The 68,908-nt window shown below is 48.3% G+C and overlaps 6 protein-coding genes across 10 annotated transcripts in view; 4 read left to right on the forward strand and 2 right to left on the reverse strand.

Annotated features, from left to right (window-relative positions):
* Cx3cl1 (C-X3-C motif chemokine ligand 1) overlaps positions 1 to 3,874 on the forward strand; it is a 10,146-nt gene extending 6,272 nt beyond the window's left edge. Inside the window, exon 3 of the mRNA XM_036188289.1 lies at positions 1,028 to 3,874. Coding sequence (XP_036044182.1) covers positions 1,028 to 2,024 — 997 coding nt within the window. The 3' untranslated portion in view covers positions 2,025 to 3,874. The remainder of the gene's footprint in view (positions 1 to 1,027) is intronic.
* Positions 3,875 to 7,012: 3,138 nt separating this feature from the next.
* On the forward strand, positions 7,013 to 9,745 carry Ccl17 (C-C motif chemokine ligand 17). The gene is made up of 3 exons (XM_036188742.1): positions 7,013 to 7,917; positions 8,812 to 8,929; positions 9,487 to 9,745. The coding sequence occupies exons 1-3, from the start codon at positions 7,818 to 7,820 to the stop codon at positions 9,578 to 9,580; spliced, it is 312 nt and encodes a 103-aa protein (XP_036044635.1). The 5' UTR covers positions 7,013 to 7,817; the 3' UTR covers positions 9,581 to 9,745.
* A 12,299-nt stretch (positions 9,746 to 22,044) lies between these two features.
* On the reverse strand, positions 22,045 to 38,432 carry Ciapin1 (cytokine induced apoptosis inhibitor 1). 4 transcript variants are annotated; one of them, XM_036187256.1, is made up of 9 exons: positions 37,999 to 38,432; positions 33,446 to 33,631; positions 32,909 to 33,061; positions 30,531 to 30,607; positions 29,710 to 29,875; positions 27,962 to 28,035; positions 26,332 to 26,447; positions 23,547 to 23,625; positions 22,045 to 23,027 (listed from the first exon to the last, which is right to left on the reverse strand). In XM_036187256.1, the coding sequence occupies exons 2-9, from the start codon at positions 33,600 to 33,602 to the stop codon at positions 22,917 to 22,919; spliced, it is 933 nt and encodes a 310-aa protein (XP_036043149.1). In that variant the 5' UTR covers positions 33,603 to 33,631; positions 37,999 to 38,432; the 3' UTR covers positions 22,045 to 22,916. The 4 variants fall into 4 exon arrangements, with proteins under 4 accessions (XP_036043149.1, XP_036043150.1, XP_036043152.1 ...); XM_036187257.1 differs by lacking the exon at positions 37,999 to 38,432 and adding an exon at positions 37,874 to 37,992; XM_036187259.1 differs by lacking the exon at positions 37,999 to 38,432 and adding an exon at positions 37,679 to 37,860.
* On the forward strand, positions 38,140 to 56,934 carry Coq9 (coenzyme Q9). The gene is given in 10 exon segments (XM_036187255.1): positions 38,140 to 38,241; positions 42,247 to 42,347; positions 42,349 to 42,413; positions 45,646 to 45,781; positions 52,395 to 52,537; positions 52,771 to 52,855; positions 54,078 to 54,182; positions 55,317 to 55,472; positions 55,805 to 55,858; positions 56,225 to 56,934. Coding segments are annotated over 10 exon segments (957 nt in total). The 5' UTR covers positions 38,140 to 38,165; the 3' UTR covers positions 56,261 to 56,934.
* Positions 56,935 to 60,150: 3,216 nt separating this feature from the next.
* Polr2c (RNA polymerase II subunit C) lies at positions 60,151 to 67,378 on the forward strand. The gene is made up of 9 exons (XM_036187978.1): positions 60,151 to 60,296; positions 60,396 to 60,445; positions 63,046 to 63,114; positions 63,236 to 63,288; positions 64,411 to 64,539; positions 64,882 to 64,933; positions 65,162 to 65,330; positions 65,450 to 65,524; positions 66,232 to 67,378. The coding sequence occupies exons 1-9, from the start codon at positions 60,211 to 60,213 to the stop codon at positions 66,374 to 66,376; spliced, it is 828 nt and encodes a 275-aa protein (XP_036043871.1). The 5' UTR covers positions 60,151 to 60,210; the 3' UTR covers positions 66,377 to 67,378.
* Dok4 (docking protein 4) overlaps positions 67,034 to 68,908 on the reverse strand; it is an 11,946-nt gene continuing 10,071 nt past the window's right edge. For both annotated transcript variants that reach the window (XM_036187977.1, XM_036187976.1), the window contains 3 exons: positions 68,799 to 68,908; positions 68,528 to 68,648; positions 67,034 to 68,439 (listed from right to left, as the gene is read on the reverse strand). The exon at positions 68,799 to 68,908 is cut by the window's right edge and continues 29 nt beyond it. In XM_036187977.1, the coding sequence (XP_036043870.1) occupies positions 68,321 to 68,439; positions 68,528 to 68,648; positions 68,799 to 68,908 (350 nt within the window). In that variant the 3' untranslated portion in view covers positions 67,034 to 68,320. The remainder of the gene's footprint in view (positions 68,440 to 68,527; positions 68,649 to 68,798) is intronic.

The following is a 68,908-nucleotide window of genomic DNA, read 5'->3' on the forward strand; positions in this document are numbered from 1 at the left end:
ACCAGAGTCCTTTTGAACTCAGGCTCTGCTAACGGAAGTCCAGTGCTTCCTGTCCCCTAGACAGCTCCCCCAAGGAGTGAGGTTCCAAATGCATTCCTGCCTGCCCTCTGCTCCCCCACCACAGATTGCTTCTTCCAGAGACCCCCAAATACCTGCCTCCATCGTCTAAGGAAAGTGGAAGAGGGGGACCATGGCACCCTGGGGAGTGCCATGGCTTCCCAGCATACCCCAGTTGGGCACACTTCTTTTTCTCTGTCAGCCTCATCTTCCCACCGGTTAAATGGGGTTAGCGTGCTGGCTGCGGTGCAGACCAGGCATGACCTGCAGAGCCTGTAGCATGGAATGACAGTCAGCTCTGAGCTGCTGTTGGGACAAAGCTTCATGGGAGGCTCTAGATGTAGACCACATTTGAGATCCTAGTGAGGGTGCTGTTTGGCGTTGGCTCTGAGAAGCAGCTTTAGCCTGAGGACAAAACCCAGAAGAGGAAGTTGGGGTCCAGAGAGCAGCCATCACCATGGGACAGAGAACTTAGGCACAGGATCTTTCCAGAGTGAGGAAACCGGCCCTGTCACATACCGGTGTCTGAGAACACCTATGGCGAGCAGGGATATCAGAGTCCAGAGCTGCTTGCCTTGATGGTAATGATGTGGCTATTGACCCTGTAATTATTCCTGAATTTTACGATGCCTGCTCTGACTCAGATGCTTTCTCTAGGTAGTAGCTTACCCTTTATTTTGCTTCACAATAACACAGAAGTAGGGTTCCCATTTGCCTGGGGACTTTCCTGGTTTTGAAAGGGGAAGCCCCTCAGGCTGAGAATGCCTGTTCTGAGGTGGTGGGTTCCCCTCCAGACCACAGGCATTCACGTCTCAGCCAAGGGCTAGGAGACATAGGGGATGGAGGGGTCCAATGCCTCATGCTGGTCAGTCAGAACAGCTTCCCTGCAGGGTGTGTGGGCAGTTCCCCACATCACCCCAGCCTGGCTGTCTGGAATCTGGGTATCACCAGCCCCCTGTCTTCCTTGTAGCTTGGAGACGAAACAGCACAGAAGTTTCTGTGCTGATGCAAAGGAGCAATGGGTCCAAGACGTCATGAAGCACCTGGACCTCCTCCGGGCTACTACCCTGACTCAAAATGGTGGCAAGTTTGAGAAGTTGGTTAATATGACATCGGGGATCACTCTGCCCACCAGGGGACTGTCCCCATCTGCACCGGCAGAGCCTAAAGCCACAGTGAAAGGCCTTCCTTTGGAGCTGACTACTATTTCCCAGGAGGCCCATAGTCCAATGGGGACTTCCCAGAAGCCACCAGCAGCAGTGACTGGATCATCATCTTTAACTTCCAAGGCTCAGGATTCAGGGCTTGTGACCAGGCCTCAAAGCACTGAGATTTTTGAAGAGGCTACCATCTCTACCACCATTTGGCAGAGTTCTACTATCTACCAATCTGAATCTAGGCTCCAGGTTGAGGAGAAGTCTACTGAGCCCCCATCCACTACAGTTCCATCCACCCAGGCCACCACTTTACATGCAACCCCAGAGGAGAATGTTGGGTCTGAAGTCCAGCCCACATGGGTTCAGGGACAGAGCCCCAGTCTAGGGCCTGAGGAGTTCTTAGGGCCTGAGGAGACAAGCCAAGCTCATACTGATGATTTCCAGGACAGGAGGCCTGGCAACACAGTCCATCCCTCAGCGGCCCCCACCTCCTCTGAAGGGACCCCCAGCCAGGAGCTGATGCCTTCAGACAGTTGGCTCTCCAAGTCAAAGGAGCCCATCCCTGCCACTTCGGCTCCCCAGAAACGGAGCGTATTTATCACTCCTGTCCCTTACAACCAGACAGCCACCCGTAGGCAGGCAGTGGGGCTGCTGGCTTTCCTGGGTCTACTCTTTTGTCTGGGGGTGGCCATGTTTGCCTACCAGAGCCTCCAGGGCTGTCCCCGCAAAATGGCAGGGGAGATGGTGGAAGGTCTCCGTTATGTCCCACGTAGCTGTGGCAGTAACTCATATGTCTTGGTGCCAGTGTGAGCTGCCTGCCTGCCTGTGTCCATAGTTTGATTCAGACAGCTGTCTGGGGACCCCCATCCTCATACCCACCTTCACCTAAGCTGGGGCAATGGGAATGGGGAGGCTGGGTCCTCCAGGAGCCACGTGCTCCAAGCCCCCAGATGTGGCCCTGGAGGCTACCTTTTACCATTCCTCACTTATCGGACACAGCAGGTGGCCTTCCAGCTTACCTACATTTGAGAGACTCCTCTGCCGCTGGCTGGTTGGAGGGGCCCTTCACATCCCAACCCTAGTGAACAATTATTTATTGAATTCCCAGCCCCCATGGCACCTGTTTCCTGTGAGCACCGTGGTCCGTCCATCTCACAAGCAGCAGGTCAGGCCCATCTGCCTGTCCCCCTGACCTCCTCACGTCTCCTGGGTTTGCTGCAGTTGCCAGCTCCTCCCCTTCTTTGGCCAGCCACGGTGCTATCTCCCGTCTCTCCCTGTCCGCTGTACAGAGCACACCACCACCATCACCATCCACACCGTGTTGTGTCCTTTCCTGCATGAGGTTAACGCTGTGTTTCCTGGAGCTCTCTGGGAAGGGAAATGAGCTTGTGTGGGGCTTTGATGCATTCCTCCAGACTGTGCTGTGAGGGCATGCTGCACCTGAAGGCAGGGTCTAGTCCCCACTAAGCTACCTGCACAACGAGGTGCCCCATCGGCAAAAGAAGCGTGGCCCAGAGATGGCAATATCCCACGGCCCTGATACTGTCACTTTCTCTGAGATCCTTGTCTCCATCCCTGGATGCAACCCCAGCCCTATCAACACTGATAGTCACTGCCATCCCACTGGACTGACAGACACCTTTGCACCCTGTGACTCCGAGGGCTGCCAAGGGGTGATTTGAGAGTTCAGGTCCTACCCTGTGGGCCCCCACATAGAGGCTGAGTTGGGTAGGGACTTGCAGGAACAGAGGCTAACTCCGAAGGCCCCTCTGTGTCCTCACTAGGCACCCCTAACCCACTCACCAAGACTACAGCCACAGGTCTGCCCAGCCTGAAGGACAAGCCACAGAAGGAAGAGGATGAAGCACCTGGGAGGCAGGGAGTCCAGGGTAAGCACCTGGAGCAGCCACACACCTGACTTAAGTTTCGGGATCTGCACATGTGCGTGCACAGCCCAGGTGGTTAGGAGGCTGGGTCCTCTCTCAACTCTGAAAGCACTGTTCATGCCAAGGTCTCCACTACAGGCAGGGCCAGAACTCCCACAACATTCTCCAAGAGCCCTGTGAAAATTCCTAGAAGGGATTGTGCCCTGGGACTCTGCCCTGGAAGCCTCCAGTGTGCCCAGCAGGGAAGAGTTGGGCAGCACCCCTGGCTGGAGCTGGACTTGCAGACCTCGCCCCTCAGGGCCCCTGGTGGCAGCTCTCCCAACCCTGTTCCTAATAGCCCCAACCCTTTACCTTCAGAGCCTCCCATGGGTGGACTTCACCCAGTGACTCCCTCCTTGACAGAAAGCTCAGAAGAGTTGGCTCTGTCCCAGAGTAAAGAAGCCAGCCCCTTGGGAAGCTTGTGGGAGGCTCTAGTCTGGCTCAAGGGTATTCACTGTGGGCTGGAGGAGCAGCAGCCTGAGTGCACTTTGTCCTGGCTCCTTCAGTGGAGAGTCTTCAAGGGTTGGGACGCCCCCTTCCCTATTGAGAAAGCTGCTGGGGCATGTGGTCCCCTTGTTGGACTTTGTGGGTTCTCCCCAGCGGGATAAGAGCCAAGATGATCTGGGGAGGACTTTGGAAGGAGTTGGTTAATCCTTTGGCTTTTTCAAGCATCATTACCAATGTCTGTGCCATTTTGTATTTTACTAATAAAATTTTAAAGTCTTGTGAATCAAATAAGGGTGCTTTCTGTGGGGCAGGCCTGGGGAGAGGCAGGAGAGGGGGATGGGATAGGAGGGGGGACAAGTTCTGAGACCCTGTCTCTAGCTCATTTGCACCAGGGGCAGGGATTTTATAGAAGGCACTGCAGATGGGAATAAGGAGAGCCAGGCCCTGGACTGGCTTGGTGCTGCCTTGCTGTGTAATGGTGAGCCAATGCCTTCACCTCTCTGGGCCTCTGTGCATGTGGGTGTGACTGGTCTCTTTGTCTGGCAAGACTCAGGATTCCTGTGGGTCCTACTCAGTGTCCCATGAACCACCACCTGTACCCCTCACTTGTCTGGTGTCCACATTTTCCTCTATAGTGTGTTTGTGATCATGGTGGTGGTGCAGGATTGATGAAAGCTTTAGACAGGAGCAGCCCTGGGTGTCGGCTAACTGAAAGCTGAGCAGCAGGAGATGGTGGGCTGCAGGAAGGGCTGAGGCCAGGGAAGTAAAGAGGAAGGTGATGCATGAGGGTTGGAGAGATGTGGGGGGTAGCCTTCCTCAGATGATGTTGGGGAAAGAGTGCTGGATGTTAGAATTGAGGACTTACTGGACAAGGCCTTGGGATGATACTTCTGCTGCAAACCAATGAAAGTGACCAAGAGCTTCCAGCCCAGCTACTTGTTCTGGGACATAGGGCATCCAAATTTTGACTCAAACCTTAGGAACATGCTTTCTCCAATCCTAGGAAGAGTCTGCAGGGACACTTCCAACCTTTCAGAATAAAAGACCCAGAATTCCACTGGTCCAGCTCCTTCTGGCCCAAATAGGGAGAATTCCCAATACCTCTAGCAGCTAGAGTCTAGCTGGTTTTGCCCCAAGGATTATCTTGAGGCAGGAGCTCAGAGGTGGAGGCAGGAGACGGAGCCAGAGCACAGGGCATGAGTCTGGCTGCATTTAGGTGGAAGGGTTTGAATATGGCATGCCCAAAGATGCTTGGACATCCCATTTAGAAAGTCCCCAGGGAATCCACTTCATTGCTGGGATAATGGGACAGGTCCGATGTGGCTAATCCCTGGTGAGGAGAGCCCCTCACAAATGTCCCCAGTGGTGGCGTTGAACTGGCCTGGCCCCTGTATTCACCTCTTCTTCCTTGTCCCCATTCACCAGTTAAGGAGTGTCACACAGTGCAGTTCTGGCCTAGTAGCTGGGCTGCCTCCCCAGGAGTTTCACACTAGTCACCCAACTTGTCTCTGCATGTGCTCCCCTCTGTATCTCTGTATCTCTGTATCTCTGCCTATCCTGTGCCCTGGGTATAAATGTCCCTTCCCACCCCTAGGAATTCTACCTGCAAGGACCTGCAAATTGCCACTCCTCCAAAGTGCCAATATCACCTGTAGCCCCTTCCCATTTCCCAGGGAACCTCCCCAAGAGCAGGGGATGAGCTGTATGGGCAAACCCAGGCAACTGGCTCTGCTGCTCTGTCCTGCTCTTGTCTGGAGGTGACAGTTCAGAGCCTTCTGTTCCTGCTGCCATGGCTGCTTCCTTAGAAGGACAGGGAATTTGGGTCTTTCTAAAGAAAAGATCTGAGTGTACAGTTGAACAGAGGCCTTGAAACCCACATGGGGAGTTTCCAAAACATTGCTCAGCCTGTGTCCCCGGCAACAGAATTGTTGATTGCAGCATAATCATACCTTTCTGTGTTCTAGCACAGAGCATCATGTGCTGGCCTCTGCCCAAAGATGCTGGGCAGGAGCCCCTGGGAAGAGGGTGCAGAGGGAGGGGGGGGGGGGGGCTGGAAGGGGTGTGCAGTAGGGCTTGGAGAAACCCAAGGGGGCAGATCAGCAGTCAGCTCCCTCCCACCGCCTCCTCAAGCAGGACTCCTGTCTCCAGGTTACAGCCTCCTGCCCCCTGGTTCTCAGACTAGCCCAGCCTTAACTGAGACACCACTAGGTGTGGGCACTCTTCTCTGTGGCCAGAAGGGTGTGCACGGGCCCAGCCAGTCTCTCTGAAGCACGGGAAGCCTGGCCTGAGGGGCAAGGGCCCAGCCAGACAAGCTAACAGTGAAGCCCCTGCTCAGCTGTGGCAGCAGCTGCAGGACTCCTAGGGAAGCAGACAGCTGCTCTGATGAGGCCTACCAAAGGAAGACCCGTCTCTGCCAGTTCTACCATCTTTAGTAGGCTCCTGGAAACAGTCTAGACTTCCCTCTACAGAGGACAAAGTTGAGGCCCAGAGAGCATTTATGAGCCACCCCCTGGTCACACAATGAAGCAGTGGTGAGGATCCTGCCCACAAGGAAGTTCAGCCGAAGTAGGGGAAAGCCCAGGCCTCAGACCTGTAGCAGTACAGGCTCCTGCAGGCGGGGAGGGGGAGAAGAAACGCCTGGACTTTTTCCTTTTGACCTCAGGTGTGTCTCTGCACACTGTTCCGAGGAGTCTGGTCTCAACAGACAACGGCTGCTGTTCCTACCATCACTTTAATGAAAATGTAACAGCACTTCAGTGATTAATATGAGGCCAGACTTGACAGCAAGAGAGGGGGTGAGGGGGCATGGGCTGTTACTGCAAACTGCCTCTGGTCACCGGTAGGCCCAAAACTCATGTCAGAATCAAAGCCGAGGCACCTGCAGGCCTCCACCACCCCTGCTCCGCCAGAATGCTGCACAGCAGGAGGCTTCAGCCTGGGAAGGCTGACCAAATTCAGTGATGCTGTGGCCTTGGGGCAGGATAAAAAGAAAATGAACCAGACATGGGAAGAGAAAGGGGCTCTCACCCTGGGTTTGTTCCCCGATGGCTGAGAGCCTAGAGTCCCAACACAAATTGCTGGTGGAGCTGGGATGTGGCTCAGTAGAGTGCCTGTAGAGTACACATAAAAGTAAGAAAATTTAGAGAGTAAAAACACCCAAACCAGCCATGGTGGCTTACACCTTATCTGTGGGATTGTGGGATAGCCTAGGTTACACAGCAAAGCAGCGGTATTCCCTTTTATTTTGTGATAGGTTCTCACTAACACCCATGAACTCTGGTAGCCCAGGCTGGCCTCAAAATTGAAACCTCCTTGTCTCAACCTCCCAAGTAGCTGGGATGCCAGGCCTAAGCTACTAGACCTGATTATTTTTCTCAATAAACCCTGACTTTTCTTCTTAGTGATTTGTCCTGAAATTCTTTTCTGGGCACTGATGTGACAGCCTCAGGCTGTGCTGAAAGTTCCATGTAAGTTTCTACAAACGGTGTTCAAGCCTGAGAATACTGATCAAGGTTCCAGGGCAGCCTATAGCGCCAGGCTCCTATATAGGTGGGTATCACCACTTCTCTGTCTCTTTATTCCAGCCATAGCAGAGACAAGGTGCCCCATTCAGGGCTTTCCAGTCCACAGAAGCACATGTGGCTCCACAGTGATTCAAGCCCCACTCGGCCTAGCCTCCTGGGGTCAGGGCCAGCCTGGGAAAGGACGTGAGGACCCAGTCTCTCAGCCTCACCTAAGCCTCTGGCTTCCTCAGAATAGGATGGAGTAAGGCCTTTTCTACAGAACAGCACTGTAACAGCTCACCCTCATGTGGACATCTGGACCCCACAGTCCCGCTGGCACAGTCCCTGAGAACTGTTTGGCCCTCCACCCTGCCTCCAGGACACCGCATGAAGGAAGTTCACCAGTGCTAGGACAAGGGATAAAGTGAGTTGAAGCTGAGGCCCTGGGTTCTGCTAATAGAGGAACCGAGAACCGTTCTCTTTGAAAAGAGAAGTATGTCATTGCCATGGCCCCAGACACACAGACTCCCACCTCTGTCCTGAGTGGAGTGCCCATTCTCTGGAAAGCCGCAAACATTCCCAAGCTGGACTTCTAGTGAATTATTTCAAATTCTTTGAATTTTTCTAGTCTGGAAGGATTGAAGGAGGGGACAGGAGGCGGGGAATGATCTCCGAGGAGGTTAAATAGGTCACCTCAACGCTGGGCACCAAGAAAAGCAGAGGGACCCATGAAGATCTTCACCCACACTTCTGGCACCATGATGTCACTCCGGATTCTACTCCTGGCTGCCCTGCTTCTGGGGACTTCTCTGCAGCATGCCAGCGCTGGTGAGAGCCGGGCACAGATAGGAGAGGGCAGGGAAGGAGCCCCTCCACCACACAGACCACAGCAGAAACACAAGCTGTCCGATTTATACCCTGTCTGTTCTTACAAAGGTCACAAGGGCTGGCAAGGGCACTGGGTTGGAGGGGGGAGGTAATGGCGCTGGTGATAGTGGGGATGATGTTGACGATGTTAGGCACCTGACCTGGACACCTGTCTGGTGAAGAGCCACAGGCAGCACATCTTATCCTGAGATATTAGGACATAGTGGCCTTGATTGTGGGCGTATGATGCAGAATGAATGACTCTCAGATTTGCTATCATTTGCTTCACTAACGGGCTTCATGCATCATCAGGAAACAACATAAAGGCGGAGAATTGGTTCCACAAATGTATGAAAAGAGACTTTTATATTTAGTTTAGAAAGGGAAGTTGAAATAAGGTCCCTAGATACAGACAGCTGCACATGCAATCACACACAGATGAACATACAAACATGCAAACACAAAGAGCCTACACATGCGGGGCGGTGGTGGCAAATGCCTTTAATCCCAGCACTCGGGAGACAGAGGCAGGAGGATCTCTGTGAGTTCGAGGCCAGGCTGGTCTACAGAGTGAGTTCCAGGACAGGCGTAAAGCTTCACAGAGAAACCTTGTCTGGGGGAGAATGGGGGGGTAGGGGGGTGGGAGTGGAGGGTGGGGGGAGCCTACACATGCACAGACACCCCCCCCCACCATGGCAACACACACACACACAAACACACCAGGAAAAAACAGGATACAAAGAAAGGCACACGCAGTTATCGGCCATAGGTTCACACAGGCACACATGGGGACGCGCCATGGGTCCTCAGGCGCATGCGCAGACCCTCAGAACCTGCTTCCTGTTGCTCTTCTAGCTCGCGCCACCAACGTAGGCCGAGAGTGCTGCCTGGAGTACTTCCGGGGGGCCATTCCCATCAGGAAGCTGGTGACGTGGTACAGGACCTCAGTCGAGTGTCCCAGGGACGCTATCGTGTGAGTCCCCCTCTGTCCCACTCTCACCTCGGACCCAGAGTGGCAAGTGGGTGGGCCTTGGCGTCCAGGAAGGCCACTGGGAAAGAGGGAAGGAGAATACAGCCTTCTTCCCCTGGGCAGCAGCTCCGGGCACTCAGGGGAGCTCTTACACCCCACACAGTTGAGAGGGGTTCAATGTCTCCATTTATTGATGGTGAAATTGAGGCCCCAAGACGGACAGACATCCCAGGTGACAGCGCCAGGAGGCAGCCGTACAGTCACCTCCCTCTCTGAGGCTGAGCTGAATAGAAGATAACACGCAATCCCAAGGCTCTTTGTGTGTCTTCTACTTGTCGGCCTTAGGTGCTGTGGGGGGCCAGGCAGGGAGCCCTGCAGCCCTGGCCCTCGGGAGGCTGGAATGGAGTCAGGACCCAAGTAGTAAAGACTTGCTAATGGCATATGTGACTTCATCCAGTTCTGGCCCAGGGACCTCTGAGTTCAGGTCAACGCACGTGTGGCTGGTTGCAGAGCTCCAGAAGGCCTGGCTGTCTTCACACTCACTGGCTTCTCCTGTGTAGGTTTGTGACTGTCCAGGGCAGGTTCATCTGTTCAGACCCCAAAGGCAAGCATGTGAAGAAGGCCATCAGACACCTCCAAAGCCTAAGGCAGTAGCCGGTGACCTTCCCCCAGGAGCACTTGGAGACTCCAGCCCTGGTTCTCATGACCTCAGCCCAAAGCTGCCTGCATCCAATGGAGGCCTTAAGAGCCCAAGAAGAGCCACCGAGTGGGAGTCCCTGTCCCCTTTTATGGACTCAAGCTACAGGCACAAAAACCTCTGATTAAAGTCCTCCTCCTTTAGTCTGGGTCAGTGTGTTCTGTCCCCACAGTGCAGAACTCCTTCCACTGTGGCTGGTCACACTGGAAGGGTCCTCGTAGTACAACTGGTCCCACTCTGCCCAGGTCAGAAAGGTTGCCTGAGGCTGAGGCACAGACGCAATCCCATTCAAGTAAGAGATGCAACTGTGGAGATGTGGGGTGCAAACCAGGGGCAGACACAGCAGGACCCTCACCCGTGCCCGCCTCCCTCTGTATTCCATGGAAAGTGTCCAAAAGAGTCCCAAGGAGGGCCAGTCTTCTCTGCACCCCGCGTCTCCCTGCCACCCCAAGACTGGCCCCTATATTGGCCCGCATGAAACTGAAGTTATTTATCCTTCCTGTTCTGGAGTCTGTTGCAAACATACCGGGAGGGACCCTTCTGCGTATGTTTGTCTTCCTGAAGCCCCTGTCCCTTCTCCTTCACTTCTGAGTCCCCTCCCCGCAGCCTGTCTGGCTCTGGAAAATTGTCAACCATCCCTTCCCCTGCCTCAGCTGCCTCTCCACCAGAAACTTAGTTCTACAGCTAAGCTGTCTCATGGGGCCCTGGGTCCTCTGGGTTTTCAGCATCCCGGTCACCTAAGCCTCCCCCACCTACTTCCTCTCCTTTGTCCCCGGCTCCAGCTGGCCCCTGGCCCCTGCTCTCCCCTGAGTCTCCTCTGTACACGGGGAGCATTGCTGACCTCACAGTGGAATTTCCTCCCCAGCTCTTAGGGACTGTCTCACCACTGGCCTCTGCTGCGGGTGGTCCTCCAAACTATGCCTGTGTGCTTGTAGACCTGGCTCTGCCAGCCCACTGGGGGGCTCTCTTAGACCAGCCTGAGCCACTGAAGGACTGGCACAGGAGACTGTCCAATTCTAGCTCAGAGCTGGAGGGTTAGAGTCTGGTATTCCAGGGCAACTTTGCCTATCTTTCAAGGTCAGGTTGTAGCACAGGCAAGGGTCTTCTTCTCTTCCCCAGACTCTGTCAGGTTGTAGGTAGTCTGTCCTGTTTAAATTGCAATAGTGAATTACCTCGGGGCAGATTGTTAACCTGTCGCTGCCACCTTGTGGCCAGTTTTGGCCTTGCAGAACAAACGCCAACTGTCCTAGAAGGGGTGGGAATAAGACTAACATAAACAATCAGGAGGCTGGTGGACATGAAATGGCTTCTCTGTGAGCCCAAGGTTCTTCCTACCACAGTGGGCTTCTCTTCCTTGAGGACCAGGAGTGTCCCTCCAACAACTGCTTAAGATTCTGAGTCCCGAGGCAACCTTAGCTTAGTCTTTGTGAAAAAATGGCCTCTGGATCCAGGGGCTGGAGAAAGAATGACCAGTGGGGCTGGAGAAGGCAAAGTGGAGCCCCTATTGAAGATGAAAGAGCGAAGATTGGGCCTGAGGGCCTGAGGGCCTGAATCCTGTATTCCAGAACCGGGATGCCCTCGGGTGTGCTGGGTCCTGCTTGCTCAGTCTTTGCTGTTGGAGTCTTCTAGAGACAACCCTGAGATAAACTCAGATGGGCAGAGCAGGCCACAGAGGCCTGTGAGAGGTGGCAGGTCTCCTGCGGGCCCTGGGGGGAGTAAAGGGCTGTCTCAGGGCCACTGGGCAGGGAATGTGTGGGGCCACAAAAGACAACAAAATACAGGGTTCTGAACCCAAGTGATCAGAAGCAGGAGGTGTGTGGGAATGTCCACCACATTCCTGGGGCATTTTGAGGAACTGTGGCTTGGAGACTCTCGTGACTTAGGAGAGAGGAGCGGGGATGGGAAGGGCGGGTGGACAGTGAGGAGGAATACAAGGCGGACTTTGCTCCTTCTGTCTTGAAAGTGCCTCCCTGTCCATTTCTGAAATACGGTCTCTTTTTCGTGATCAGTGCCAATACCACCTCCCATGGGACCCTCCAAAGTCTCCTTAGTTTTGTAGGACACCCCCATACCAACATAAACATGCCTAATCTTGGCCAAATGTCACCTGCCACTTGGTGGAGAGACTTCGATTTCCCCCAATAAGTTTGTAGTCTCTGATAGCTTGGGTCAGCTAACCCAGTAACTGAATTGTTTATATACTGGACATTCGATAATATATTTTGTCAACCGTGGCTGGATGGATTCCTACAGGAACACCTATGGGGAAAGAAATTTCCAGAGAATCGCTTGCACTGGGACTGGAAGCCCCACTGAAGATGTGGAAATTGGAATTGTGCAATTCTCCAATTTCCCAGTAGGGGGCGCGCGCCGGCACAGTAATAGAGGACCAAGATAGACAAGGGAAATACATCCTGGCCTCAGACCGAAGCTACAGAAGGTCTTAGGCAGGGTGTCTGAGCTGGTTGGATGGTCCCCTGGGGGAGCAGAGGCCGGGAAACTACCAAATACTCTACCAGAGTGAGCAGGAATTGGGAGGGGTGTTTTACAGGGACTTGGAGGGCCACCAGAAACACTGGACAATTCAATTTCCTTCATCTCCAACTGTCATCCATTTATCTCAAGGCCACAAACACCAGGCAGTGTTTGAATATCTGTGATCCAACTTTTACGAGGTTTAAAAATCATCATAAGCTAAGCCTGATGGCTTGGCTTGTAATGCCAGCACCTGGGAGGTGAAGGCAAGAGGATCAGGAGTTCAAGGCCAGCTTCCGTAACATAGTAAGTCTGAAGATAGCCTTGGAGTGTATGAGAGCCTTATAGTAAATCTGAGGATAGCCTTGAAATGTATGAGAGCCTATCTCCAAAAACAAAACAAAAAAGGCCTTATAAAGCCAGGGGTGCTGCGGGCCACAGAAATATGGAGCAGGAATCCGGCTGACTATAGCAAAGGCTAATACTTGGAAAAAGCAGGGCTCTTCCAGAGAAAAAAAGCCAAGCCTCAAGGAGTCTTAGTGATACTCGCTTTTAGATATATATTAGCCAGTTCCTGCAATGATTTTCTGGGTGCTATGGCAGCTTCCCAACTGGTCCTTCTCCTAAGAACTTCTAACTGTGTTTTGTCTGAGTCACCTCTCAGACATCTAAAGACAAGTGACAGAAATAGCACTCCAGACCACCTGCCGGTCTCCTGAGTTAAGGTAAATATCCATACGGAGATCCCACCTAGGCCAGTAGGACAAGGTGGATGTTAAGTACAAATCTTTGCTTCTTGTGCAATTTAAGCTTAACCCTTTCTTCCACAGCCCAAATGGTATCTCCAGACCTCCCCTTTTAACATCTTAACTCAGAACAAAAAGGCATTCACGTACCAGGTGCATCAAGCTATGACACAGACTTCCTAGCTACCGAGCAGACTCGCCCTGTCCAAGCAGAAAGCGGCAGGGCAGGGTATGGCTGATGGTAGGTGTGGGGACACCGATCACGGGAAGAGAAGAAGAAGGAGCGAAGATGGAGATATGAACGAAGATGAAGATGAGAACAAGATGGAAGGAACTTAGAACTAGGAGACGACAGGAGGAGAGGGACGGAGAGGAGCTGAGTATGAGAACGGAACTGAAGCTGTGGAGATAGAATTTTGTATCTGAAGAATAAAGTGAATGGACTAAAGAGTCTCGTGTAAGTAGATTCATTTGATATACCTCAGATATACCACTTGGCAGACTGAGGCAGGAGGATTGCTTGCACCCAAGAGCAGCCTGGGAAACATATTGAGAACGCTTTGTCTTAGTTTCTCTATTGATGTGATAAAAACACAGCGACTAACGCGACTTAGAAGAGCTCACATCTTTTTGTTTGGTTTTTCAAGACAGGGTTTCTCTGTGTAGCCCCTGGCTGTTCTGGAACTCACTGCAGACCAGGCTGGCTTGGAACTCAGAGATCCACCTGCCTCTGCCTCCCGATTGTTGGGATTAAAGGCGTGCGCCACAACCACCAGGCTCTGAGATCTTTCCAAAGACCTCCATTAACTTTACCACCGAAAAAGCCTTTCAAAACAAGTCAATATGAAGCAGATTTGGTATTTATTAAGAAGTGGTTTGGTGATTAAGAGCACTGGCTACCCTTCCAAAGGACCCCAGGTTGATTCCCAGCACCCACACAGCAGCTCACAGCTGTCTGTAACTCCTGTTGGAATTCCTGACCACTCTCCCAGCTACATGACTACACATGCGCTGTCCAGTAGCCAAGCAAGAGGCTTAGTCATCCCTCATGGCTTTTCTTGAATAGTAAACAGCACCACTTAATGAATAACAGCTCCAGTACCAGGGGATCAGATGACTTCTTCTGGCCTCCAAAGGTGCCAGGCATGCATATGGTCCACAGACGTACATGCCGACAAAACACCCATACAGGTAAAATACATTTTCCAAAGGTATTTTAACATAGATTTAAGCATGGGAGTTTAGGGGGAAGAAAGGCTCCTAGGGAATGGGCAGGCCACACTGGACACGTGGTGTGAATGTGTCCAGAGTTAGCGAGAGCCGTGCAGGTACAGCTTTAGGGACTTCTGAAGTCAGACTCTCAAGGGCTTTCCGGGGTTCTCCCTCTGCTTCCACGCCCGCCCTCCTCCCCTCCCTCCCTCCTTTTAGACTGGGTGTTACTATGTAGCCCTGGCTGTCCTAGAACTCAGATCTACTTGCCTATGCCTTTGGAGTACCGGGATTAAAGGCATGCGCCACCATGTTCAGCTAGGAAAATTTCAAAATGAGATCATAGAGTGGTTTGTAGGGTGCACTGGAGCATAGTCTAGGCTGAGGAGATAAAGCCAGAGATCCCAAGGATTAAAGAAATCCTTACTATCCTAGGTCACAAGGGAGTTAAGACATGTTTTGACTACAAAAAAAAATTTACAGCCGTGTTTGTGAGATTCTCAAAGCAGCTCTTCTTCTCCTAGTTATAAACCTGTAAGGACCTTTGAGTTTAAAGGTCACCGACACTCAGGCCTTCAGCATGACTCACTGCTGTTTTAACATGCTTATTTGAACTATCTCTATTAAAAGGAAGAGTGTCTCTATGAAGGCCATTTTCGTGGCAAGTTTTGCGAGCCCTGCTGAAATTCTGGACTCGCGGGTGGGCAGTCTTCAAGCCGACTCCAGTGAGGGCTCCTTTTCCTTTCCACATCCCTCAGCACGCCCCACCTCTCTCCTGCCTCCAGTCTCTGCCACGACCTAGCTGTGGGCTCACACTGCTCAACATGAACTTGGACCTCCTCCGACCTGCTGGGGGCCCAGTTAAATCCCAGCCTCTCCGCCTCTCACGCTGCCCTTGCAGAAGCCCTGCCGCTGCCTTGTGGGCCTGTTGCCACGATGTGGGCATTCCCTACCCGGGTTGGTTGGCTCCTTTGTCAACTTGATACACGCTAGATTTATCTGAGAAGAGGAGGCTCACCGGAGCAAACGCCTCCGGCTGTCCCATTAGCCTGCAGGCAGGTCTGCAGGGTGTGGATTAGCGGCTGATGTGGGAGGGGCCAGCCCACTACGGGCGGGTGGTCCTAGGCTGTGTAGGCTGAGCAAGCCATCAGGTGCGAGCCAGTGAGCAGGGTTTTTCTAATGGTTCGGTTTCGTTTCCTGGCTCGTTTCCTGTCTTGATTTCTCTCCATGGCGGCCTATGGCTTGAGATGTGTAGGCCAGTAAACCCTTTCCTCTCCAAGTTGACTTAGGTCGCGGTGTCCATCACAGCCATGGGAACTAGGACACCAGCAACGCCTTTCTTCAAAGCCCACAGACTGCAGGGGTGAACTACTCAGGCAAGCGAAGGAATCCGGACTTGGCCTAGAAGTGAGACCTCCTGGCAGGCTGACGTTAGGGAGGTCGCAAGTTTAAGGGCAGCCCAGACTTCACACTAAAGACTTCCGTGGGCATGTATGTGCACACCTGTTCGTCCATCCACAGATGAGTGGGAGGGACTTCCGAGCACTTTGGAGCCTTGCTGAACCTAGGTGTGGTTTCTGAATGTCACAGGGTCTGCAGAAGTAATACAGGACTCCTGCTGGGTGGTGGACGGCAGGCTACCAGCTGTCAGGCCACCAGAAAGGAGGCCATGAGCTGATGCCTGAAGTCACTGAGGGCCAAGGGGCAGCTTCCCTCCCTGGAGTCAAGTAATCCCTGCCAAGAGAGCGGCACTGACCCTCCCTACATATGTCGTCGCTGTGGCAAGACAGCAAAGGAGGCAGAGAGGAAGCACAGTCCAGGCTTCTCTAGATTCAGCTTCATTTCATCACTAACAGTGTCCCATTGTGGATTTTTGGTGGTGGCAGTTTTTGAGGTAGTAGGGTCTCCTGTGCAGTCCAGGCTCACTTTGAACTCAGTTCTGGGTCATCCTCCTGATTGCCAGGGTTACATACGTGAACACCTGGCCACACCACTCCTTTACGGATAAAGGTTGAGTGCCCGAGCCCAGCTCCAGCAGGGGCTCAGAGAGGTGTGAAGTCAGGGAGGGAAGGAGGCTGCCATGATCTGAAGGTGAATCAGGATGGCTGCCCGTTTACTGAAAATAGGCCACACCTTACATAGTCTGTAGTTGCATTATAGTTTAACCACAAACGATACTGAAAGCAGACTTAATGATTCTGAGGTGAAAGTGGTCATCAACATCATCACAGCATTTTCCTTGAGGCAAAAAGCAGTAAGTTTAGCAAGAATCTAAATGCCTCTTGTCCTCAGAGTTTCGGTAAGCCCGCCATCCACCCTCTTACACTTCCTCCCGTGTGGTCTCATCTCGGCCCTTGTGGTCAGGAGGTGCCAGACGTGGAGTCCTGAGAAACAAACTTCTAAGAGCGATTTCCATTCTGCAAGGGCAGGAGGTAGCGTTTGGACCTGTAGCACAGCAAGCCTTGAGCTGTTTCCCGATTGCATTCCTTTGTCGTATAATACAGGCCTGTTCCCCTCATAAGCTCAGCTCCCAAAGGGGAGGTCCTGACATCTTACTCTTTCCCATTATACCACACCGTTCTGATACCTTCAGTGTATGTTCCTGTGTATACAGGGGGATTGGGCCAGCCTAACTTCCTAACAGAATCTGCTCCCCGTAGTAGGGCAGACCAAATCTTGTCACTCACCCAGTAAGCCACTAATCACGAGCACTCTCTATACTTGTTAGCTGGACTCTCCCCCTTAATGGCCTCAGGCTCTCTGAATGTGGGCCCTTTGTTTCTCTTGATTGTGTTTTTTCAGCCCTGGGACCTTTCACTTAGTAAATCTTAAACTTTTCTCTCTATTATTGATGTAATCAGGGGGCACAATGGAGATTCTTGTGTGGGAGTAGGCAGAGTTATCATGCTATATGGTTCCAGGGTGGCAGGGATTTTTTTCTAAAGAATTATTTTGTTTAAAGAGACAGATATTGTTTATGTTCTCATCCTTCACCAAAGCCACAAAAATTTCCCAGAGGAGGAGGCATAAGGAACTCCCGTAACACATAGTGAATCATAAAAATGTAAGTAAAATGATGGTGGAGACGTGTGACTGCAATGCTGGAACTTTGTCAAACAGCACCGGTCGCCATGCAGTCCACACCAGTTGAGAATTAACAGGGCCTCCTAGACAATGCACAGCACACTGTGTGGGGTTCTAGGAACTATAGATGATTTTGAATAAAACTACTATTTTCCATGTGAAACACCACCATCTTTAAAAAATAAAAATCTCTAGATCTCTAGATTGATCTCTCTCTCCTCTCTCTCCCTTCCCTTCCCCTCCCCTCTTCTCTTTCTTCTCTCTCTCTTTCTCTCTCTCTCTTAGGTGATTTTTTAAAAAAAGATTTTTGTGTATGTGTGTGCCCATTTGTGTGGGTGCCAAGAGGCCAGAAGGTGTCAGATCCCCTGGAGCTGGATTTACAGCAGTTGTGAGCCACCTGAGTGGGTGCTGGGAACTGAACTCAGTCCTCTGGAAAAGCAGTAAGTGCTTCTCTCCAGACCTACAGGTCAAGTCCTAATGTCTGGATAGTTCTTGAGTTGCATCTCTAAGTAATTATTTTGATATTTTGTGGGTTTTTTTTTCTTTCCATCTCATTTTGGGCTTTTATTGCCTACTTCTGCACAGCTCTTACTGACTTCCCAAGGCTTTTTAGTTTTAAAATTTTAGGCTGGAGAGATGGCTCAGCAGTTTAGAGTACTAGCTGCTCTTCCAGAGACCCGGTTACGATTCTCAGCAATCACGTGGCCACTAAGGATCGTCTATAACTCCAGTTCCAGAGGATCTGACACCCTCTTCTGCCATCTGGGGGTACTGCACACACATGGTACACATTTATAGATGCTGACAAAACACTCAAACTCATACATCTCAAAAATTTTTTAAATTGTAAGTGACTCATAAAATGGTATATACATGTATATATGTGTGCATGTGTAGCAAGAGTCCTCCCAATATGATGTTCACATACAAGTAATTTGGGTTGATTCTGTTCTATCCCATGTCCATTTCATGGTCTTCCTTCTTCCTTGTTACATTCTGACACCCAGAATTGTTTGTCCTGGGTGAGCTTTGCCGGGGAGCATTTCGTCGTGTCTCCCTGCAGCCCTCCCATGCCATCGTATTTTATATTTGTGTGATTTTTATCAAAGGTTTTGCCCGGGCCAGTGAGATGGAACAGTGGGTAATGGTGCTTGCCACCAAGCCTAACTACCCAGGTTTGATCTTGGAACCAACCACCTGTTAAAGGAGAGAACCAACTCCACGTTGTCCTCTGACCTCCTCACACAAATTACGACAATACATGTGCTCACACACAAATATGTGAAAAAATGTAAGGGTTTTGTCAGTACTCATCTGCTCTGTGGTGACAGTCTCCATATTGTTGCTATTCTGTGCTTCCTTTATGTGTTAACTTTCATTTTTCAGATAGAATCTTGCTATGTAGCCCAGACTGACCTTGAACCCTCTGCCTCCTGCCTCTTTCTGCCTGCTAGGGTTTACAGGCTATGTGGACTCTATGTATCCACTGTGGTGTTCTGGAACAGTCTCTGAAGGGCTGAGACAGGAGGTTCAGGACTTTGTTCAGGCCCAGTGGAACTTTTCTTAAGGCCCAGCGTTTGTTTCCTTAGTTTTATAAGTGAAGTATCCCCAAATACAAAACACATGCATGTTTAAGGCACATAAATCAATAATAAAATTCCAATACCTCCCACCCAGCACAAGAGAGAGAATCATCTGTGGCTGGAGCTGGAGCTCAGTGGTGTAAGTGTGCTGAGCACGTGTAAGAGGCCTTAGGTTGAATCCCCACCACTTCGAAAATAAACAACCTTGTTGGTTGGTAGATGTGGTGCTCATGCCTGTCTGATACTCAGGAGGCCAAAGCAGGAGGACTACCTTTTGAGGTTAGCCCCGGCTACATGTGAGGTCTAGGCTAGCCTAGACTGATGTATAAGAGCCTGTCTCTAACCAACTAACCCACTTTCCTGCTACCCTGGAAGCCTGCTTCCCACCTCATCTCCACTCCAGAACATGCCCTGGTCCTGGGTGTGCTCACAGGTTTTCTGAAACTTCTTTGTCACATGTACTCAAGTAGATGTGTGTATCCTTTAGATATTTTCTTGTTCACCCCCAACTCTCTCTCGTGTATGTACAACGCACACACCTACATAGCTCACCCCTACTGCTGTAAGTCCCATGATATCTCCCCATAACTCGCTCCTCCATTCTTTTAACAGCTACCTGAATCTACCCTAAGTTCCTTCTCTTCAAATATAGCTGCTTGGGATTTGGGGGTTGTTTGGTTGGTTTTTTGAGACAGGGTTTCTCTGTGTAGCTCTGGCTATGTTGCAACTCACTTTATAGACCAGGCTGGCCTTGAACTCACAGATCTGCCTGTATCTGCCTCCTGAGTGCTGGGATTACAGGTGTGCACTGCAATGCCTGGCTGGATTTGTTTTGTTTTGTTTTGTTTTGTTTAGCTTGTTTTCTGCTGTATGAAAATTTTCTCTAGCACAGAGTGCACTTTAGAATCATCCAGGAAAACCTGGCAAAGCACTCCTGCCCCAGGTCCACTCCAGAAGATTCGGATTTAACTGGTCTTTGTAAATAAAACTCAGGCATAGGAGATGTTTTTTTATTTTTTTTTTTTTTTTTTTTTTTTTGGGGGGACCTGCCCAGTGATTCTAATGGACAGCTGATGTTGAACTGTCCAAACTAATCCTGCTGTGTGCCCACCTGGCCACACCTCCACACTTAGCAGGTAGGGTTTCTGCTTAGCCTTCCCCATGTACTCTGAGTGAAGCAACATTGCTGTCTTCATCAGAGAACTATCAGCCAGGTGCTTCAAGCGATGGCAGGCTCCCCTGCAGACTTCTCTCAACCAGGAGTATCTGCAGCACAGCCTGACTCATTCATTTCCCTTCACACTTTAGCTCCAAGCCCCCTTTAGCGCCTTAAGTCCCAGCTGTCACCAAAGCCCTGGGAACATGTGGCTTGTCTCTGTACCCAGACCAAGTGAATGACTTCAGAACAAGGGGAGACTCGATGACACCTACCAGATTCTAAGCCAGGGAGCTGGAGGAATCCTCAGCGGTTAAGAACTCAGCTGCTTTTGCAGAGGACCTGGGTTTGATTCCCAGCACCTATATAGTGGCTCCCAGCTATAACTCCAGTCCCAGGGGATCTGCTCTCCATGAGCACTGCACAAACCTGGTGCGCAGACATACACATAAAATGAAAAAGAAAAAAATGATTTTAAACCAGGTTTGGCACAATGGCACATTCTTGCAATGCCAGTATTAGGGAGGATGAAGATTACTGTGAGTTCCAGGCTAGTTTGGGCTACACAGTGAGATTCAGGCTAGGGTAACCAGACCTTGTTTCAGACAGGGAAGAGAGGAGAGGGAGATGGAGGATAGCCTGGCCTATATGCAACCCAGTCTCAAAAAGAAAAAAAAAAAAAACCAAAACCAACAAGGGCTGCCAAGCCTAATGACCTGACCTGAGTTTGATCCCTGGACCCACATGATGGAAGGAGAACCAGCCCCTCTGCCCCCCATGTGCACCATGACATGCATGCCCTCACACACATAAACATGAATCATTACAAAGGCTCCTAGGCCCACACTTGTATTCATGTAAACTTAGGCTGAATTCAGTGAAAGCTGACACTGTGGATTCTGTACTATAAGCTTACAAATGGTCAAAACTTCCCCTTAGGCAGGCAAGACTCTGCTCAGAGACAGCTGTGCCTCACCACCCCTCCTCAATGTCCAGCTGTAGCTAGGCTGGGGCCTTACATATGCTCTGTCCACCATCCTAGGACCAAGTCGATTGCCTTCCTTCTGGGAGGATAGAGTGACTACCACCAGGGCCCCAATAATCATCTCAACCATGCCATTGTCCTTTGTACCAGCCATAGCTGGAAATCAACAAGCAGGTCTGGGGGGCTTGTGGCATTTACTAAACCCACAAGGAAGCTCTGGTCCAGGAGCTCCTCCTCAACCCAGAGTCCAAAATGTTTGTCCCTCACCTTGGCAACTGCGGAAGCAATCAACAGGTCTGTGGCTGAGTCAGCTGGTCAGAGCTAAACCTAAACCCATCTTTGAGCTGTTAGTGTTTGTTGCTATGTGACAAATCAGTCAGCCACATACCCATTTATTATCTCCGTTAACTGCTCTGGCCTGAGAAAACCTTTTGGTTTTGGGACTGGGAATCAAAACAAGGCCTTATGCATAAGCGAGTGCTCTGTCCACTGACCCTAGCCAGTACCTCAGGCACAGGCTGTGTTCTCATTAGAAACTCTTTAGTCCTCTTCGAGGTTGACAGCGCTGGCAGAACCCAGCTCCTTAAGAGCTGTGGGGCTCTAGCCCCCACCTTCTTGGTGGCAGTGAGTTGAGGCATTCGGTATACCTCTAAAACTTCCCAACTAGGGGCTGGAAAGATGGCTCAGGAGTTAAGAGCACTGGCTGCTCTTCCAGAGGACCCAGGTTCAATCCCCAGCACCCACATGATAGCTCATAACTGCCTGTAACTCCAGAATCTGAAGCTCTCATGCCAATGTACATAAAAAAAATCAGAAACAAAAACCCACACTTCACAGCTAACTTCTGCATGGGCAGCAAGACAAATGCTTTTCTTCTCTAGTCCTTTTAAAGGATCAACAGAGTGGGCCAGACTCACTTAGGATAATCTCCCTTGTAATTAACTGTAAGTCCAGCAGGGACTGTGAGTCCATTTACAAATCCTTTTACTTATCGGAACTTCTCCATTCAGGCCCAGAAGAGAAACTCTCGTGTCCTTCAGGCCTTGCTGTAACTGGAGGGGAGGTCACACAAGGCAAGGGTCACCGAGGTCAATGGGAATTCTGCTTCTCACAGGGGCTTTCCCTACACCCACAGCTAAACTTCAGCAGCAGGGACCGGCAGAAGCAAGCTAGGAGAATCAAGTTTCAAGGACAGGTAACAGTGGACACTTTTATTTAAAACAGAAAAGATCAGGCACAATGGGGTACAGGTATGTGGGCAGGCAGCAAGGAGAATGAAGGGGTCCCCTGTTCTGACACTTCCAGCTGCTGGCCCAGCCTGCCCTGCCCTGCTTCTCCCCCACATTCTCAACCTGGACTCTCCCACAGGAGATGGAGACAAGTCCTAATCCATAAGAGCAGTTCTGGCCCACTCCTGTGTGACATGGGCCTCTTCCAAAATGAGTTTCATAGTTCAAGTTGAAGTGGATGACTGGAACAGACTCTCACACACACACATACATACAAACAAGGGATACATAGAAACATGGAAGTTTAATACCCAATGTTCAACAGAGATGACAACAGGACACAGATACAACACTACAGCAAATGGGGTGAGGTGGAAGGGCAGAGGGACAAGACGGATCACAGCAACCGGGGAAGCGACTTCTCTGGAGCCCCTGCGGCCCTTTGACAGCTGATCCACAGCTCCAAGAATTGCATACTGAGGAGGTCAGTACGGCAGCATCACTGAGTGGAGCCTGGAGCTTATACTGCATAAATAGTCAAGAGTCTAGACTCAAGGGTGGAGAGGGTCAGTACTGTCACATCAGGAGTGGAGCTCCTTAGGGTACACCCCTTCTCCTGACCCTGTAAGAGGCAGGTCCTCTCACCCTGGTCTGTCAAGACACAGCAGCACCACACACCACCACACCTCAGCAGCTTCACTCTGCTACAAGCCTCTCCCTGCCAATGTTTTCAGAGTGAGTGAATCCAGAGGTGGGAGGAGACAGTGGCAGGGGCTGAGGGGCAGGAAGTGGCTGGAGGAGGAGGTATGTGTGCCTGAGGTTCTTCCTAGGCATCCTGGAGATTGCTGTTGCTCAGGAGCACCTGTTCTCCAGGCTTGAAGGCTGGCATCCCAAGGTAGGGGCAGTTGGCACAGCGGAAAGCATCCCCCAGGTAGCACTGTGGAAAGAACAGGAGTCAACAGAAGCTGAGGGGCAAAGGAAGGACATCTTCGTATGCCTACAGGTCTCCTGTTTTATGAAAAGTCAGTCAGTAAGGGTGCCAGCCAGGTGAGGTGACACACACCAGTAATCGCTGTGCTTAGGAGGCTGAGGCAAGTTTATGGCCTGCCCCAGTTTAAGCCCTATCTGAAAGAGGCCAGAGGGCTGGCATCTCGGGCAGCCTCCACTACAGGATCACATCAAGGTCAGCCAAATTGCTGAGTAAACTACATCCCACACCAAGGAAGAGACCAAAGGGCTAACACACACACACACACACACACACACACACACACACACACACGCACACACACAGATACGTACCCCTAGGCACGGGCATGCTCAGGACAACCTCTTCTCATCACAGCTATATACACACATGGCCTTTCCCAGCAGCTTACTATGAGAAAACTGGATGACAGACAAGCCCTTAAATGCAGCTAGTCTCTGTCCCCATGTACTGGGTGCAGGTACGTACATTTCCGCAGGCTGACTTGGGCTGAGCACCCTGCTCCTTAGACTTCTCTCTTTCCAGTTCTTCTGCAAGGCCACAGGTGCTAGGGGAAACCAAGGGCTGATGAATGAGACTTGCCACTGCCTAGAGATTTCCAACCACTAACAGTGCTAATACACATTTGAAGAGTTCTCTCTTTACCAAGAGTCAAGTTAATGCTACAGACCAGCAGACTGGGGCAAGGCTGCTGGGGAAGAAGCAGAGTCGCCACAATTTCCACATTCAAGAACAGAAGGCGCCGAGATGCAGCTCAGTGGGAGAGCACTTGTCTAGCATGTGCAGAACCCTGAGCTTAATCCCCAACACCATAAACATACAAAAATAAAAACAATCAACAGAAAAATCTGGGTTTTTACTTGAAACCCTCTCATTTGTAAATGCTGAGAAACTGGAACACCTAAAGACTGGTAAGGGCTGTGTGGGGCAGTCAGGACTGAAATCTCAGCACCCGGGAGGTAGACAGAACAGCTCCAAGTTCAAGGTCAGCCTCAACTATATTGTGAGACTCCCAAAAAACAAACAAAAATAAATACAATAAAAACAACCAGTGGATTAATAAACAAGTCAAGCCTGCACAACATTTGTACAAACACCAACGCAAGGCTTCCCTGTTACGACAGAATAACACAGACAACCTAAACTTTCACCTCTCGAACCCCACCAGAACTACAGGAACAACACTACACTGCTAGAAACTGTAGGAACAGAAGACTCAACTTAACAGGTAAACTATCACTCCTGCCAGACCAAAGCGCTGGTAGCATACATGGAAAGACTTCCCTTAAGCAATCCGGCCAATCTGAGTATAAGACACAGGGCTCTGGGATTTGGAGCCTCCCCACCCCCAACATCTACCTAGATTCTCTTCAGTAAACATGACCAATCCATCTAGATGCTCAGTTAACATGATCAGCTTGTTTTCATTTATTTTAAGATGGTGTTTGAGACACAGTCTTACTATATAGTCTAAGCTAGCTTCAAACTTGCAACCCTGCCTCAGTCTCTTGCATGCTGGGATTGTAAGTATGCACCACCACACCTGACTCTGTCCTCCATTTTTAAATTATGAAGACTGACCACCAAGTATCCTAAGATCCTCTAACCAGGGAGTCAGAGGCCAACTAAAATAAAAGGCAGCTTGGAAGAGCTGAGGAGCTGGATCAGCAGTTAACAGTGCATACTGCTCTTGCAGAGGACTCAAGTTTGGTTACCTTTATAGGTACCAGTGTACACACAAAATTAAAAAATTAAAAAAAAAAAATAGCTGGGTGGTGGTAGCACACACCTTTAATCCCAGTACTCAGGAGGCAGAGGCAAGTGAATCTCTGAGTTCAAGGCCAGTCTGGTCTATACCGTGAGTTCCAGGCCAGTCAGGGATATAGAGAAACTCTGTCTCCAAAAGCCAGGAAAGGGTATTGGTTTCTTTATATCTAAATGAAAAAGGATGTTCAACATATTGGTGGGGAAGTAATAGCAAAGTGAAAACTATAAACTAAAATCATGATAGGAGTAATAAAATAATAACAAAGGTTTTAGAAGATTGATAATCTTGGGGCTGGAGAGATGCCTCAGAGGTTAAGAGCACCAACTGCTCTTCCAGAGGTCCTGAGTTCAATTCCCAGCAACCACATGGTGGCTCACAACCATCTGTATCGAGATCTAGTGCCCTCTTCTGGCCTTCAAGGTGTACGTACAGGCAGAACAGTGTTTAATAAAAAAGATTAATAGGGGTTGGGGATTTAGCTCAGCGGTAGAGTGCTTGCCTAGCAAGCATAAGGCCCTGGGTTCAGTCCTCAGCTCTGGTTTAAATCATCATCATCATCATCATCATCATCATCATCATCATCATCATCATCTCCGAGAAAGGAAGAAAAGAAAAATATACTAGAAATGTAAAAGAGGAGAAAAAATTATAGGACCAGTCAGATTCAGTTGAGCACACCTTTAAAGTCAACACTCAGGAGGCAGAGACAGGCACATCTCTGTGAATTCAAGGCCACCCGCTCTACAAAGCAAGTTCCAGGACAGCCAAGGCTTCATAGTGAGACCCTGTCTCAAAAACAAACAAACAAAAAGAACTAAAGAGGTCAACATCTAAGTCACACGTTACCTAGACAAAAACTCCTAAACAAAATAAACACTACTCCCAGGACCACAGACTTGGCTTTTAAGACTGCAGAGGTTCACAGAACAGACCCTACTCAAGGCAAACTATCACAAAATGATACCATGGAACCAGAGCCCCAAGGATTTCTTTCCAAAATGGAGAAAGTGGTCTTCTGGATCAAGGCTTTATGAAGGGTTAAAGACAGCTGGCTTCAGCCTTATTATCAGGGTCATCAGAAGACAGAAAACAGCACAACTGTCTCTGAGCGCTTAAATCATATGGAAAAATGACTTCTGACTCGTAACTATGAATGCTATGATACTTTCTGTTCTTTTTTCTTTAGTTGTTTTGAGGGAGGGCCTCACGTAGAGCCCTTGCTGGCCTGGAACTCTCTATGTAGACCAGGCTACCCTCAAAGTCAGAGAGATCTGCCTGCTTCTGCCTCCTGAGTGCTGGGATGCCCAGCCAGGATGCTTCCGTTTCTTACTCCAGATGATGGTGTGTGGTCTTTGCTATTCTTTAAGGTTTACCTGTTTGGTTTACACCTCACACCTCACAGGAAAACCCATTTAAGAGAACGAAGAACAGAGATAACCACTGGAGAAGAACCTGCAGCCCAGACCCACCCCCCCCAGCACTCACCAGTTCTTACAGGCCTTCCTCTTTTTCCCTTCCCCACAGGATGGAGCCTTCAGGGAGGCTGGATCGGGCTTCTTCAAATCTTCCGGATCTAGTAATTCATCTGAGTCGATGAGATCCTGGAGAGCGATCAAAACAATCAGAACACAGCCACCATGACGAAAAGCTGAGGTAATTGCAGGCTATGTGAGAGAGTGAGAGAGAGAGAGAGAGAGAGAGAGAGAGAGAGAGAGACAGACAGAGGAGAGGAGAGGAGAGCACGCGCACGCGCGCGCACACACACACACAGAGCAAAGTCAAAGCAACAAAGAAACACCCACTGTGAACTATGCCATAGGCTGAAGAGGCCAATGGTCCACGTGAGACTGCATGAGGCCAGAAACAGCTGCAAAATTAGCTGGTACTATATAGAGAATGTGTGTGTGTGTGTGTGTGTGTGTGTGCGCGCGCGCATTCATGGTGAGAGTGAGACCAGGTGAAATGAAGAGAAGTGCTGTATTTATTTCAATATATGAATAATCACGGGAATAAAGTCAAAGTAAAACATTTCCCACAAAATTCCAGAGGAATAAAAGCAAATAATTACACACACACACACATACACACACACACACACACACACACACACACACACATATATTTGTGTAACTTTTTTGTAAATGTGAAGACAGTTATATTTATAAATTCTGAGAGCATGAACCATGACATAGTTTGCTCATCACACTTAACAGTAAAGGTATTGAAACAACTTCCCTTTTTATTTTTATTTTTCTTCAAGACAAGGTTTTTCTGTATAGCCCTGGCTGTCCTGGAACTTGCTCTAAAGACCAGGCTAGCCTTGAACTCAAAAGATCACCTGCCACTGCCTCCCAAGTGCTGAGATTAAAGGTGTTCGACACCATGGCCCAGCTTAATTTTCTTATAGATGGGCAGATCAAAGTACAAACACTAAGTTTAAGATAGTGAGCATTCAATGAATTTCATTAAACTTCATTCAGTGAGCATTCAATTGCCTAGACAGAGGCCAATAAAGTATCTCAACTGCCAAATTCTTTCCTGGTTTATGTCTACAAGAATCCTTACTATTTCATGAAAGAGAAGACAAAAAATTCTGTAGGGGAAAAGACATTAAAAAATAAATTTAGGGGTTGGGGATTTAGCTCAGTGGTAGAGCGCTTGCCTAGCAAGCACAAGGCCCGGGGTTTGATCCCCAGCTTCAAAAATAAATAAATAAATAAATAAAAATAAATTTAAAATATTGCTAATATGGAATGTCCTAATAAAAGACATGAAAGTCAGACACTGCTACATACTGGGCCTTAAAACACATTCACACCACTCTCGGGGCTAGAGACACGGCTCAGTGATTAAAAGTACTTGATGCTCTTGCAGAGGATGTGGGTTTGGTTTCTAGTACCTACTCAGCAGCAAATAAGTACCTGTATAATAAGTTCCAGGTAATCCAACACCCTCTTCTGGGCTCCGAGGGCACCTGCATGCATATAGTGCACAGACAGACACTCATACATGAAATCAAAACAAAACAAAAATTGAAGGCCACTTTTCACTACAGCCGTTCACACTGATGCAAGACCTGAAAGGGAGCAGTCATGTGACCACAGGGCCAACTCACCACGCTGTCATCCTCCATGTCATTGGCTGAGAGGGTCCAGAGTTTGGCAGCAGCAGGATCCACAACAGGCTTCACTGCATCCAACAAGAAGGAGACAACCCTTTAACCAGTCGGAGGCACACTACAAGCAAGCCCCAGCAGCTGTGGAGACTAAAGGGCGAGACTGGACGGACTGAGAGTAGGCTCGCACTCAGCTCCACCAGGAACAAAAGGCAGAGCTTCACACAGGAAAGGCAGCTGCATTCCTTACATGTTTGCCTTGTGCTAGGTACTCCTCCAGCGCGCCCATCACCTCACCTAACCCTAAGTACCTTATGAGGTGCCGGCCACCCTAGATTTACAGCTGTAGGAATACGAGGTTACAACCTCCACTCTGTGCCGCCTTTCTGTGCTACATGAGTTATACACTCTCTCTGCCTACTGCAGCTATTCTGAGAATCAAATGAGAGAAGTATCAACAACTCTAAAAACAGCCAAGATGTAGCCTCACTTAAGCCTGTTACATAAGAAACAGACTAGTGCTGGGGTGGCCAGGTCACAGTCAGTGACAGAACATTTTCCATCTAGGTCAGGACACCAGAAAGAATCTACGAGCCTTAGGGCTGGGGATTTAGAGGGCAAATCCTCAGTAAGGCCTTCTGGGTACACAATGGACCACCAATGCCACAGCTGGACACTCAGAACATCCACATGGTCAACTGCTGACCTAAGCTGTCCCAATCCTCCAGGAAGCGTGAAATCAAAGGTCCAAATACTTTCTGAGGCCATGTTTGAGAACATGGGCCTCTAATTCCTGCCACTCAAGACAGAGAAGTGAGGACCAGAAACTGGAGTGGAAGTACTTCATAAAGATCAAGGCTAGCTGGGTGGCAGTGGCGTACACCTTTAATCCTGGTGCTCAGGCGGCAGAGGTAGGTGTGACTCTGAGTTTAAGGCCAGCCTGGTCTACAGAGTGAGTTCCAGGACAGCCAGGACTGTTTCACAGAGAAACCCTGTCTAAAAAAAAAAAAAGAAAGAAAGAAACATGGGTTTAGTTCTTAAGCATTTCAACAGGACACATCCTGGAGGATGTTCCATCAAAATCAAACCAACAAAGCTGCTGATTATGGCTCTGACAGAAACATTAAGGTATGTTAAAAATGGCTGTTGCACATCTAAAAAAATTAATCACATTTTTAAAGTTCTGAAATATCTAAAACATTCACAAATCAAACTAGCAAGCAATCATTAGAAATAAGTTTGTGACTTTACAGGCATAGAAAAAAGCCCTACAGCCTGGCAGTGGTGACACACACCTTTAATCCCAGCACTTGGGAAGCAGAGGCAGGCAGATATCTGGGAGTTTGAGGCCAGCCTAGTCTACAAAGTGAGTTCCAGGACAGGACAGCCAAGGCTACAGAGAGACCCTATCTTAAAAAAAAAAAAAAAAAAAAAAAAAAAGCAGCCCTGGAAACCGAACAAGAGACCCTGTGCACCATTATCACCACTGTGACGTCTCCTGAAGATAAACCCATCCTTCCAGAGCCTGAAGAGACTTCATCAACTGAACAAGTGACTCAGGCCTCCAAGATGAAGTGGCCTCAGTGCACTAGGAAATATCTACATATTATGTCAGGTTTGGATACTAATATGTCTAAGATAAAAGCATGGTGAGCATTGTGCAGTTTGCAAATGGCAAATTAAAGGACTAATCTAAGACTATTTAGATGATGGCCCACTAACATACAATGTCCCCAGGCTAGTCTTACCTGAAGAAGACTTCTTAGAGATGGAAAGCTTAAGCTGGCTGGAAGAGCCCACTTCAAAGTTTGGCTTCTTGCCAGTGATATGAACTGAGAGCAGGCTGTCACTGTGGTAGCCCAGGTGTTCCTGGACAGAGCGCACCTCCTCCGAGCTTAAGGGTTCCCGCTGCAGCTGCAGTTGAAGACACCCCACGTATGAGCCCCCCTCGCCATTCACTGTCTCACCAAGCCAGCCTTGTGGCCAGCCTGGACAACATCCAACAGTGAGTCTGTCTCAAAAAGAATTTAAGGCCCTGAATCACATTTAAAAAATTCAGAAAACAACACTAACAGTTATTATGGAATAACACCTCTCCAAGACCAAGGGAATGCTAATATTTTTACATTTAATTTCTAGAAGACTCTGGAACTATAAAATGCCTCTGCTTAACTTGAACATCTCTGCTCAACTGTCATAAATGCTCAGCCCCCATCTAGACCCCCACCGAAAGGTCTAAGGGACAGTATTCCATCTAGGCCTAAGAGTTGTATACACTGAGATGGGCAGAAGCAGCAAACCACCTGTCCCCTGCAGCACAGCCACCATGTTAAAGAGTTCCAGGAAGACCAGTACCAGCCACAAGTCTTCAGAAGGGATCTGCTCCCAAGGGTTTCTTCTTCAAGGCATCTCGTATTTAACTCTCAGGAAGGAAGTTTCAAATGACCTCCTAATTCTGCAGCGCACCTCTATCTAACCTCACTTGCCCCCAGCTATACTAGGGACAAACTGAGTCTGAGTCACCCAAGGCTTACATAGCTAACCAGGAAGGCTCTCTCTCCACACTTACCTCTTTTACTTCCACCAGGCCAGAAAGAGTCAGGGCCGAGCACAGTTTAGAGGCCGTCTTCATTCTGTCATTGTTAACTGTCAAGGAAAACCCCCATTAGTGGCTTTATACGTCACAGCTGGGGAGAACTCTAAAGGCTCTATCCTCTGAGCCAGAGGGTTCTCAAACAGTAAAAACCTACTTTATAATGTGCACTTAGTTCAGTGACAGCAGTTCAACTTGAAAAATCTTTTGGTTGTTCCAAGTGTTCTTTCTTAGGCTGGGACAGGTCATCATTCCACTATTACTTATTGTTCTGCTTCTTAGAAATCCAGAGAAAGCTGGATAATTAATAAAGTCATTAACTGTGAAGCACACAGAAACCCAAGTTTGTCTCTGAAGCTCTACCAGACACTATTTGGTGACCAAGGCTTCAATCTCCAGCAAGAAGGGCTGCAGAGACACTCAGTGGCTCCAAGCACGGGCACTCTGGCAAAGAATGGGAATGTGGCTCCCAGCACCCACACTAGGAGGCTCGCAAGCACCTTAACTCTAGCTCCAGAGGACTAACACCTCTGGCCCCCTGCACTCATGTTCATATGTAGACAGACAGAAGGACTGACAAGAGTTCAAGGCTAACCTGGATGACATAGTGAATTCCAGGCCAGCTTAGCTACAGAGTAACATCTTGGGGTGGGGGTGGGGGTGGAGGTGGGTGGGTAGGGGAAGCCAGTCAGCAATGTAAAATGTAATAAAGTCTGATTTAGGTTTAAATGGACTATATAAAATAATGTGGTGTGTTGAGTGTATATGTACATGTGGAGGTCAGAGGTCAATCTTAGATGTTTTTTCAGGAGCCAGCCACCATTTTTGTGAGACAGGGTCTCTGAGCGCCTGGAACTGCCAAGTAAGCTAGACTGGCTGAGCAGGGAGCCCCAGGGATCCAGCTGTCTCCACCTCTGCAGAGTTGGGGTGACAATATGGGTTCTAGAGGTTGAATTTAGGTCCCCATGCTCGCACCTCAAGCACACCACCAACTGAGCTGTCTTCTTGGCCTAAATAATATGAATTTCAATGCATTTACTTTTAGTTTTTGTACTATGTATTCAACAACTTAATTTTCTGAAAATTTAAATTGGGATTTAAAAAACTGATTAGAGGGGCTGGTCAAGATGTCTCAGTGGGTAAAAGTGACTGCTGTGTCATCTTGAGGACTTGAGTTCCATCTCGGAACTCATTTGGTTTCCAGCACTCACAATGGGAGACTCACAATCACCTTAACTCTAGCTTCAGAGAGATCCAACACCTCTGGCCTCCTGCACTCATGTTTATATACCCATGTGCAGGCAGGCAGAGAGACAGACAGACATGTGTGCATGCACACAAACTCATTCACTCTTAAAAACTAATACAATAATAAGCCAGGCGGTGGTGGCGCACGCCTGTTATCCCAGTACTCTGGAGGCAGAGGCAGGTGGATCTCTGTGAGTTTGAGGCCAGCCTGGTCTACAAAGCTAGTCCAGAACAGGCTCCAAAGCTACAGAGAAACCCTGTCTCAAAAAACCAAAAAATAAAAAAGTTTTCCAGCAAGAAAGCTGGTGTCTGCAATAGGCATCACAAGGTCACAGCTCTAGATACACAATTCATGTTTTATTCATTCCAAAATATTTTCATTTCTATTAATTTCATTTGATGGATTATATTTCTACATCTTGATTGAATTTCAGTGAAGAAAAAAAAAGCTAAAAATTCAGAAGTAACAATTCTGACAGCTTCACCACTGAGCCAAAAAGGTTTTAATTCTTGGAAACTGATTTTAGCTTCTCACATATTTCTTTCTCTCTCTCTCTCTCTCTCTCTCTCTCTTTCTCTCTCTCTCTGTTTTTGTTTGTTTGTTTGTTTTTCAAGACAGAGTTTCTCTGTATAACTCTGGCTGTTCTGGAACTTACTCGAGTGCTGGAATTAAAGGCCTGCACCACCACCACCACCACCACCACCACCACCACCAAGCTTCACATATTACTCTTTAGTCCCATAATTCCAGCCATTTCTTTTCAACTCTATTCTGGAATAAGCACAGATTCACAGGAAGTTGCTAAGTGTGCTCTTCCTACTGCTACAATGTTCTCTGTGTTAGAGACATGCAAAGATGAACCTGTCATCTGGTGACAGAATTCAGCCATTCACCATTAGGGACAATTTCCTTCTATTAATGACCTGATAGGTCACCAAAGATCACACTTTTTAAGATCTGTTGCTCGGATTCTAACATCTATCCCTGAAAAGGAACCACTACAAGAACACTGATCTCCAAGTGGTACCTCTGGCTCAGGGAGACAGCACGCACATGCAACAGACTCAGTTGTGTCAAACGTTCATCTTCTGATAGATATCCTTACCTACAGCTGTCTCCACTGGCTCTTTCAGAAAAAGACATCCCCCTGGCCGAAGGATTCGGGCCATCTCAGCCAGATCCTCAGCACTGTGCAGAGAGGCGCTTCCTGGGACTATACCAGACAGAATAATGTCGAAGCTGGATTCTTTATGGGCAGCTGAAAAGAACAATCAACAGTTGCCTACACGGGGAGTGATCTCCCAACCCTCCCATAGACCTCCCAGAGGATACAGCTATCATCCCAGGAAAAAGAACATACATAGCAAATATGAAGCCCCTGAGATTAGCAAAAGGGTGTCAAGACTCTGTTCTGCTCTGTATTTTACTAAACCTTAGTAAGATCAGGGAAAGAAGTAAAAAAGGAGCTTTTTAGAACAAGGAACAGCCACCAAAGAACAGAACATGCAGAAATTACCAAATGCCCAAGTGTGTGGGAAAAATGGGTAACCCCAAACGAAAGTCGAGTATCAGAACTACAAACAGCACCCCACCCATGAAAACTCTTCTCGCCCTGAGAAGAAAAGAGTAGGCAGGCACTTACACTGCAACAACTGGCTGATGTTTTCTGTGAATACTTGGCCCTCGCTGCCAGTTAACACTTGAAGACGATCTACCAGATTTTTCAGAGCCTCCTCAGGAGACGACTTGTCCCAGAACACTGCCACAAGCTGGCCAGGGGAGACCCCAAACTCTGCCATTCCTGCAGTGATGCCGTACCTAAAAGCCACTGGCAAAAGAAATCAAATAACAGCAGAGTTTAATCCATGGGTTATCATCAAGTATGAGTCCAACAACTTCCCCCTAAGGATGCATTACAGCTTGGTGTAAACCCTTAGAGTCTGACTAATGAACCTACAAGCCCCAAGGCTTCATAATCCCAACATTACGACATGACAGGTAGACAAGATGGAGATGGCAAAGTCAAGTCAAGGGGATCAGAATCAAGTAAAAAGGCTGGAGTTAGAGCTGACTACAAAACAATCAGGGCATTCATCAGGCTGAAGGGACTCACAGAGGAAGGCAATAAAATTGGCAGCTTTCCTAACCACAGTTATAGCTTTAAAAAAAAAAAAAAAAGATTTAAAATTTGCAAATCAAACACTTCCTTTTCATTACTTAGAAAAACTCATTTGCACTGAATCTGCAGTGGCCAGCACTGCTTTCAGCATTTAACATTAGCCAGCCTTTGTGAAGCACCTTAGACATACATTATCTCAACTGACCCTCAGACTAGCCTGATATTAGGTAATTCCCAATGTACAGTAAAGATCTGGGTCAGCCAACACTGCACACAACCAATACTACGTGAGTAAAACAAACGCTGGGACCTGACTCCAAACCTGTGTAACCATGAAAACTTCCCACCCCGGGTTAGTTTTCTCTCCCACTTGATATGCAGGTCTGTATACTGTGAAGGAGGCCAAGGGATCCTGTGTTCATTTTCCCCTTCCTTAACCATTAATGCTACCAAGCTTATCAGTGGTAGGAGGCTCATGCTGAACACTGACTTCTGCAGAGATGGCCAACTCTTCGAGAATGACACCACCACGCTTCCAGGCTGAATTTAAGTCACATGCATTATACTCTCCTTCTATAAAAACATTCACAGGCTGGAGAGATGGCTCAGAGGTTAAGAGCACTGGCTGTTCATCCAGAGGTCCTGAGTTCAATCCCCAGCAACCACTTGGTGGCTCACAACCATCTATAATGAGATCTGGTGCCCTCTTCTGGCATGTAGACAGAACACTGTATTTGTAATAAATAAGTAAATCTTAAAAACTGAGTTCAGTCTTGATGTACCCCCAAGGAGAGAGAAGTTAACTTCTACAGGCTGTCCTGTGACCTCCACATGTGCAGGTGTGGCACAGATGGACACACACACACACACACACACACACACAAATAAAACGTAATTTTTCTGTTACTTTTTGGGGGGAGGGGTCAAGGCCTCATACAGCCCAGGTTGGCCTTGATCTTCTGATCCTGCCTCCTCTTTCCAAGTACTAGGATTACAAGTATGCAACCTCGGTTGGGGGATTTAGCTCAGTGGTAGAGTGTTTGCTTAGCAAGCGCAAGGCCCTGGGTTCGGTCTTCAGCTCCAGTTTAAAAAAAAAAAAAAAAAAGTATGCAACCTCATGCTTGGCTTGGAAAATGTTCACCTCAAATACCTTTCCTTTGTGTCTGAAAACTATGACCTTTAACCAGAGCCACCCTTACCACACAGTGCTTTGTCCCTTTAGAAGTGAGTTACTAACGGAGTTAATTTCTGCGGCAAAACTGAAGTCCTTAGCTAGTAGATTCAAAGTCTAAGTTTCATTCCAAAGTGACTCTCTTCACTGCATTTTCCTCAACCACACGTTCTTCTCTAGTTTCATGTGAACGCCAGCTCTGTGCTAGCCGGACTCAACACAGAGCCTAAGAGGATGCCGAGTGGTTATCAGACAGGCAGGAGTCTTCAGTTGTTTAGTTTGGGATTCTAAATCCCTAAAAAGTACACCATCAAGAATGAACATTTAAAGCTTTTAATTGTCACATGATTTTGAGAAAGGAGACTTGTAAATCTTTAAGTTGGGTAACTTGGGATCAATCTCACATTTAAGAGCCTGCCAGGGGATGGGCAGTGGTGGTGCATGCCTTTAATCCCAGCACTCTGGGAGGCAAAGCCAAGCAGATCTCTGTGAGTTCGAGGCCAGCCTGGGCTACAGAGTGAGATCCAGGAAAGGCGCAAAGCTTCATAGAGAAACCCTGTCTCGAAAAACCAAAAGAGCCTGCCAGGGAAGACAACAGTACTTACTGCTGGGTAGTAAATTATTAAAAATGAATAACCTGTAAACCTATCACTGCATTGTTTCATTAGGTACAGGACTACAGCAAGTCAGCCTTTCTGAATCTCCTTTTCAATAAACAGTAACAGTAAATAACCTCATATTTTTAAGACTGATAAATCCTGGAACAGTAAGTTATGCAAAGTGCTCAGCAGATGCTGGTACGTAGGGCTCAATGAAATATTGTTCAGTCTGTCTTTGTTTCCAACAGTCTTGGTAAAGGAGGAACGCAAAGCTTCCTTTTCATCCTTAGAACCTCACAAGAGAGCCTCACCTTTGACCTCCAGTTCCAGCAGAATTGTCAGTAAACTATTACAGTGTAAGCAAAACATTCTCCTTCCATAAAAAGAAGGACCGCACAAGTAGATTCGACCTTAACCCTCCCCCTCCACCAACACACACACACACACACACACACACCCCTACAGCTCTGTCAGCATTTCCTGAATAGACAATGTTCTTTTCAGCTCTAAGAGCCAAAGTGTGACAATTTTCATCAATTTTTTGTTACTGTGGCAAATGTTTCAAAACAACAAAACCAAACACACACACACACACACACACACACACACACACACACACACACACAGCGCTAAGCCAGCACACTCAGGAGCTGTGACTAAGGGTGGTTTCACAACTTCAAAGAGGTGAAGTGGAAGTCAATGTCACACAATTGACCTTGTTTGTAGGATGCTTCTCCAACTGACAGCATCCACCCAAGGCTTTTCAAAAATGTGTGGTGATATGTGCCTTTCACACCAGCACCTCCAAGACGAAGGCAGGCAGATCTCTGGGAGTTCGAGACCAGTCTGGTCTACATATCAAGTTCCAAGGCTACATGGTGAGTCCCCATTTCAAAAGAAAAAAAAAAAAGTTATTAGCAGGCAGTAAGAGCAAGAGCAAACATCTGAGGACTCCTGGAGATGGATGTATTTATCGTTAAGGCCCCTAACAAGCAGATTCTTAGGCTTGTGGTCCCATTTAAGGTTAATGGGGAGCTGACAATGGTTGCAGGTGTCACTGATGAGGGACAGGGGTACAGTTCAGTAGTTTGTGCTTAGCTAGCACGTGTAAGGTCCTGGGGTTCAGACATCAATACCACAAGATCAAACAAACTTAGTAGTTAAGAATGGTAGAGCTTGCCTGTAATCCTAGCTCTCTTAGGATACTGAAGAAGGATCTGAGGCCAGCTTGGGCCTCTCAGTGAAACTCTTGTCTCAAAAAGCACTATCAGGGCTCTGGGGACGGCTCAGTGGGTAAAGCCCATGCTTTCCAAGCACAAGGTCTTGAGTTTGAGCCCCAGATCCCACACAGAAAAGCTGGATGTGTGGGCCATCGAGATGATTCAATGGGTAAGGTGCTTGCTACACAAGTGGGCCAACCTGAGTTCAATTCTTAGAACCCAAAGTGGAAGTAGAAAATCAACTCCTGAAAGTTGTCCTCTGACGTCCACAGTGCACATTCCTCCCCCCCCCCCAGAATAATGCAAAATAGAATATATGTAATTTTTTAAAAGCTTATGTGGCTGAGTACGTAATCCAGCACTGGGGAGCTGGAGGCGGGCAGACTGGCCAGCCAGTCCAGCCTTAACCCACGGTGAGCTTCAGGCCACCAGGGACTCTGTCACACGGGAGGCGGGCTCCTTCTGATGAAAAACAAAGCTGTCCTCTGGCCTCTACATACATGCTCGATCATGACAATAAACACAGTTTACTTCTTTCCTAGTGGAGCAGCGAGGCGCTCCGCTCCCCTCTGAAGTCCGCGCTTGGACTCAGGCACGTCAGACGCTAAGAGGCAAGCCTCTCCCAAACTTCCAAATGGTGTGTTAATGCTAGACCCCTGGAACACACCCTGGCAGGGAGGCAACTCTCCGGACAAAAGCCTGGGTCCGTTTTCTAAGTCAGCATCCTAGACAGGTCGGAAATAAGTGCCGGGCTCAAAGGGACAACCTGTGACTCCAGGTTTTCCCAGATCCCGTGCTTCCCGCCAGCTGCCCTGCCGGAGACCCAAGGTCACACAGACGGCTATGAGCAAACCGGCGATCCCGACGCCAGCTCCGGGTTTCACGCGGAAAGAGGCGCCAGACGAGCCCCGGCGTCAGGAACGCCGCCGCGTTCAGGGCCCCGGCCACCGTGGTCCCTCACCCTGGCTTCCTCGGGCAAGCCAGGGACGGCGCCGGGAGCCGACACGAGAGGATGGAGGAGGAGAGTGGGCCCGAGGAGGCCCGTTAGGCCGGGGCGGGCGCTCGAGCCGCCCCGAACGAACTCACCGTCCTCCTAGCCCGAATACCCGCTCCACTGATGCCGGCTTCTCGTCTCCCGTCTCTCGCGAGAAGAAGCCGCACAGCACCTAGTCCCATCAAGTCGACGCGGCCCGACTGACGGCGTGACGCTGCCCGGCGCGTCGCCGCCGTCAGCGTGCGTGCCCACTTCCAAGATGGCGGCGACGGCGGCAGTGTCTGGCGTCCTCGGCCGGGTGGGCTGGAGGCTCCTGCAGCTGCGGTGCCTGCCCGGTGAGGTGACGGCCGAGGCCGGGCGACGGGGAGAGCGGGGGAAGGAGGAGCGGTGCGGGCCTGGGCTCTTGGCGTAGGGCGAGCGAGGCGGTGGTGGGGGATAGCAAGGTAAAGGTGAAGGGCATCGGCGTGGAGCCGCTGGGCTCGCGAGCCGGAAAAATAGCACTTAGTGGGTTTAGTTCTCCAGACCCGAGCTGTGAGGGGCAAAAGCAGCCAGGCAGACCTGACACTCCGTTCCCCAGAGGTAATGGAGCGTCAGAGAGGGCTCGGTGTGCCCAAGGTCACAGCTCGTCCGTTGCGGCAGCGCGCTCGGCTCCGTTGCTATGGGCGCTGGGCCAGCCTCGCTGGAGGGACAGATGGAACCGCTAGAGAGCGTCCAGTCCGGTTTCCCCCAGACTCAGTCATTGCCACACCACGAGCGGGTGACTCTTTATTTCCACATGAATGCAGACATTTACTTTTAAAAACTTTGTACACTGTCATTAAGTGGAAGAGCAAAAACACTGTCCATAAATAGACCATTTCTACAATGACACATTAACGTAAATATGCAACTAAAATGTCTGAGCTGCAGAGATTTCACAGCCATACTTTGGAGACCCCTCACTTCAGATTTTTGTGGGTATTTGCCCCATTTTCTGTGCGTATAACAAAATGCTGATGTTTTTATGCATGGTATTCTGTGTTTCTTTCCACATTATTGTTTTCAATGACTTCCTTTTTGCCAATTTTATCTAAAGTTTCAGACAAGATATGTTTAGTAAAAATAATACCTGGGTCCAACACATCCAATCTTAAGTATTTAATCAAGAAATTGTATCCACAAAAAGTTGAAGTGTATTCACAGCAGCTTTATAATGGCTGGACCCTGAAAACCAAACATCCATCTCTTGTAGTATTGTGCAAGCACTCTGCAACAGGTACCTCCAAAGTACCCCTCCCCTTTCTAAAACTTTTGAGACAGGGTCTCACTCTATGTATGCCCCTGGCTGACCTGGAACTTACTGTGACTGACCTTGAACTCAGAAAGACTGGCCTGCCCCTGCTTTTAAGCCTGAGTGCTTAAAAGAGTGTGCCATCATCCTTTAAAAACAAACAAACAAACAAACAAACAAAAACCCCTTTTTAATCTTTCTTGCTTTTTTTTTTTTTTTTTAATGAATGTTCTGTCCGCATATATGCCAGAAGAGGGCATCAGATCCTATTATAGATGGTTGTGAGTCACCATGTGGTTGCTGGGAATTGAACTCAGGACCTCTGGAAGAGCAGCCAGTACTCTTAACTGCTGAGCCATCTCTCCAACTCTATATTGTAACACAAATTGCTAAATGGTCTTATTAATAAATAAATAAATAATAAATAAATAAATAAGACAGATATTAGGGTGAAAACTGAAAGATCAGAGAAACAGAACAAGCCAGCCATGTCCTTACCTCTATGAAATCCTCAGCCTCAAGATAGAGACTTCCTGTTTACTCATGTATTATATACCTTCCTATGTCCTGCCATCTTACTTCCTGGGATTAAAGGCCTGTGTGCCTCTCAGTACTGGGATTGAAGGTGTGTGCCACCAGTGCCTGGCCCTGTTTCCAGTGTGGCCTTGAACTCACAGAGATCCAGACAGATCTCTGCCTCCCAAGTGATAGGATTAAGGGTGTGTGCCACCACTGTCTGGCCTCTATGTCTAATCTAGTGGCTGGCTCTGTCCTCTGATCTCCAGATAACCATCTGTAATGAGATCTGGCACTCTCTTCTGTGTACATAATAAATAAATAAAATAAATCTAAAAAAAAAAAAAATTAGCCAAATGATGGTGGTGCACACCTTTAATCCCAGCAAATCTCTGAGTTCAAGGCCAGTCTAGTTTACAGAGTTCCAGGACATCCAGGGCTACACACAGAAACCCTGTCTTGAAAAACAACATAATTTTAAAATACATATGAAACAAAAGAAACTACAGAAAAATTTAAAACATGTAGATAAAACCCTAGGACAAGCAAAAATAATCTAGGGTGTAAATTTCACAACAGAAGTCTGGGGACTGAAAGGGTGGGAGGGAGTTTTCTGGGTCTACAGAGCGAGATCCAGGACAGGCACCAAAACTACACAGAGAAACTCTGTCTTGAAAACAAACAAACAAACAAAAGATTTGTATATTTCACTGTATATAAACAATTCATAAAGGAACAGTAATCACTGAACTCTAATGATACATAGTCTGCAATAAATAATCAGCAATTAGAGTGGACTAATGAAGAGCATGATAAATCTGTAGAAGCTGGAGTGGATATACAGGTGTTCACAATTTCTTTAGCTTATCTACAGGTTTGCAAATGCTGATGATAAAATGTTGGGAAAAGGAGAAAGTAGTATGAGTTTTTAGACAGGAGACCCTACTGATATTTCCTACAGTAGTGGGATTGCAAAGGTTAGGGGGGTGACTCAGAGGTTAAAGTGCTTGAGTGTGAGGACCAGAGTTCTGGTCTTCAGAACTCATATAAAATGCTGGGTGTGCTGGTACATGCCTTTAATCCAGCACTCAGGAGGCAGAGAGGCAGATTCTGGGAGTTTGAGGACAGCCTGGTCAACATAGTGAGTTCCAGGCCAGCCAGGACTGTACAAGTGAGACCTTGTCTCAGAAACAAAAACAAAAACAAAAAAGAAAGAAAGAAAGAAGCCCAAAGGTGAAGAGTGGGGATCTCTAGTTCAGGCTGGCTAACAAGACTAGCTGTATCAGTAAGCTCTAGGTCGGACTGAGAGACTTTACCTACCTCAAGGAATAAAGAGGAAGAACAGATTGAGCGCGATTCCCAGAGTTGACCTCAAGTCTACACATATTTGTGCATGCTGAACTATCCACATACATACAGACATGCACACAATACACACAAACACAAAAAAGAAGGAAGAGAAATGTCATGTAAACACTTGAAGGTAGACACTGTTATAATATGTACATGGGTATTTCATTTCACTTTTGGAGGATACCTTAACATTGTTATTGAACAAGTAGTGTAGTTAGAGTTTTCCTGCCTGGCCCACAGTCAGGACAAATTTCTCTTTACTCGCCAGTCCCATAGTCGCTCAGACCTAACCAAGAAAGCACACAGAAACTCATATTGCTTGCAAACTGTATGGCCGTGGCAGGCTTCTTGTTATCTACTTTTTTACCTTAAATTAACCCATTTCTGTTAGTCTATACTTTACCACATGGCTTGTGGCTTACCGGTGTCTTTACATGTTGCTTCTCATGGCAGCAGCTGGCAGTGTCTCCTCCCAGCCTTCTTGTTTCCCGCCTTCTCCTCTTCCTTGTCCTGCCTACCCTATCCAGAGACTAACACTTTTTTTTTTTTTTAATTTATTATTGTCACAAAAGAGGGTGCCAGATCTCATTACAGATGGTTGTGAGCCACCATGTGGGTGCTTGGAATTGAACTCAGGACCTCTGGAAGAGCAGTCAGTGCTCTTAACCTCTGAGCCATCTCTCCAGCCCGAGACTAACACTCTTAATCTGTGGGTTTTAAAAAGCTGCATATTATGGGGCCAGCAAGATGGTTTACTGGATAAAGGTGCTTGACACATAAACCTGGCAACCTGAGTTCCATTCCCAGAATGGATGTAAGGGTAAAAAAAGAGAACCAACTCCACAAAGGTATCCTCTGAGCTCCAAACATGCATCGTTGAATGAATATCCATGTACATTATGCACACACAGTAATAATTAAAACAATCATTTTAATCTGCATATTGAGGGAAATGTTTTATACAGAGCCATACAGCTGACCAATAGTAGAAACAGGCCAAGAAGTCAGCCAGGTCTTCTGTTAATTGATTTACATGTTTCAAGGTTTCTGTTTCACAAGGTGTCTGTGGGGGACTCAACACTGGAATGAGTGGCTGCAGAGGCATCCCTACTGTGGATTTTCCTCATTCTTATCTACACTCTGGGTCTCAGGGGTGTTGCATGGTGAATGTCCCTGACCAACAGTCTTGTTTCTGTTTCAGTGGCCCGCTGCCGATCGCCTCTGATGCCACGTGCCTTCCACACTTCTGTGGGGTTCAGGTCTTCAGAAGGGCAGAAGCAGCAGCCTCCCCAATCTTTTTCCTCAGCAGCATTCTGAGGCACAGGGGCCAGAAACACCCAACTCAGAGCTTCCTCGTCAGCCCCCCAGGTAAGCATTAGTGTCCAGATCTACCCATTCCTGGCCACTTTGCACGCTTCAGAATGTACCTTTCTCCTCACCAGCCCCTCTTTGTGTGTGTGTTTGTGTATGTGTGTGAGTGTGTGTGTGTTTCTTTTTTGAGACAGAGTTTCCCTGTGTAGCTTTGGAGCCTTTCCTGGAAGTCACTCTGTAGCCCAGGCTGGCCCGGAACTCACAGATCTGCCTGCCTCTGCTTCCTGAGTGCTGGGATTAAAGGCTGCACCACCACCGCCCGGCCTCACCAGCCCCTCTTGCCTTCAGATTTTTTCTCTTTTCCTCGCTTCTGTTCCCTCCCCTCCTCTCGATCTCCTCCCCTTCCCTCTTTTCTTTCTGATAGGGTCTTGTTATTTAGCTCCTGTTGAGCTGGTGGTACTTTGCACCCCAGGCTGATAGCCCAAACTTGGCCTTGAACTCTGGGACCCTTCCAGCCTCGGTCTCCAAAGCACTGGTATTACAGGAGTCAGCTACTGTGCCTGGCTGCTTTCAGTTGTTTTTAAGGATGACAGCAGTGCCTTTCCATTTTAGAAAATCTAAGCATTGTGGAGAATACTTGAAATCATACACAGGGATAACTCGTCTGCCATAAAAGTGCCTTTTAGAGATCTCTATAAGCATTTTTTTAGGCTGAGATCTCACTCTGTAGCCTAGGCAGACTTTGAACTCACAGTCTTCCTGACTCAGTCTCCCAGGTGCTGGATTATAGGATTATAGATGTATTACCATAGCCTGTTCAACAGTAGATTCTTAATGTCTTTTCATAGTTTGTGTCATTTTAGTAGTGGTGTGATATTCTGGTAATGGGGGGCTGGAGAGATGGCTCAGTGGTTAAGAGCATCGACTGCTCTTCCAGAGGTCCTGAGTTCAATCCCCAGCAACCACATGGTGGCTCACAACCATCTGTAATGAGATCTGGTGCCCTCTTCTGGCATGCAGGGACACATGCAGGCAGAGTACTGTATACATAATAAATAAATAAATCTTTAAAAAAAAAATATTCTGGTAATGAATGAACCAAAATGTATTTAACCTGTCTTAGATGACTATTTAGATTCCTTTGTTTGTTAGGGGACGCAATATGATAAAGCACGTGTGTCTCTCTCCATAGAAGCGGGAACTTTGAAGAAGTAATCCAACTACTAAAGTGTCTTAGTTTTCTATCGCAGTGATGAAACACCATGACTGAAGCAAGTTGGGGAGGGCAGGGTTTACTTGGCTTCCACATCACTGTTCATTGTGGAAGGAAGTCAGGACAGGAACTCAAACAGACGGGAACCTGGAGACAGGAGCTGATGCAGAGGTCTTGGAGGGGTGCTGCTTACTGGCTTTCTCCTCATGGCTTGCTTAGCCTTCTTTCTCATGGAACCCAGGACCACCAATGTCCTGGGATGGCACCACCCACAACAGGCTGGGCCCTCCCCCATCAATCACTAGTTAAGAAATTGCCCTACAGCTGGAACTTGTGGAGGTGTTTCTCAGTTGAGGTTCTCTCCTCTCAGAGAACTCTTGCTTGTGCCGAGTTGACGTAAATCTAGCCAGCACATAAGGAGTCGGAAGGAAGAGGATCACAGGTTCAAGGCTTGCCTGGGCTACATAGAGCATAGAGGCAAAAGATAAACACATTTAAAGTTTCATTGCCTGTATAGGGCAAACTTGGCTTCCACATGGTAATAATAATTTACATCTGGGGTTTTTGTTTGTTTGTTTGTTTGGTTGGTTGGTTGGTTGATTGGCTTTAGTTTTTTGAGACAGGATCTCTCTGTGTAATTCTGTCCTGGAACTAGTTATGTAGAGCAGGCTGGTCTCTAACACAGAGATCCTCCTGCCTCTGCCTTCTGAGTGATAGGATTAAAGGCATGCACCACCACCCCTAGCAGATCATTTTCTTGTTAATCCCTCCACTGGAAATTGAACTTTCCTCAGTGGAAAATTATAGTATTCATTAGTTTGTTTTTTTTTTTTTTTTTTTTTAAACAAAGTTTTGTTTGCTTGTTTTGAGACAAGGTTTCATTATGCAACCCTAGCTGGACTGGAACTCTTCATGTAGACTATGCTGGCCTACAACTCACAGAGATCTGCCTACTTCTGCCTCCTGAGTGCTGGATTAAAGATATATGTCCATGCCTAGGCCAGTTTTTTAAAAGTACTTAAAAAAATTGTGTAGGTGTGTGTGTCTGTTTTGAAAGGCCAGAACAAGGCATCACACTCCCTAGAACAGTGGTTCTCAGTCCACCTGATGCTGTGACCCTTAAGTGCAGTTCCTCATGTTGTGGTGACCCCCCCACCACCATAAAATTACTTTTATTGCTACTTCATAACTGCAATTTTGCTGCTGTTATGAATTGTAATGTTAATATCTGTGTTTCCTGATGGTCTTAGGCAACCCCTGTGAAAGGATTGTTAGACCCCCAAGGGGTTGAGACCCACAGATTGAGAACTGCTGCCCTAGAGTTTAAGTTACTGACAGTTGTGAGCTGCCCAGTGTGGGTTCTGGGAAGTGAGCTCAGATCCTCTGCAGAGTAGTAATTGCTCTTAACTGCTGAGATGTTCTCCAGCCCCTGTTGTTCATTTTATTGATTGGCTGATTGATGATAAATTTGAGACATGTTCTTGTGTAGCTGAGACTGGCCTTAAACTCCTGAACTTCCTCCTGTCTCAACCTCCCATGTGTTAGGATTGCTGGCAGATAACCAGCTAAATACTTTGCAACTCAACAAATATTTTTTGAGGATCTATACCTATGAATAAACTAACCATTTTTCTTGCTCTCCTGGAGTTACAGCCCGGTGCAGACATAAGAGAAGCCTTTAAACACCATGGAGTGTCCAGCCTGTGACTCTGCAACATGACCTTGTCATCTATAAATATGTTGAGTCATATTCATAGCTCTCATGGGGCACATGTAGCCTATGGGCCCCAGGTTGGACACACTTGTCTAAGGAAGATAAGCAGAAACCCAGGCTGGTACAGGGCCATTGTTTTCATATCATAAGAACTCAAATCCCTGGATGCTTTCTTACTGTGGAGACAGGGAAAGGATGATAGGATTTGAACCTTGTTGGTATTAAAACATCCATACTAATGCAGAAGTAAAGCCTCTCTTAACATGCTTAGAGGAGACCCAGGACCCCTGTTTCTGGTTGGGCTCATTCTGCATGCCAGGCTATAGAGGCTGAGGTGACGTGTGCTGGGCCCTGTATCTCAGGTACACAGACCAGAGTGGAGAGGAGGAAGAGGACTATGAGAGTGAGGAGCAGCTGCAGCATCGCATCTTGACAGCAGCCCTAGAGTTTGTGCCTGCCCATGGCTGGACTGCAGAGGCCATTGCTGAAGGAGCCCAGGTAGGTAGAGGTGAGGGTGGGGCAGCAGACCCAAACGAACCACAAAGCGCCTCCTCATGCTTTCTTCAGTATAGCTCAGAGCTTCACAGCTACAGGACAGTCTGGGTTATCTTCTTCTTTCTTTCTTCCCCATAGGATAGAAATGGCTTTATTTGTTTGTTTGTTTATTTAATCTATTTATTTATTTAGAGACAGAGTCTCTCTACATAGCCCTGGCTGTCCCGAAACTTGCTCCATAGTCCAGGCTAGCCTTGAACTAAGAGAAGATCTGCCTGTCTATGTTGATTCCTTTCCTTGTTGAGCTGTGTCTAGTAATATTTTTCTTTAAATTTAAGGGTTTATTTTTGGTGTGTGTGTGTGTGTGTGTGTGTGTGTGTGTGTGTATGCACCACACATATACCTGTGCCTGAGGAGTCCAGAAGTGGGTATTGAATCTCTTGGAACAAATGGTCACAGATGGCTGTGAGCTGCTTGTAGGTGCTAGGAACTGAACCAGGTTCTCTGTAAGAGCAGCAAGTGTAGTAAACTGCTGGGTGTTCTCTGCAGTCTCCAAGTCTAGCACCATTCATGTGTGTGCTGCTGGGACTGAACTGGAGCCTCATGCATGTTAGTTAAGCACTCTGCCACTGAACAGTGACTCAGAGTTTCTTTTTTACTACATTTTAAAAGTTACTTTTGTTTCTATGTGTATGGGTGTTATGGGTGTGTATCTGTGCACCCCATGCATACCTGGTACCTGTAGAGACTGGAAGAAGTTGTCAGATCTCCTGGAATTAGAATTACAGATAATTGTAAGCTGCCATGTGGGTGCTGGGAATTGAACCCACATCCTCTGGAAGAACAGCCAGTGCTCTTAACCACTAAACCATCTCTCCAGTTCTTGCACTTTATTTTAAGCCAGAGTTTCCTCTTGCTAAGTTACCCAGACTGCCTCAAACTCACTTGAACCCAGGCAAGTTTTTTCTTTATTGTGTGTTGAGAATGGAAACTTAGCCTGAAGCATACTTAGCAAGTGTTCCATCCCTGAGTGTTTACTATCCATTATATTATGGGGCTAGCATTCCAAGAAATGGGTTTCATTATAACATTTCATATCTGTATATGATTATGCTTTGCTTGTATTCCAGGTGTCTCCTCCATTTTGTCCTTTCTCTCTTGTTGTCTCCTCTCTCCTCCAACCCAAGTAGTTTCCCATCTGCTTTCATGACATAATTCCATTGTGTTCCCTTCTCCCCCGGAGTCCCCTTTCTGCTTTCATGTTACACACACACTTAAATCTAAATTTTGCCCATTAAGGTATGTGTCCTTCTGAGTCTAGCTTATTTTAATTAACATAATGTCCAATTTCATCAGTTTTCCTGTGAATGCCTTCATTTCCTGGAGCAGGCTTTTTCTTTGGTCCACCAACCAGCTCCCAAATCATGACACTGATACTTATTATTAGTTTTGAATGTTAGGCCTTACTTGGGCTCATTTCGTGCTAGCTCTTATAACTTAACCTGTTTCTCTTCATCTGCATTTTGTTTCAGGGCTTTTTACCCTTCTTTCTCTCTGTATGTCCTACTTCCCTGCTTCTTGTGTCTGGCTGGCTGGCAGCCTGGCTTCTGACCCTGGGCATGTCCCTCTCTTTCTCCCTCGTTCTCTCCTCCTCCTCTTCTCTCATCCTTCTGGAGCCTAAATTTCTCCTACTTGTTCTCTCTGCCCACCAGCCCCATCTATCCCTCTCCTGCCTAGCTATTGGCCGTTCAGCTTTTTATTAGACCAATCAGGTGCCCTAGACAGGCAAGGTGAAACAAATGCAGCACATCTTAAAATAATTCAGCATAAACAAATGTAACACCTTTACACAGTTAAAGTAATATTTTGCAGCATAAGCAAATGTAACACATCTTTGCCCAGTTAAAATAACATTCCACAACAATTTACTTCTTACGTCTGAATACAACTCTTTTGTGTATATTTAACACTTTTTTTTTTTTTTTTTTTTTTTTTGGTTTTTCGAGACAGGTTTTCTCCATGTAGTTTTGGTGCCTGTCAGATCAGCACTGGATCCATATCTTGACTATGGAGAGTAGTGTAGCAATAAACATGAACGTCCAAGTATCTCTGTAAACACTGACTTAGACTCCTTGCGGTGTACACTAAGGCATGGCACAGCTAGATCTCATGGCAGTTTTCCTTAGTTTTTTGAGAACTTCCATACTGATTCCTGCAGTGTCTACACAAGTTTACATTGCAACCAGCGGTGTCTAAAGTCCCCACCTTCTGTGTTGACAGGCATAGTGACTCATGTCTGTAATCCCAGTACTTGAGAGACAGAGGCAGGAATAAGATTGAGGTTCTGGGCCGGCCAGGGCTTCATAGTGAAGTCCTCCCAATTCCCCTTTTCTCATGTCCTTGACATCATTTCTCGTCACTTGTTTTCTTGAAGCTTCTGTTTTGACCAGGGTGGGGTGGAATCTCAAAGCAGATTTTTGTTTGTTTGTATTAAGATAGTCTGATGTTGGCTAGACTGGCCTCATATTTGTATATATCTGAAGCTGGCCTTGAACTCTGAACTACTTCCACCTTCCAAGAAGTGGGGTTACATGTTTGTGTTATGCCCAGTCCTCAAAGCCGTTCTGTTCTAAATAAAAATTACTATTATTATTATTGTTACTATTATTATTGAGAGAGAGTGTGTGTGTGTGTGTGTGTGTGTGTGTGTGTGAGAGAGAGAGAGAGAGAGAGTGTGTGTGTGTGTGTGTGTGTGAGAGAGAGAGAGAGAGAGAGAGAGAGAGAGTGTGTGTGTGTGTGTGTGTGTGTGTGTGTGTGTGTGAGAGAGAGAGAGAGAGAGAGATAGTTTGCGCCACTTGGAGGGCGTTGGATCTCCTGGAGCTGGAGTTAGAGGAGGCTGTGAGCCACCCAGTGTGGGTGCTGGGAGAAAAGAACAAGGACTCTTAACTACTGGGCCATCTCTCCAGCCCTCAAAGCACTTTTAGTTTATGCTTCTCTGATAGTTAAGGATAGTTTTCAAATATTTATCGTCTTTTTTTTTTTTCTCATGAGGATTTTGTATTCGTTCACTAATGTATTTGTTGATTGCGTGGTTTGTTTTTGTTTCATTTGTGGAGGTTGGTTTCACCTTGTTCTTTCTGTACCAGCTTTGTGTTTATTGCCATAGCTACACTCAGGCCTTGCTGAGGGGTTCTGCGGACTTGCTTCCTGTCTTCAGCTGCTTTTGCTTGGGAGCCTTGGTGCATGGCACTTTGTCTTTTTCTTCCAGCTTCTTCTTATGTGTGAGAGTCTTAGAGCTCAGAGTACGGCTCCTAGCTTCTCGAGCCCAGGCCCAGAGGCTTGCGCTCACAGAATTTCTTGAGGTTTTCCTTCTCCTCTGCCTTGAGTGCTGGGATTGAAGGTCTGGGCCACCAACCCAGCTCATTCTGACTGTAGTTAATGACTGTGGAAACAGGGCTGACAGATCTGCAGGCAAGTTGGAGTTTGAAGAGCCAGGATTGTGTGCCGTCTGTCACTTTAGTGACACGTAGCTGGGACAGCTCCATCTTCCAATGTCCCTGCATTTCATCAGTTTCTCCTTGCCAAGAGGACACAAGTCCTTCATCTTAGCCATGGTTGAACTTGGTGTGTACTTAGCCAAGATTTCCTCCCAGACTCTTCTTTTTAGTTTGCTCTAATCCCGCCTGTCAATTCTTTGATTGTTCCCTGTGCTGTCGGTCCTTCTCAGGAAGTCCTTGCCTGTGCCTGTCTTGAGGTGCTTTGTCTGTGGGTACCCACTAGTCACTGTTCATGTACTGGACAGATGAAGCTGTGTAGCAGTGGACCTTCAGGTGGATAATCCACTCCAGAGCTTGTCCATCCGCTGACCTCAGGCTCAGGTTGTTAAGTCTGAGAGCTGGTCTCACCAATTCTCCGCTACCAGAAACTAGCGGTGGGGATGCTTTCCTCCACATGCTTCAGTCGGGGCCTGGCATTTTGTCTTCTCTACTTTTTGATTTGTTAATAGCTGGCCCTCATCCAAGCTGGAGGTGTCGAGCACATAGAATGGGTCTGAACGAGAGGAGCTAGCAGGACTACAGGTGGCTTCTGAATACTCTAGCCTGAGTCTGGATGGGAGTATATGGCAAGATATAAAGGGAGAGAATCCCAGTTAGATGTGGTGGCTCACACCGCTGGTCCAGCACTTGGGAATTTGAGGCAAGAGGATCCTGCAGGTTTGAGGGCAGCCTGGGCTACATATTGAGAGCCTATCAAAAGAAGGTCTGAGTTAGAGCATCTTGGTACTGGAGAGAGAACAAAAGATACCTTCCACGGCTAGCTGTTGGTTATGGGAGCGATAGCTGTTGGGTCCTGGGTCAGAAGTCAGAGGGCTGTGGCGTGGAGGAAGTAGAGGACAGAGGCTGAGAAGACTGTGCCAAGCAGGGGAAGCGGGATGGAAGTTGAGCATGGTTGAAAATTTGTGGGGCGGGGGAGCAAAACACAAGTGGGGGTGGAGATAACAGAGGGGCGGGCAAAATCAAAACTGTGAGGAGATTCTTTTTTTTTTTTTTTTTTTGAGCTGAGGATCGAACCCAGGGCCTTGCGCTTGCTAGGCAAGCACTCTATCACTGAGCTACCAAGTGAGATTCTTAAAGCAAGAGTGGCAAGATTGGAAACGAGGTGGAAAGACTGGCCTTAGACGTACTGGAGAAGGCAGCATTTGGTTTAGTTTCTTCCTCCCTCCCTCCTTTCCTTCCTATTTTTAGACGTGGTCTCTCAATAAAGGCTTGGCTGTGCTGGAACTCACTATGTAGACCGGGCTGCCCTCAAACTCACTGGGTTTAGTTTTTAAACACTAAGGGATTTCCTATAGGATGGCTTTTGATTTCTCTTCAGAGTGCATGTGATGGCTTGGGGAACCTAAGTAAGGAGTAGGAGGAAGCAGAAATTTGTGGGGGAAGGAAGAAATTGATGGAGATTTCACAAATGTGAGAGAAATTAATAGGATTGTTTGGAAAAATTGAATGAAATGGAATACTCTGTTAACTGACTTTCCTCTTATCTTCTTTCATACTGGGTGCTGCTACCTATAGACTGCTGACCCAGTTTGTGGGTGAGAGTGTAAGCCTCAGTTTCCTGATTTGTAAGGAATGCCCCTGAACAGGGCTGGTATGGGGCAGTGAGACGGAGTGTGTAATGTGCACAGCAGCCTGCAGTGGCCCTGCAGCGGAAGAGAGGCAGCTCCCCGGCCCTGCAGCAGGAAGTCATAGTAATGTTTTTCTTCCTTTCCTGCTGCCTGTTCCTGTTACCTTCCAGGTTCTGCCTCCATAGATGCTCAACAGTCACTATGGATCGGGCAAGCAAAGGCTGTCTCTGCTTGTGTAGCTCCTCAGTGGCTCTACTGAAGAAAATGTGTGTAAACAACTGACAGAGTGTGGGCTGTAGCTCAGTGGTAGAATGCTTGCTTAGCATGCCCAGACCCTAGGTTTCATCCCCACACTGCAACAATAACTGGATGATTAAAGACAGACACCTGGCAGTCCCACTTTGCTGGAGCTCTGGGTGAAGGGAGCATGACAGGAAGGGAGTGTTCTCTCCAAGCCCCTGCAGCGTTGGTGGAGCCCCAGGTTCCAGTGCTACAGCTCAGCTCTCACTGGTCTATGGTAGGAAGGGGTATTTTGACCCATTTAATGAAGGGAAGTGAAGGAGCCTGGTCCAGTGTCAATAGTCAGTGTTGCTAGAACGTGCTCACCAGGAGGATCATAGCATGGTCCTCTTTGAGCTCCTTTGCAGCAAGCTCCAGTGCTGGGCTGAAATAGAGCAGCAGTCCAGCAGAAAGAGGAGTATCCCTTCCCATGATGCTTACTTTTTAGTTGCCAGTTTGCCACAACCTAGAGTCACCTGAGAATCCTTGATTGAGAAATTGATCTAGGTCAGGTTGGCCTGTGGCATGGCTCTGGGGGATTGTCTGGGTTGTTGATGGAGGAGAATGTGGGTGGCACTGTTTCATGGGATGAGCTCTTGGCTGTGAGAGCAGAGAAAGCTGTCTGAGCACTAAGCGGCAACAAACAAGCGATAGGGCGGGCACACCTGTCCTCTCTGCTCTTGGCTGTGGGTATGAAATGACAGCTGCTTGAGCTCTTGTTTTGACTTCCCTGAAGTGATAGCATCTGAAACCTGGAATCGGAAGCCAAATAAACTCCTCTTTCTTCCCCGTGTTGCTCTGGGTTTTGTTTAGTTTACAGACAAGGTTTCTCTGTGTAGCCCTGGCTGTCCTGGAACTCAGAGACCCGCCTGCCTCTGCCTCCTGAGTGCTGGGGTATTGCCACAGCAACAAAAATACAAAAAGTAGAGCCTTCCCTTACTAAGCAGGGTTCCTAAGGAAGAGTCCTGAGTTCTGCATTTGGTCATGCAGTGTCCCCGAGTTAGCCACTGAACTCCAACTGCATACCTGGAATCTGGCTTCGCATAAACTAAGGGTCTGGTGGACCAGTGGTGGTTCCTGAAGTCACATGAGCTCAGAGTGGGAGGTCGGGGTCTCCACTGAAAATCCAGCCCGTTAAGGAAAGAGGTATTGGTAATAATCAGGCTTTTCGCCTCAGTGTGCTTACTCCCTTTCCTGCCGTCTCTCCTGTAGTCCTTGGGTCTTTCCAGCGCAGCAGCCAGCATGTTTGGGAGCGACGGCAGTGAGCTGATTCTCCACTTTGTTACCCAGTGCAATGCTCGCCTCACCCAGCTGCTGGAAGAGGAGCAGAAGCTGGTACAGCTGGGCCAGGCAGAGTAAGTTGCATGGCTTTATAGCTCAGGGTGGCAGCTACATGCCCTACCTAGGAAGCTGATACAAGAGGTGCCCAGAGGGTAGTACTAACAGCCTGCAGCTTGGACGGGTCTGAAACCCAGCAGCCTGTGCTGAGTCTTCCTCAGGAGCTGGCAGCACATTCCTCCTGGAGCTGAGTAGGCAGTGTGGCCCTGCTTTTGAACTAGAGACACACTGTTTCTTTTCCCTCTCCCAGGAAAAGGAAGACAGACCAGTTCCTGAGGGACGCGGTGGAGAGCAGACTGAGAATGTTGATCCCCTACATTGAGCACTGGCCGCGGGTACAGAGTCATCTTAAAGCCCCAGAGCAACAGTAATAATATTCCATCCCCAGAACTGTGCCTTGGAGGACTTAGCACACTGTTGAGAAGTTAGTTCATGGGTCTTTACCACAGGGCCAGGAAAGCCTAGTGCACTTGGCAGAGCTAGGTTCTTGCTAGGGAGTGCCATGGGGAACAATTCCAAGCCATCTGAGTCAAATTCATGGACCTATGAGTGGCCCTGCATACTAGTTCATATCACAGGTGGACCCAGCAGCCTGAGTGTTTCACCAGGCCTTCAAGGAGGTGCAGTCTTCCTTGAGAAAGGTCAGGACAGTTAGAAGTTTGAATCAGCATCTTTACTCAATGAATGCCCTGTTGTGCTTCAGATCTTGAAGACTGGGCTTCTTGTTGTATTGCTAGGGTAATGCTTGCCAAAAGAGTATCCATTGCAAGAACAGCCTCCATTTTCTAAAGCTTCTTTTTCTCCTTTCTGAAGCCTGTCACGGTGTGTCCCTTTTCTGAGTTAAAAAGCACATTAGAAATGAGGGTGATCAGGCACCCAGTGTCCTCTGTCCAGCTGGAAGACTTGAGTGTGTGACCTTGGTCGGCCAGCTGGTGGACCTTGATTACCTGTAGCTCATAAAGCCCGGGCAGTGCAGTGCTGGGTTTCAGCCACCTGCCTGGTCAGCACAGTGCCTTCTGGGCCACTTTGCAAGGGAACACTTGCCAGCTAGAGAAGGACCTCTCTGCCAGCCCCACGGCCAAGAGCATTATAGAGTTGGTAAAGTGTTAAGAGCTAGTTCAGTCGGGCCTAGAGAAGCTGGTGTTTGCTAAAGGAGGCTCTCAGATTGGTTCTGGCATAGTATCAACTGGGAGAAGTTTGTTTTGGGGAACAGGAATCAACTTGAGTCAAGCAAGGCAACAGAATTGATTGTGACAGAGTGGGGTGCCTTTTCCCATCCTCGATTCCAGGACTCTTAGACAGGAATGACCCCTTCAGCTGTCAGTATTCCCAGTTTGAAATGTTAGCCTGGAGACTGACTAGGTCATCTTAGGACAAAACCATGTCCCTGGCCCAATTACCTTTAGTCAGGGTTTCTTGCTGCTACCTCCACCCATGATGAGTTTCAAAGAGCAAGAACTAGGCTGTCCCTATGACAACCTCCCACCCCCCCAATGTGAGCCCTGTGTGAGCTGCTGTTACCTGCATATGGTGCCTCCTCTGTCATTTGTTCTTCAGGCCCTCAGCATCCTCCTGCTTCCTCACAACATCCCACCCAGCCTGAGCCTGCTCACCAGAATGGTAGATGACATGTGGCATTATGCTGGGGACCAGTCCACTGATGTGAGTACTTTCTGTAGGCCTGTAGCTTGCTAGCAGAGGCTTGAGTCAGACATTTCTTGAAGTTTGTGAAGTTTCTTTGATCAAAAGTCTGGAAGGCCAGCAGTGTCATTCCCATCTCAGGAGGAAAGGTCCTGATGAGTCAGAGTGGCATGTGGATCATTGTCATCCAAGGGACCAGCATTTGAGCATGAACCAGTGACTTGTAGAGGTGAGAGTGTAGAGAACCTCCCACAGACTGCTCTATCATAAGCATTTCCCTCAGTCTCCAAGACATAGATTCTGCAGCAGATTTCTCCGTGTCTGCCTTTGCTGAGACTGACTTTGAGACATTGCTTTAAAAAGAAATTTCTCCCACATCTTGACCCATTTTGCTGGGAGATCAATAAGCTCCTTTAAGAAGGCACCAGGAAGAATATGACTTGTTAAGTGCTGCCATATTTCTGGTGGGATATTAATATATATACCTTCATAAAGAAAATTAAAATGTGATAGTCCTGTGTGGTCTCCAGGATGGGAAGGTATGTAGATACAGACTTGTGCCATATTTGTAACAAAGTGCTTTAATAAACTTTATCTGTGTGGGAATATACCACCGACAGAGATGGGAGGAAAACAAAATTAGAGAGCAAAGAAATTAAAGGAATAAAACACCAAGTAGCTGAGCTGGTCCTCCGAAGAGCAATTACCATGCAGGCAGAAGTCACCAGGGACTCCAACTCTCAGCTTCACCCAGATGTTATAACCTGTCCCTGATCCTACATCAGCTCTCCCCATGTGGTTTAGTCATGACTGTTGGATTGTAGAACCTCCCCAGGACTCAGAGGGTTGGGCATTTGCCCAGTCAAATCACTTTGGCTGCTGTTTAAACCTCCTGGTTCCTAGTATTTAATTTAGACCTCTGACTCAACTTAAGAGGTTGGGACCAGGAGCTTACAGTATTAATCTCACAGGCAGCTTTGATGCTCAGCCAAGTTCAGGGCAGTAGTGGTGTCCAGAGGGCCATATGTGTCAGTGAGAGAGAAGAGAAATGAGGAGGGAGCCTGGGAGTCCCTGAGGTCTTGAGTGTGAAAAACCCAAGACTCCTTTAACACACAGTGCAGTGATTCTGCGGCTGCTGGGTGGGTCTCTCTGCAGTTTAACTGGTACACCCGCCGTGCAGTGCTGGCCGGCATCTACAACACAACAGAGCTGGTGATGATGCAGGACTCCTCCCCGGACTTTGAAGATACTTGGCGTTTCCTGGAAAACCGGATTAATGATGCAATGAACATGGGCCACACAGCTAAGCAGGTAGTTGGGGACTGGCCATTTGGAAACCCTTTTCAATAGGCACACCTGTCTGCCTCAAGCCACACATGATCACCTAGCTGTTCTCTGCTTCCTGTTGACCTTAACTGACAGTCCCAAAGGCTTTCCCAAGGAGGCTGGCTGGTTTTTCCTCATGCTAGCCCTTCCGTAAAGTCTGCTCTGTCTGTCTGTGACTGTTGTCCGTAGGCTCTTTTCCAGTACATTAAACCATCCTGACTCCACTGTGGGGTTCATAGGCTTTCTGAATTGCCCTACCCGTTTCACCTTTGAGCTCACTCTGGGGCTTAACAGAATCTGACCCAGACTCCTCTTAGGTGAAGTCCACTGGAGAAGCCCTGGTGCAAGGACTGATGGGTGCGGCAGTCACGGTAAGTCCTGCCCAACTGGCCACTGTCTGCCTCCCGCTCCCCTCGGTCCCGTGCTGTTTGTAACATGTCATCAACCCAAGTTGCTTTGGCCGCAAGCTGAATAAAGCTGATCTTGGTTTAGCCTCAGTATCTTATTCTCAAATGAATACCCTACCTCTTCTTCGCTGGCCTCAAGAAACAGCCGCTGGAGCTGGGGAGGAGGGCAGTACATCCCTGTACTCCATCACTCATCACGGCTGCCCTGGGCCCTAGTGTGCTTGACTCTGCCATTGCTGTACCACTGCCTTGACTAACCCAGGGTTCCCCGCCGTAGTCTTGGAGGTTAGGCAAGCCTCACCACTCTCTCTGCTTCCATCCCTGTGTTAGCTCAAGAACCTGACAGGTCTAAACCAGCGCCGGTGAGAGAAAGGGGGAACCCACGTACCTGGGAGGAGCAGCAGTAACTATGAAGGGCTTTGAGAAGATGTACCACCCAGCGAACAGGATGTTAATGAGAACACAGTGAAGAACTTGGAGTCACTGTGACAGCCACGAGGTGAAATCACAGTGCGCTTGCTGCTGTTCTGATCTGGAATCGGCCACTGCTGCAGTTCCTGAGACCAGGCCTGGCCTCCTGATGCCTTCTGTGTTGCAGTTGTGTGATTGAAAAATGAGATTGACGTCCAAGCTCAGGCATCTTGATCACGTCTTGACCTTAGAACTGCTTTCTGGGAGCTGAGCCTGATAACCTCTGTTCTCAGCACTCAGGAGTCTGCCACAGCAGGAGTGAGAGTTCAAAGCCAGGCTTGTCCATGTAGAGAATTACAAGCCTCTTGAGCTACATAGTGTGATCCTGCCTCAAACAAAATCTCCTGAGAAATATACTTAGGAGATCACAAGCAAGTATCCTCCCCAGCACAGGACAGTCCTCTGGGTCCTCAGAAAGCTGCCTCCCCTGAGACAGGTGCCTTCTGGACAGTCATGCTGAGCCTGGCCAGAAATGTGATCCCAGGCCTGGCATCACAGACACTCACCAGCATGCATTGCAAGATCACTAGTGAGAGAATCTGTAAAAATAATAAATATGTTTGAAACAATTTCCTGTTGTACAGTTTCCATCTACACAATGTTGAGTATCCTAGACCCCAACAGTAGACAGTATATGGAAGAGGCCTGGGTTCTGGGCTTGGCACTGCCTCAGACCTCCAGGGTCACTATGACAGCTCTGCATTCTGGGCCCAGGTATTCTTCAGTCAGCTGAGGCTAAGAACGCTTTCCCAAGGCCATGAGCTCCCTTGTCTACTCTTAGTTTCTGACTGCCTGAGAGCAGTGCTCAGCTTCCATAGTCCTCTACCTCTGCGCTGGCTGGCTTTCTTTGCACCCACGGTCAGCACTGTCTTCTGCAGTGTTTAAATCAGCTGATGGGGAAGCTTAGCTTCAGAGCTTGTCGTGTGGGCTTTCCGTCAGGCTCTTCCTGTACCTCCCTGATTCTTTTATGCCTCTTGACATCCCATAAAGTTACTGCTGCAGCTATTACACTCCATCCTTTGTAGCATCCCTCTCTCACTCAGCAGACGAGCGTGACTCCTAATTCACTAGGATGGTGTGTGCTATGGAGCAGACCCCCCTCTATCAATGCCTTTCTCTATCTTAAGAAGAAATGTCACTCCTTGGTACAGCAAACTCTTTATCTCTGGTAACGTCTGCCCTCTGAGTGTAGTTCCTTCAGGCTTCTGTTTAAGGGCCTCTTTTCTCTGTGGAAGCAGCTACCACTTTTTTGAGGCCCGTTTAAACTCTTCAGGTGCAACTACACGGATCTGTAGATGTGGAGAGCATTGTGTCTACTTCAGAAGTACATCTGGCGATCAAGAGTAGAAAAGGAAAGTGTGTGTATCACTAACACATAAGGGCATTGTGGAAGAATACTTTGTGGACCTTTGAGTTGGCTCAATGGGGAAGAGCACTTGTAATCAGGCCTGTCATCCTAAGTTCAGTCCCAGGGCCCCACATGGTAGAAGGAGAGAATTGAGTCCCATGTTGTCCTTTGACTCCACACATAGGATGTGTTGGCACCATTATGTACACACACACACACACACACACACACACACACACACACACACACTAAAATACATGTGTTTTGTTTTTCATGTGTGTGTTACAGCCCTTGCTGAAGTGTGTGTGTGTGTGTGTGTGTGTGTGTGTGTGTGTGTGTGTACATACGCGTGCGCGCACATAGTTATAGCACTCTTGCTGAAGTTAGCTCAGGTGTGGGTCTGTCATTGTTTGCTTCTTTGTATATCATCTAATTGGCTGAGAACTCCAGGGGATTCTTCTCTCTCCACCTTCCAACGGAAAGGAACACTAAGATTACAGAGCTGCATTACCATGCCCTGCTTTACATGCGTTCTGAGGATTTGAACTTGGTCCTCATTCTCACACATAAATTGCCTTTACACACTTGAGTCATTTTCCCCAGCCCTCGTTTATCTATCTTGTACAATCTCGTGCTTTTAGAAAGTTTCATTGTATCCCTATGTATATTTAATTACTGTTATAATGATTTTATTTTTTAAATGGTAATATAACCACATCATTTACCCTTTCTGTTGTTCGAATTTCTAATAATCTTATAAAATACCTAGAGCCAGATATCTGGGAGAAAGCTGAAAGATCAGAGAAACAGAGCAAGCCACAGTCACCACCTATTACCTCACCAACTCTACAAATCCTCAGAAATAAGTCTTTACCTGAAAGGGTCTCAACTGAACTGCTTTAGTTCCTGTTTCCTCACACTGTGTATACCTTTCTCCACCCTGCCATCACTTCCTGGGATTACAGGTGTGTGTGTGCTTCCCAGTACTGGGATTAAAGGTGTGTGTCACCACTGCCTGGCCCTGTTTCCAGTGTGGTCTTGAACTCCCAGAGATCCAGACAGATCTCTGCCTCCCAAGTGATAGGATTAAGGGAGTATGCCACCACTGTCTGGCCTCTATGTCTAATCTAGTGGCTGGCTCTGTCCTCTGATCCTTAGACAAGTTTATTAGGGTTCACAATATATCACCACACCTTTCCCTTTCTTCCCCCCTTCCCCTTCCATACACCTCTCAAATCCATGTCCTGTTTTTTGTTAATTATTGCTATGCACATACACATTTCTAATACATGAATACAACCTGCTCAGTCCTTGTAACATTACCTGTATTTATATGATCTCGGGGGCTTTTAATATTGTATTGGATAACCCTTGCTTCATATAGTTTCAGAGGCTTAGTTCATTATCATCACAATGGGGGGCATGGTGGCATGCATGGTGCTGAGAAGTAGCTGAGAGCTTTACCTTCAGGTCCAAGGACAGCAGGGAGAGTATTTTTTAAATTATGTATATGAGTCTTTTGCTTTCATGTATGTCTGTACACCATGTGCATACCTGGTGTCCTCAGATGCCAGGAGAAGGCATGGGATCCCCAGAAATTGAAGTTAAGGATATTTGCCACCTTTCGGGTGCTGGAAATCCAATCCAAGTCTTATTATGGAAAAGCAGCTGGTGCCCTTAACCATCTGAGCCATTTCTCCTGTCCCATATGTATGTATGTTTAACCAAGTCTCCATCGGTCATTGCCTAATGAGTTAGTTTTATCAATTACAAATAACACTGTCTCATGAATAACTCTGTATCTGTACTTTTGTGTTATATATCTTGGGGATTTCAAGAGCATAAAGCCTGGTGCATTTTGGAGGCAGTGCATTTTTGGAGAGTGCGCTTAGAAAATGTAGGCCCGGCTACACTAGTGGAAACCCATCATCTGTGGGCTGGTGGCTGTGGAGCCCCCATGGGACTGGACTAGGCCCTGTGGATACGGAAGATGGTTGTTTGGCTCGAACCATTTGGGGGGCACTCAGGCAGGGAGATCAGGATCTATCCCTGGTCTATGGGCAGGCTTCTGGAATCCGGTGCCTGTGGTGTGACACCTTGCACAGCCTTGGTGCAGTGGGAAGGGGCTTGGACCTGCCTAGGCTCAGTGTGCAGGGCTCTGCCGACTCCCCATGGGAGACCTCGATTTGGGGGATGTGGGGGTACGAGGTGGCCTGGGAAAGAGGGCTGGGGGGTGAAGGAAGGGAGGGGGGTCTGTGGATAGCATTGGAGTGAGTAGAAATTTTCTTAATAAAGAAAAATGAAAAAAAAAATAAAGAAAAAAGATCAGGAAAAAAAAAAAAGAAAGAAAACGTAGGCCCGGAAAGTTCTGGCCTCCGGTCAGCAGGTGGCGCTGCGCGCACGTCTAGCCGGAAGCGCCGGGAACCCAGCGGACAAATTGCTGGTGGCGGCGCAGGCGCGCTGCGGGACTGGCGCGGGAGAGTGGCTGCGGGTCGCGATGCCGTACGCCAACCAGCCAACGGTTCGGATCACGGAACTCACCGAAGAGAACGTCAAGTTTATTATCGAGAACACGGACCTGGCGTAAGGCGGCGAAGGGAGAGGCGGGCGGCCGGGTGCTCGGGTCCCCCTGCGGGGCTGTGGCTTCGGGGACGCTCACACTGCCTGGCTTTCCTCCTGTAGGGTGGCCAATTCCATCCGGAGGGTCTTCATCGCCGAGGTGCCCATAATAGGTACGCGATCCTCCCTCGGGGCCCTGCCGCCGGCCCTCCGCTCCAGGTGGGGGGCTGAGAGCACTGCGGTGCTGCACGCTGGGCTGGGGCCGCCTAGGCCCGCCTTGGTGCGTGCCTTCCTCAGCAGCGTGGCTTCCAGCTCTGTTCCGACTACCCAAAAGCAACAGAAATTAAGACTAAACACTATTAAACAGCTGAGAGCTGCGGCCTCCTCATCCGTAGGGTGTCTTTTGAAAATGTATCTTAATTGTACAAACTAATGGGCTTCGTTGTGACATCTTCATGCACACAGAGTACTTGGATTCCAGTCCTTCCTGATAGTACCCTGCTATAGTTTCTTGTCTCTCCTCTCTTCTTTGTCCCTGGGCGTGAGAATGTGTGTGTGCATGTGTGGAGGTCAGAGACAGCTTGTGGGAGGGATTCTCTTCTTCTACCATATGGGCCTCAGGGATTGAACACGAGTCTTGACAAGTGCCTTTACTCTGCTGATAGGTACCCAGAACTCTTTTTTTAAAGTACTTGTTTATTATATGTATACAGTGTTCTGTCTGCATGTATACCCGCATGCCATAAGAGGGCACTAGATCTCATGTGAGCTGGGAATTGGGTTGCTGGGAATTGAACTCAGGACCTCTAGAAGAACAGCCAATGTTCTTAACCTCTGAGCATCTCTCCAAACCTGACTCTGCATTCTTAAAAATTGAGATTCACCAGCACTCGGGAGGCAGAGGCAAGCGGATCTCTGAGTTCGAGGCCAACCTGGTCTACAGAGTGAGATCCAGGAAAGGTCCAAAGCTACACAGAGAAACCCTGTCTTGGGGGAAAAAAAGTTGAGATTCCATATGAGAGAAAGCATGTTTGCCCTTATGACTTCCTCCTGCAAATTACATACTTTTGTTCTTTATCAGTGTGTGTGTAATATCACTTTTTGTTGTTGTTTTGTTTTTTTTCGAGAGGGTTTCTCTGTGTAGCCTTGACTGTCCTGGAACTAACTCTGTAGACAAGGCTGGCCTCGAATTCACAGAGATCTGCCTGCCTCTACCTCCCAAGTACTGGGATTTAAAGGTATGTGCTACCACCACCTGGCATACATTTTTTTTTTTTTTTATCCATTCTGGTAGGTGTCTTTTTTTAAATGGATCTCCTATTTCTATCGCATGTGTAGATCATGTAAGTTCCAAGATAGATAGAAAGACAAAACATGGACAAACACAAGGCAAAATATGATGGGTGTCTTCAGGGGGATCTGAATGGGTTTGGGGGGGTTTGTTTGTTTGTTTGTTTTTGAGATAGGAAGGAGCTCAAAAGGAGGGAGTGGCAGCATCTGTACACACATAAGGTTTTTAGAGGCTGGGAGTTTTCACCTGCCAGGGTGTGGGAGGATGGGGATGATGGGAGGTAGGGCATGGGAAAGCTCGATGTGGCCCTTGCTTGGGTTGAGGAAGTATTGCAGGGCAGAGCATGTTGGGAATCATTGTCTGGTCTTCTGACCTCTTCTTTTGTCCATACCAGTTACTTAGTAAATGGGCTCTAACACCGTTTGATTTCTTTCTTTCTTTCTTTCTTTTCTTTTTTCTTTTTTTTGGTTTTTCGAGACAGGGTTTCTCAGTAGCTTTGGAGCCTGTCCTGGACTAGCTTTGTAGACCAAGCTGGCCTCAAACTCACAGAGATCCACCAGCCTCTGCTTCCCAAGTGCTGGGATTATAGGCGTGCCCCACCACCGCCTGGCTCCGTTTGATTTCTGAATTTCATTGTTTATATGCAGATGTTTGCTTATGAATGACTAGGTACATGTGTAAGTGAAGCCTCTTTAAGCACACAGTCCTATACTCCCAGCAGTGAATGGAAGGGATTGGGTTTTATTGTTAGTGTACTTTCCCTATTGAAGACATTCAGTGTCCATCCACTGGTGGGAGTAAACTGGAATTTTAAAGGGGCGATCTGGTTATATCCTACAATGAGGTATGGACCATGAGCCACGTTAGTTCTATGATCTTTTCCCTAACTTTAGTTTTTAAATTATTTTTAATTATGTCTCTGTGTGTGGGTATTTGCAGAGGAGGCCAGGGGTCTCAGATCCCCCTGGAGCTAGAGTTAGAGGCAGTTGTGAGCCACCTGACGTGAACCATCCCTCCAAAAAGTTTCCCCACTTTTAAGTGCCCAAGATAGCTTTTGTTCATGGATTTGATATTCACACAGATAGCAGATTTAAAGTGATCTTTAGGGAATATTCAACTCCCTAAATATTCCACTCCCACAATATTCACTAAGTGAACGTGTGTGTGTGTGTGTGTGTGTGTGTGTGTGTGTGTGTGTTACCAGCAAGCCCTATACCCAATTCACTGGAGGCAGGAAGGTGTTAGGTATAGTGTGTGTGTGTGTGTATGGTTTAAATTAGATGCCTGAACCTTCAGCTATCACTTTGGAGTCAGAGTCTCTGGCGGCTTGGCCTGGGCACCTTCAACTTTGTAAACACTGAGTGATAAGCACTGAGTAATACTTAAGTCTTGAAAACAGCGCTGTATGTAGGTATGGAGATGTCTGAAGTCTCAGATGGTGGTTAGTCTCACTTACTGGTGCTGTTCTGTTGCCTTTTTCAGCCATCGACTGGGTTCAGATTGATGCCAATTCCTCAGTCCTTCATGATGAATTCATTGCTCACAGGCTTGGTAAGTTTGGGCATTGAGAAATGGAAGGGATTAAAGCTTCCTGTCCCCAGCCCGAGGGACTTACTTGTAGGATCTTGTGATTGCTTGGCTGCTCTTCGAAGCACTTTTCTGTGTCTTGCAGGATTGATCCCTCTCACTAGTGATGACATTGTGGACAAGCTGCAGTACTCCCGGGTATGTGTGTTGCTGGGTAGACTGGAGGCACAGGAAGTGGGGGCGGGGCGGGGGTGGTGCCTAGTTCTCCCAGGAATCTTCTGGCTGCCTTCCTCTGGCTGACTGTAGCATAGTTTAGAAACCATTGTGGAAACGATGTTTTAATACTGTGGTCCTTGGTTCTGATGGGGCTTCAGAATGACTGTGCTCTCAGCACATCCAGGCACCTCAATGAGCCTTACAAAAGGGAATACACGCCCCCAATGCCCATAATTCTTTTTTAAAGATAGTTTTTTACTTTTGTGTGTGTATATTTCTGCTTCTATGTATGTATGTGCAGGTGGGTTAGGGTGTTGGAAAAGGTCAAAAGAGGCCATCAGAGCCCCTGGAGCTAGAGTTACAGGCAGTTGTGAGCTGCTGGATATGGATCCTGGGAACTGAACTGGGGTCCTCTGCAAGAGCAGTAAGTGCTCTTAACAGCTGGGCCATCTCTCCAGCCCCACCATGCTGCCGCTGCCCCACCCCAATTTATTATTTTTTATGACAGGCTCTCACTGTGTCGCCCTGGCTGGCCTTGAACTCCTAGAGATCTGCCTGCTTTGCCTCCTGAGTGCTGGGATTAAAGGCATGTGCTACCATGCATGACTGAGAAATATTAATGAACACTCATTTGTTGTTTTTTGTTTTGTTTTTTCTCTACAGTTACCAAATGCTAATGTTTTACTACATTTGCCTTATTTTTTTATATATAGTGTTATTTCCCCTAATTTGGAAAGATGTTTTTCTGTTCTTCCCTTGCTTGTTGTATTTTCTATAATTCCCAAGCTGGTCCGCATAGTGCAGGACAGGTAGAACTATAGTCCCATGACAACCTTGGTCCTCTGGTTTGGGCACTGCTGTATTAGCAGTGTGCCCCCTAGTGGTAGCCTGCAGCAGTGACCGTGGAAAGGACGTGTAGTTGCCAGCGGGTAGACAAGTTGTCTATAAGCTTGAGCAACCATGAGGGTGGTGCACCAGATGCCACAGCCCAGAAGAGGCCTGGGACTGTGGTCAGCCCCTCGTCACCAAGAAGAAACTGAGAAGAGCTGGTTAGTAGAAGCAGGGAGTCCAATCTACTGGTTCCTACTGTCCTTCCTGCCTCAGGACTGTACATGTGAGGAGTTCTGCCCTGAGTGTTCTGTGGAGTTCACTCTTGATGTGAGGTGCAATGAAGACCAGACTCGCCATGTTACCTCTCGGGATCTCATCTCCAACAGCCCCCGGGTTATTCCGGTCAGTGCCTTTGCTCTTCTCTGTCTGGCTCCAAGTGGGACAGGTTGGAGTGATCCTTATGAGATGTGGTCATAAAGTCACCTGCCCTGTGACCATCTACTTTAAACTGCCACCTAGAAGTGCTGGTCCTGAGTTCTTGAACAGAGCAATATTGGTGCTGTGTGCCCTGTGTTGTCCAAAGACCCTCTTAAAAGCCATTGGACTGTTTGGACAACTCTGCCGCCTCCTTCTCAGGCCTCCTTTCCCTAGCTTGACAGATTACAGACTGGATCTCCTGGGAGACAGTTGCCAGAGGGACTGAGAGGTGAGAGGCTAACGCACACTTGTTTGGGCTTCCTACAGGTGACATCCCGGAACCGGGATAACGACCCCAATGACTATGTGGAGCAGGATGGTAAGGAGGTGGGGTGGGATGGTAAGGGGGTGGGGTGGGATGGTAAGGGGGGGGGGGGCACATGCTGGTGGCCAGAGGATGCAGAGATTAGATGTACAGTCTTGAGTTGCCTGCTCTTTGTTGCTCATCTTTAGACCCTTTTGTGGGTTGTCTTCATGCAGTCCGGGGGTCAGAAGTTGGAGAACTGGCCTCTCTTGGTTCCTGGCTTACTCTCACCTCTCTCTGCAGACATCCTTATTGTCAAGCTGAGAAAGGGCCAAGAGCTGAGACTGCGAGCCTATGCCAAGAAGGGCTTTGGCAAGGAACATGCCAAGTGGAACCCCACTGCAGGGGTGGCTTTTGAATATGACCCAGACAACGCACTCAGGCACACAGTGTATCCCAAGCCTGAGGAATGGTATGTGCTGGCAGGGAGTGGGGACTAGCAATGGCCGTAATGAGAGGTGGGGTGGTAGGTGCTCTGAGAGCCTTGCTAAAAGCAGAAGTGGCCACTGTGCTTCCCATGCTTGCCCTCAGGCCAAAGAGTGAGTACTCTGAGCTGGACGAGGATGAGTCACAGGCTCCCTATGACCCTAACGGCAAGCCAGAGAGGTAAGACCCTGGTCCTGCTTGGGACTGTCATTGTAAGAATATAGGTGTGGGAGGCTGTTACCTAGCCAAGCCCCATCTGCCCCCATGACAGGAGAGCTAACTGTCTGACTTATGTACACATTCTAAGTTTGTCTTCATCCCCCTCCGGTCACCATGAAGAAAGAGGCCTTACTGTTATCCCATGTTGTCTCTGGCCTGCCTGTTCAGGCTCAGGCCAGAGCAGAACTGACCAGAGCCCTCCCCTGAAGAACTAGCCTGTGTCGTGTATGATTTTTGTCCTTTCCTCCTGTTTCCAGTGTAGAAATGCACATACACAGTCATTGTAGAGTTTTCAACAGCCCCCTCCCTTTTTTTTTTTTTTTTTTTTTTTTTTTTTTTTTAAGACAGGGTTTCTCTGTGTAGCTTTGCACCTTTCCTGGAACTCACTTTGGAGACCAGGCTGGCCTCGAACTCTCAGAGATCCGCCTGCCTCTGCCTCCCGAGTGCTGGGATTAAAGGTGTGCATCACCACCGCCCGGCAACAATGCCCTTTTGAAGTAGCTGTAGCTTCCTTGAGGAGCTGCAAAGTGGATCTGGACCTCTGTGCATAAGAGGTTTTAGGTAAAGTCAGCCCTGTCCCAAGATCAAGTGCCCTGTAGGAGTGAAGTCTCTCAGGATAGAAGGGAAGCCTGCCTTATGAGGGCTCTTACCCTACTCTTGTCTCTCAGGTTTTACTACAACGTGGAGTCCTGTGGTTCACTGCGCCCTGAAACCATTGTCCTCTCGGCCCTCTCTGGGCTAAAGAAGAAGCTGAGTGATTTACAGACTCAGTTAAGCCACGAGATCCAGAGTGACGTGCTCACCATAAACTAGCCGCAGCTTGTCTGCTGAAGGCGACTAGGTTCAAGGTGACCACTGGACTTCAGGTCTCGGGAGCCCTTCTGGGCTGTGGACTGCAGTTTGCTCTAAGCTGCCTGGAAGGTCATCAGAGTCAGGGCTTCTACTGGTATTAGGCAGGGCAGTTTCTTAGGAGGCATTTAGCATCCCTTCCATCCTGTTTCTTAGCTCACTAGTAGGGGGCCCTATTGCTTCCTAGTTGAGAGCCACTGGCCTAGACATTTGGTCCCTTCAGCTTTTTAAATCTTTACCCAGGGAAAGGAGTTTTCACAGCCCTACCTTAGGCATCTGGCATTGGGTCTGAGTATTAGGGCCATTGAAGCAGCCTGTGACCTTTCAGGTCCTCTTCCCAGGGTCAGGGCCCACTTACTGGCACTTGAAGTTTCAGGTGTCCCTAAGCTGAGAAGTCACCCTTTGGGACTGGTATTAGACCCTGGCTGTCCTCTCTGTCCACAGGTGAACTTGGTGTTTTATACTCCGGCCTGACACTTGGGGCTGAGGGTACCACAGACCCCTCCCACATTTCCTTTCTCTTTAGTGAAGTTCAGGCCCTGCCCTTAGCATGTCTCCAGGCAGGAATAGACCCACCACCCACAGTGGTTTTCAGCCTGGGGAAAAGCACACACCAGCACAGAAAGGAAGGGATATTTATTGATCAACAGTAGATGTCTTTTACAAGTTTTTATTTTTGGCAATAAAGAGCACAACATAATCTCCTTCATGCGTCATCGTGCAGCTAGCTGAGCCAGCTCTTTCCCTCCTGAGGATTTGGGCCCATTTCTTCTACAGACTAGCTGACCTCTGGGTGGTCATGGCCTGGGTCAGTTAGAGCTGGACTGGCCATGCCATCTCCGTGGCTCTAGGGCACCTCTGGGAGGGGCCTCCTTATCATCCTGCCACAAATGTGAACAGTGGTTATTTACAAGGTCTGTTCCCACAAATCAGAACCCTAAAGTATTAAAAAACAGAAACACGCAACCAAAGGTTTGATGTGAATAGAAAGATAGCCCTTCTGCACGGTAGTCAATAAATACCAGCACTAGAAAATCAATTGCTTTAATTGCATTTCAGCAGGGAGCTCAGCACCTTGTGGGGAGATGGGAAGGTCTTGGTTTTGGAATCTGGCCTGGGGTGGCTGGCCCAGGGCAAGGGATTCCCCTTGCTGGAGCCCCATACCCCTGCTCAGTAAAGGAGGGCAGCAAGGTGCGCCCCACAGTAGTCCTGCTGAAGCCTTCTGGGCTGGCCCTAGCCATCCTCTACTGCAGAGGTGATGGGTGCCCTGCCTGAAGACATCTTCAGCCTACTGAGCAGGAAGGAGCCAGTGCAGAACGTGCATTTTAAAACCAGATGCCGCCTCTGCTTAATACTCCTAAGTGCAAGGCTACCACATGGTACAGCAAAGTTTGGGTCCTTCCTGTGTCACTGTTGGCCCAGAGGACAGAAGCTACCTGCTATCTTGGCCCTTAGGCTTCTGAGGAAGAGCCCACAGACAGCACTGGTCTGATTGTCCCCCTACTCTGACCCTGGCAGCTCAAACAGTCTGGCAACAGGAGAGCTGTATCACTGAGGACAGGAATGGCTGCCCTCATACTCAAACAGCCTTGACCATGCCTGGTCGTGGAATTAAAAAAGGGTATGTGTTGGGGAGGGATAAAGGGAAGCCTCATTAATACAGAATATGTCATAAGCCATATATATTAAAACCATTAACAGTATATAGTCCCACGGTGGCTCCAGCCCCTCATGCTCAGGTGGTGTGGCCAGCCAGTGCTGAGGTCCAGCCTCACCCTTGAGGGCAAGGAGGGACAGCTTGCTCTCTTCAGGCTCTTGGCCAACAGCTCCTTAAGGCTGTCCATGGGCTGCTGCAGTTAGCCTTCCCACAGGTGGCCCAGCAGTCATCAGCACCCACCAGTCCAGCTGTCACTGGGAAGGGCTCTTGGTCTCACTGCTGTCCTCCTGGCTGGGCTGTGGCTTAAGCAGGATGAATCTGTTCAGGAGGTCTGTTTCTGAGCTGGCTTGGGCTGCCCCATACCCTTCACCTGTGGTCAGAGATGCAGGCTCAGAATTTGAATCCAGGACCAAAGACCCGTGCCTGGAGTCCTCCAGGGACAGGACACAAGGACTCACCACAGCTGGAGACTTCAGCAATGTTCTGAGAACCCGTGATATGGTGCCAGTACGCACTGCGGGGCAGCATCGTGGTGGGCGTGCAGGGGTAGGAGTAGTGTTCGGTGCCCTTGTTGAGCAGCTGTGGCACAGAGAAGGGGCCCTTGTGTTAGTTCTGGGGGCACTGCTGCCGGCCCAAGGCCCTGCCTGACTCACCTGTGAACACGATGGTGGAAACTTAGCTGGCATATGCCCCACCTCCCATGCTCTGGAGCAACAGCCACTGCCTCACCCTCACGTTCTTCTCCATTTCCAGCAGGACCCGCTTGTGCTGCTCAGCGATTGCCAGGGTGGCACTGTGAACCCGTTGGTAAATCTGCTCCCCCTCCTGTGTCTGAAAGG

Source organism: Onychomys torridus, chromosome 5 (assembly GCF_903995425.1).
Source record: "Onychomys torridus chromosome 5, mOncTor1.1, whole genome shotgun sequence".
NCBI classification, from domain to species: Eukaryota; Metazoa; Chordata; class Mammalia; order Rodentia; family Cricetidae; genus Onychomys; species Onychomys torridus.

Coding starts and splice junctions, on each gene's coding strand:
- Ccl17 (XM_036188742.1), top strand. CDS start 7,818: ATGAAGATCTTCACCCACACTTCTGGCACCATGATGTCACTCCGGATT. Junction 7,918..8,811: donor TCTGCAGCATGCCAGCGCTG/GTGAGAGCCGGG, acceptor TTGCTCTTCTAG/CTCGCGCCACCAACGTAGGC. Junction 8,930..9,486: donor TGTCCCAGGGACGCTATCGT/GTGAGTCCCCCT, acceptor TCTCCTGTGTAG/GTTTGTGACTGTCCAGGGCA.
- Polr2c (XM_036187978.1), top strand. CDS start 60,211: ATGCCGTACGCCAACCAGCCAACGGTTCGGATCACGGAACTCACCGAA. Junction 60,297..60,395: donor ATCGAGAACACGGACCTGGC/GTAAGGCGGCGA, acceptor TTCCTCCTGTAG/GGTGGCCAATTCCATCCGGA. Junction 65,525..66,231: donor CCTAACGGCAAGCCAGAGAG/GTAAGACCCTGG, acceptor CTTGTCTCTCAG/GTTTTACTACAACGTGGAGT.
- Ciapin1 (XM_036187256.1), bottom strand. CDS start 33,602: ATGGCAGAGTTTGGGGTCTCCCCTGGCCAGCTTGTGGCAGTGTTCTGG. Junction 33,062..33,445: donor CATCAGCCAGTTGTTGCAGT/GTAAGTGCCTGC, acceptor TGTTCTTTTCAG/CTGCCCATAAAGAATCCAGC. Junction 30,608..32,908: donor GCCAGTGGAGACAGCTGTAG/GTAAGGATATCT, acceptor TTTCCTTGACAG/TTAACAATGACAGAATGAAG.